This window comes from Arvicola amphibius, chromosome 15 (genome assembly GCF_903992535.2).
Source record: "Arvicola amphibius chromosome 15, mArvAmp1.2, whole genome shotgun sequence".
Lineage (NCBI taxonomy): Eukaryota > Metazoa > Chordata > Mammalia > Rodentia > Cricetidae > Arvicola > Arvicola amphibius.
In genome coordinates this window covers 36,381,655-36,453,377 of record NC_052061.1, presented here as the reverse complement: position 1 = coordinate 36,453,377, position 71,723 = coordinate 36,381,655, and the positions used below count along the sequence as shown (strand labels likewise).

At 46.7% G+C, this 71,723-nt stretch overlaps 1 protein-coding gene across 1 annotated transcript; it reads left to right on the top strand.

The window, feature by feature from the left end:
• Positions 1-26,556: 26,556 nt before the first annotated feature.
• Positions 26,557-68,801, top strand: Pmfbp1 (polyamine modulated factor 1 binding protein 1). The gene is made up of 20 exons (XM_042054207.1): positions 26,557-26,607; positions 31,384-31,539; positions 40,686-40,934; positions 43,899-44,120; positions 50,438-50,608; positions 50,908-51,018; positions 53,050-53,176; positions 53,261-53,418; positions 54,842-55,082; positions 57,163-57,352; positions 57,472-57,625; positions 58,609-58,776; positions 59,004-59,141; positions 62,867-63,031; positions 63,543-63,710; positions 63,984-64,151; positions 64,925-65,025; positions 65,471-65,545; positions 68,146-68,384; positions 68,563-68,801. Exons 1-20 carry the CDS (start codon positions 26,557-26,559, stop codon positions 68,799-68,801), a joined length of 3,291 nt encoding a protein of 1,096 aa, XP_041910141.1.
• Positions 68,802-71,723: the final 2,922 nt, after the last annotated feature.

Below are 71,723 nucleotides of genomic sequence, written 5' to 3'. Positions count from 1 at the left end.
AGGTTAAGTGGCCTCGCTCTCTGATGTGTTAGTATTACTGAGCGCTCTCTGCTCACGTGACTTGGTGCGAGCTGCTCTTGGAGCAGGTCGCCATGGCAACTGATGATTTCTATTACAGTACATTCAAGTTCACATTCTAGGCCTGTCATACACTTGGAAATTTCCAGTTAAAATATTTATTTATGAAAAAGGCAAAAAAAAAGAGGAGGAAGGAAATGAAAGGAAAGAAAAAGCCACCCTCAGACACTCGCAAGGATGGGAAACAAGATGTCTCTGATGCAGAATGATTTGTCTGTAAACAAGAAGAGAGTGTTCTATTTTCTCTTAGCTATTGCCACCAAACAAAACATTTCCCATGGGGTGGCCAACGTTGTTGGGGAGGGGGCAAGGTAGACTCTTCCCTGCCAAGGTCCGGTGTGCAGGTGCAGTGTGGCTCGGAAGCAGAGCGGCAGCAGCGGCCTGGGAAAGCTGCGGATCTGGGTCTCCCTCCCGCTCTCTAAGGCCCATGGTTCTGATCTCAGCTGCCCACTAAGCCTCTGCACTGTATTTCAGTCAATGCTCGGTAGAAAAAGAGCTACCATCACCTCTCAGCCATAAGCATGGGGTAGAGAGATCTCTCCTCGATGTGGGTCAGTCCTGTGGGGGTCCCCAAGGAGTCTCAAAGATGACCCCAGTAGAGGAGGAGGCAGCCTGGGATATAACATGGAAGGCTACTCTCTCAAGAAAGCCATAACCCTGGTCCGTGATGGTGTTCCTTGTGGTTTGCCGTATACTCCTACCGGACACACCCAAGAAGACCCCAGGGATAGCCCCTGCATATCCCCACCCTAATACTAGTCTAGGGAGGCTTATACACGTCCCCCTGGAGAAAAGCATGCCAAGGGTTAAACTGAACCTTCCCTGGGAAAGAAGTCATTATTTCCTGGCTGTGCACTGTGCAGGGATGGCTTGCTAACAAGGCTTCCTCGCTTTGTATATGTTTTCCCCTTAGTCAAGCATATTAAATATGTTAATAAAAGATTCCCCAAAGCTTTCCCTATCAGAAGCTTCCAGGTGGCTGCAGTGACCCTAGGTGCCCAATTACCTGGCGAGGTCACCCCACAACTCACAGATGGTTCTTGCTCACTATTAAAATCTCCACCCTCTCTTTTTGCACGTGGCCTCTGCTGAGTCTGATTGCAAGCGTACGCTGTTCCGTAGCCAGAACCCACTTTGTATAGCAGGGCATCATCCACTGCCCCTTGTGTGGCTGCGAGAGCCACAGGCTGCTAGTGGAAAATACAGATCACTACTGTGCCTCAGACCCACGGAGTCAAAATCTCCAGGGGAGACACCGGAATACCTGCATTCTTAAAATGGACCAAATATGATAGCACTGCTCTTACATCCCTGAGAAGGCGAGTAACATTCACACTGTCTGCGGGTATGTGGGGGGGAGGGGGTGTGCGCTCATGTAAGTGACCAGGTGTTCCAAAGAACAATGGCAGGCACCTTCTTCAATTGTTCTCCCCATTATTTTTTTTAGATAACTCTCTCGGTGGAACTGGAGCTCACCTCTTTGGCTAGACTGGCTGGCCAGGAGGCCCCAGGGATCATTCTGTCTGGCTCTACCTCCCTGTTGTTGGACTTACAAACACACATCACCACGCCTGATTTTTTTTTTTTTACATGGATACTGGGGATCCAAACATGGGTTTTCATGCTTGCATAACAAGTACTTTACTGGCTGAGCCATCTTTTCAGCCCAAGACTTTCTTTTAAAAGGTATTACACTGACATCCTAATCCCCCCCCCCCCCATGAGATTCTGAGCCAGAAGTCTTCTGGGTAATTCCTAAACATTACTCATCAAGAGTGGAGCAAAACAGACTGGAACACTCATTTTAAAAACGTAAGGAGTGGACCAATAGCTATAGAGATCCCTTAATGGGAACATGAATGTTGTCCTGCTAATATGAATGCATTTTCTATGCCACCAAATAGTTATCTCCTGGGTAAGAAAATAAATTCCTCTTTAAGCACAGATTCATCAATGTGTCAGTGCAGCTGCCCTGAGCAGGGAGTGTGCACGGATGGCTATCAACGGTGGGCAGGAGGTGAAGCGCAAGGTTAAAGTTTTAGTCCCACTCAGCAGTTTTTCGTGTGGAATTACAAGACAGGTGTTACATTTACAGATGGCTGACTGCAAGTTCGGAGTGGCGGCGCTGGAGCCGGAAGCCGGAAGCCAGAACAAGGACCTACCTATTCTGTATTCAGCAGAGAAGAAGAGCGGACCATGGGAACAGCCCTGCTTGCCTGTGCTCCGTCTCCATGTTCTCCCACACCAGGGAGTGATACTTGAACACGCTTCTTCGAGAGAGACCCTGCACAAAGCCATCTGCCATGTCGATATCCCTCGGGTTGGCCTTTATCCCATATCTAGAAACAAAGGGGAGAGATGTTGTTGAACTTTCAACATTTTGTCGATCCAAAAGTGTGAGATGAATGATATCTTAGAGAATAGATTCCTAAGTAAATCCAAGGGTTTCCAAAATGAGGAGAGATAGATAGATAGATAGATAGATAGATAGATAGATAGATAGATAGATGATAAAAGATAGGTAGGCTCCCCCAGGAGTACCTAAAAAGCCTCTCTCTCTCTCTCTCTCTCTCTCTCTCTCTCTGTCTCTCTCTCTGTCTCTTTCTCTCCCCTGTGAGCTTCTAGGAAAGGAAGACTAAGAGATTGACTAAATATATTTTCTAGAGTCCTGAATTCCGAATATGGTGATGAATGGTACATTGGAATGGAGTACAGACCCAGGGTCCATACCTAGCCAGAGAAAGGTAGACCCCAAGCCCCGCCAGCTCTGACCAAGCCTAGCCCCGACTGCTGCCTTTCCGTGGGGCAGCAGCATCACCTAGTGATGCCGCCGTTTAAGTACAAGCTCTTTTCCTGGGAACTGTCCAATTTGATCAAACTGTAGTAAGATGAATTAGCCCCATTAACAAATGAGGGTAGTGGTAAACATAGTCCCAAACTGGAGGTGACCCCTAATTCCATTTTTGTTTAGCCTGGAGTCCGTCCAGTGCCTACACAGCACTTGGGTTCTCCCTGAAGTGAAACGAAAGAAAGAGCGCACAACCCAGCTTGTGCCAGGCAGAACAGACGGGGAGGTGGAAGAGGGCTTCAGCAAGGTTAAAAGGAGACTCAACCCTGTCAGTTCAGGCACTTCGGGAAGTGCAGGGGGTGCCGAGATGACATCTGACGTGTGAGAGACTTAGCAAGATAGAAAGCCCAAAAGGATGGGGCAGCAGGGAGAGCCTCCATTCTGTTCCATGGGTCCAGCATCTGTAAGAGAAGGGGCAGCTTCAACTGTAGTGCAGGGAAACACAGTGCACAACTCTCCCACAGAGGGGCCCTGCACTGGTAGAAGTGGGCCCTGGTACCAACACTTCATGGACCCGTCTTCCATCTTCTGTCTTCCAGCCGGGGTGGTCAGCTATCCGCGTTTTGAGGCAGGAGCTCCCACGACTCCTGGAGAGCATGCCTCCCTGGCTGCTGCAGACTGAAGGCAGCTCTCCTACAGTCCCCATGTCTACACACTGTCCAAAGGAACACCACGGGTTAACACATCTAAACTGACGAGTGGCAAATCTAGCATTTGTCCGTCAGTCACTAACTAGTGTCGGTGAGGACAAACTTAACTGGGCACACCCTGATCTAACCCTTAAACAGCAGGCTGTGTACCTTGCACAGCATGTTCCCAGCCCAGAAACCCAGGTTTAACGTCAACAATCTGGAACATTGCTTCACTTAAACTTTGGTGGAGGAGACGACATCTGGGTGTAAGGATGTCTATATCCTGCCCTGGGCATGAGGCGGGACCTCACCTGACTTCCGATTCCCTCCTGCCCGAAAATGGTCTTTGATGCTGCTAGCCACGAGATGCGCTGCTCAGGTGAATGCCCTGATTTCTGCATTGAAAACATTAAGGAACTTGCTCCAATTCTGGGGTTTTTCAGAAATCCAATTTGGGCGAATTAAGAAGCCCAGAGAGCATGCCAGGCAAGGGCACGAAGTTTTCAAGTCACAGTTAAGCCACAAAGCCCAAGATGCCTTGACTGAAAAATGCAAGGAGCCGCTTGACAAAAAAAAAAAAAAAAAAAAAAGAGGGAAAAGATCTAAAGGTGGAAGAAAGCCCGCTGCAGACTTAAAGGACACAGGAGAGAGGGGCAGAGAGGAGAAGGAACGTGGGCTTTTCTAAGGCTCATCAAGGGAAGAAAGGTAAGAGCAGAAGAGAAAGCCAAATGAGGTAACGCTGCCAACGTGGTTAGAGGCAAGGCCCAGGCTGGGGGTCGGGAGGAAGCAGGGGCGGTAAAGTAGCTGGACTAATAAAAGAGAAGGGGGAGAGAAGTTAATGACGACTCTGAGTGGCAGCGAGTCTGTGCTGGTCTTTTAAATTAGTCTTTAACAAGAAAAATAAAGAAAGGGAGCATAGATAATTAGGAAGTAATGAAGACCTTTAAATATAGATGTTGAAATAAACCAGGTAAGGGAATGCTTGAAAACATGGCACGATATGTAAAACAGCAGGCCAGATAATGCACGGTCCCCAGCCTTGGGGAATCGGTTAATGAACTTGCAGAACTGCTGGCCATTATTTTCAAAGGTTCCAAGAGACCACCGGCTATAAAATGAAAATATTTGGCCAGCTTTTTACCAAATAAAAAAAAAAAGGGAGGTCTTGGTAATTACTATACCTGACATTATATACTCCCCCACACACACTTGGGGATATTAGAATGGCACGTGGAATTAGAAATATTGAGCCACCTGGCAGCGTGGGGGTGGCAGTTAGCTGGTGATGGAGAGGTGTGCCATGGTGTTGAAGGGTTTGTATGATCGGGGGTAACCATGATGTTTGGCTTTCCGCTCAACAGAAGACATTGTGGGGTTGTATAATTATTTTTCTGTTATTTTTTTAAGGCTAATGTAAAATCAGTTCCCATCCCCAGGGAGCATAACAAAGGGTAAAAAAAAAAAAGTCTTCATAATAGCTATCAATCTATGATTTTTTTTTCCAGAGATAGAGGGATAATGGAATATAAGCAATGTCAAAACTCTTCAAGCTCCCGCTCTCTTTGTAACAACAGCACTCTCATTAGCACATATTAATTATGCAAAATAACGGGTTTCGTTGTGACATTTCATACACACGTGTAATACGTGTAATACGCTTTTGCTCACTACCCTCTCTTTCGTCCCCCACTAGTCCTTGCCCCCTTCCCAAACTGTCCCGCTTCCACTTTCATGTCTTGTTAAAAAAAAGTAAAAAAACTAGACCCTGCGTGTCCAAGAAAAGGCTCGATAGTTATCTAAGGATGGAAGGATGGCTTGTTTCAGTTAGCATGGTGACCTCTTGCCTGGTTCCATTCTCCTTTACCAGCTAAATGATGCTCTTTGTTCTGTTCTTTATCACTTCATGGTTGATCCATCTCCTGACTATAATGAATCATGCTACAGTAGCCATGGTACAGATATTGCTGATTGATTTGTTTGTGTGAATACCCATAAGTGGCATATCTAAGCTTTAAACTTAGTAAATAGGGTGTGGTGAGTTATTCTTCATTGTATCAAAGAAATACATCATTCTTGTAAGAAAAATACATATATGCGATAATAATTGTCTAAAAATCTTTCCACTGCTTTTAAATCTGATGTGTTAACATCCATGACTTTTCATACAAATATAGAAGTTATTTTGTAAAACTCAGATGGTCACACAATAGGGTAAGCTGTGTCCGTATTATGTCATTGGTTTCCCCATGCCTATAGCAGCCACATCCTCCTGCATTTTTAATTGCACAGCGAGTTAACCAAAAACTTTTGGAAGTAAAGATATAAAGATTACTTCTCCTTTTCTGAGTAACTTGGTCCTTGTTGTGTCTGAGGGATTCTGTGGTTAGCATTCTTACACAAACGTCACTGTGTACTTTTTCTGTCCCTCCCTCAGAATAAAACCCCAGTGAGAGGAACTGCTGGACCAGTTGTGCTTTTTAGGACTTTCACCCCCACGTTGGTAAATTACTTTTGAGAAGGAAAGCAATTAACGCTCTGCAGACAATAAATAAAAAGTGCCCGGCTCCCTCAGAGGCACACCAGCTGGATCCAACAGTAACGTTTTTAACATTCGACAACTCTTGAATTTGGACGTTAGGTAGAGCAAAACAGCTGAGGATGTTTGCCGGTCTTCTGTGCTGGCCCTAAAACACCTGGAGGGAGAAAGGAGGAAGAGAGAGGGGCGAAAGAGAGGTTTTCTCTTCCCTTAGGGACCTACGTAGATACGCAACACGGATGCATGCATACATGTGTAAGGTGTGCGTGTATGTGTGTTCACGTGTGTGCTCACTTGTGTGTGTGCACAAATGCACATACACTGTATGGGGGGGCCCAAAGTTGACGTGGAGTGTCTTTTTCAGTCACCCCTTATCTTATTCATTGAGGCAGGGTCTCCGGAGCGCACTGATTTGGCTGGTCCAGCCAGCCATCTTGCCCCTGTCTCTCCCTCCCTAAGTGCTGAGATTACAGGTAGCTGCTGTGTCTGCCTGGCTTTTCCCTGGCAGTCCTCTGGGAATCTGAAGTCTAGTTGTCACACTTGCATGGTAAGCGCTTTTCCCACTAAGCCATCTCCTCCGGCCCCCAAGAATTATTTTCATCAGATAAATAGCAAACATGAAATTCTGAGCGGTTGTCACCTCAAGGGGAGAGGCAGGGACTGAGGGGAGGGGAAAGCATACAGTTGCCGCTGTGTTGGGGACGCTCCTGCTGCCTAGGAGGTCACACATTCATTTTGTTGTCCTGCTTCATATTTATGCTAATACTAAAAGCATCTGAGAAAGCCAACCGCTGGGATGGATTTTGATTGACATTCAGAAGCTAGCAAACACCTCAGATGGTGTTTCAATGTCCCCCAAAGAGCATAAGCAGCATTCTAGAGCCTGAACCTCACTAGGAGGGTATCTGCCACTGAGAACAGCACACAGTCTCTCTAGAGCGGTGGTTCTCAAAGTGTGGGTATCGACCCCCTTGGGGTCGCATATCAAATATTTACATTACGAATCATAACAGTAGCAAAATCAGTTATGAAGTAGCAATGGAAGCATTTTATGGTTGAGGCTCACCAGAACATGGGAAGCTGTATTAAAGGGTCGCAGCACTAGGAAGGTTGAGAGCCGCTGCTCTGGAAGATGCTACAGTCCCCCAGAGAAGTAGCTGTGCCCTATTTTGAAAGTAAAGAATGCCTCTCCTCTGGAGAATCAGCAAAGGAGAGAAATGAACGACAACGTCCAACAGATCCAACTTCTGGAAGAGTTCCCTAAGTCTCATGGCTATGACCTTGTCCAGGCTCCTGCCCAATTCTAAAAATAGCTTCCCAATTCTGGTAAACTATTAGAAGAAAATGGCCTATTTTTAAAATGAGAGGTCCTAAACAGCTAAATCATTTTGCTTAAGCAATGAGCCAAGTCGCTTCTAATGAGGTTGTAGCATTACTGGAAATGAGAGATATATTTAAATACATAGTCCATGCATTACCCCAATAAATCACTTGAAAAATATTCTCATATGCGCTAAATGTGTTTTTTTAGAGGCATGTGCTTGACCTTTCTGGAGAAAGAAAGATAATGTTGGAACATTTTGAGAATAAACATTTATCCAAATTAGTAGTCAAGACACTAGTAAAATTGTTTTACATTTTCTTAACCCCTTTAACTATATCCTATGCCTCAGAAACCATTTATTTTTTTTTCTTAGCTTTAATAAAACACAGAATACATCTGTAAAGTAGCGAATGTGAGGGTGGAAACTTTCCGGACGGCCCAATGAGAAATCCTGTAATGGTCCTATTACCTCACGGCCTCAGGCGGGATGCAGATATGTGTTCGCAACATTTCCTAAAATGACTTGCAGGCCATAAAATTTTAGGCCTTTTTTTTATGGCTGCATCTCCAAGTGTTTTAAAATCAGTGCCATATTCTTTTCTATAATATTCACAATAAAAATGTAAATAAGACCCATTTATTCAACAAGCCCTCAAAGAGCCTGCTCTTGCTTGGTGTCTGCTGGGATGGGCAAAATGGTCCTCAGAGTCTCTATCCTCCTGGATGTCCCACAATGGCCCCATGTTAAATCTGCATCAGAACCTTAGCATCGTGCCCTTTACTGCCTGAGAGAAAGCGTAATTGCCTTTTGCTCCCAGGAGTGTACAAGATGAGGAGGGGGCGGGTCTCCAGCCTCAGTTGTGCTCAGCATCCAGTCCTTCTCTGTGCCCCTGCCTCTGACTCCACTAGGCTTGCCACCTCTCTGGGCTCACTCCTGATCCCCATCCTCTCACTTTTCCCTTTCTTGTGAAACATCAAGGAAAGGGATGGGGAGGAGATGGCTCGGTCTCTAAAGTGCTTGGTAAACTAGTCTGGGCGTGGTGGTTATCATGGAGGAAATAGCAACTGGAGGATGGTGGGGGGGCTTTATTGGCTTAACCAGCATATCTCAGCTCTCAGTCAGAGACCAGGATCTCAATAAACACAGTGGACAGTGTCTAATGAGGATCGACAGTGAAGGTTGTCCTCTGGCTTCACACTCACACACACACACACACACACACACATACACACACACGCACGCACTTTTATATACACATTCTCACACACGTGCTTACATATTCTCACACACTCTGACACACACACACTCACGCACACACACACACCACTTTCATATACACATTCTCACACACACGCTTACACACTCTCACACACTCTGACACTCACACACACTCACACACATTCACACTCACACCTAGCCTCTAGAACACCCAGGCAGCCCTTCTTCCAGAAACCTTGGTCACTTTACTCATCCTTCTGTCTCATGTTTATTAGCTCGGCAGTGGTTCCTAATCCCCCTAATCAGCTTCCTCCTCATCCTCCTCATCCTCCTTCTCTTTTGGCCTTCCGTAGCTATCACCCTGCTCCCCCTCCTTCTCTTTGCCAAGATCCTTACTTTGGTTTTCCTTCTCTGAGATCCTCAGGTGTCTTTGCTAGCTCCCCCTTTTCTACCTACTTCTCCCCAGGATCAACATTCAGATTCCAAACATGGCTCCTTGTGTCCCACTCCTCTGACTTCTGCAGGGACTCTCCTCACGAGCTAGTCACTCTGCAGTGCCCTTGGACAAGCTTATCCCTGTGAAGGGAACAGTTTCTGATGTCCTGTCTCATTCATTCCCCTTTCTTCCTTCTCTCTGAATCCGTTCATATTCTAGAGACTGGTTCACAGGGAAAGTAGCTTATGGAGATTAAATATGGCCTTCAGATCCTAGCTCGGAACCAATAAGCTGTGTGGTCGAGGGCAAGTTACCTGGTCTCTCTGGACTTTTATTTTCCCAATTATAGAATAAATGAGCTAGAAGCATCTACCTGTAAACGTGTGTGTGTGTGTGTGTGTGTGTGTGTGTGTGTGTGTGTGTGTGTCTGCCAGAATCAGGTGGAATTCCTCAGGCACCATCAACTGGTCTCTCATCGGTGTGGTGCTCACCAATGAGCTACACTGGCTAGCCAGCGGACTCGGTGGACACACCAGTCTCTGTCTCCCAACACCCTTACATAATTTCTGGAGATCAAATTCAGGTCCTCGTGCTTACACGGCCAGCACTTTATGGATGGCTTAGCCATCTCTCCAACTTTTCTGAAGATTCTTAGAATAATTAATAAGCGATTATTTGTGAAGTTTAGCCCTCATTGTGAGCACATTGTGTGTTGAAAAAAAAAATCAACCCTAAAAGTTTTTCTTAAATGCCCCGTCTGGCCCCAACCTGTTTCATCACCTTTTTACTTGGGGTGTCACTGTCTCCCCAAGACACTATGACCCATTGTTCAGGGAGCCGGGTCCAGTTGCCTGTGCCCCATATTGGCACAAGACAGCTCTCAGCAAACGCTGGCTGAATGAGTGGGAGATCGTTAGGAGTGAATTTTCCATGGCAAATTAGAGATCGTGGGCCTAACGTTTCCTTGGGAGGTATTCTGGCAGGGAGTGAGGTTGGGGTTCTGTGAGGCACAACAGCCCTTTCCGCTCCCCTGATTTCTGCAGTTCTGTAAACTGATCAGGTGACAAGAACCCTACCGGTGCCAAGCCCAATTAATCCAAACCAGACCGGCTCACGCTGTCCCTTTCTGGATCCCATCAGCGGTGCTTTCTTTTCCACCCCTCATACCTGTCTCCTTCTCTGCGCGTAATGAGCTTCATATTTAAAACATGAAAAGCCAATAAAACACAAAACCCACACATCAACAGTGCTTTGTTCAAGGACGCCCTGTTTAATCAAGAAACTGTCTCAAGGAACGCGCTCCACTTCACCCGCCAGGTGCCAGGTGGCAACCGGCGCTTCGGGCGATGGGAGCCAGGTGACAACAGGGCGAGGCAGCAAGGGAGAGCCGTGCTCTCTGCCCTTAAGGTCTCACAGTGCCCTGCATTCTTAGGAGACATCATCCAGTCCAAGACAAGCTCTAGAAATCAAAACCACTCCCGTCATCCATTAATGCGTCTGCACCTTCAATTAGCCCAGACGCGCACGGAACTCAGTAAAATTTCTCACCTCTTTTGCTCCTTTCAACTAATCTCTGAACACTCCATTTTCTCGTACGCTTTCACCACGTAGCAAGCATTAATGAAATGACCAATATTAACCCATTGTGAGATTAAAAAGAGTCCATCATTGGCTGATGACATTCTGTATGATTGGGGTTTGAAAATGGGCCCTAGCTCATGATGAAAACATTCGGGATTTGCCTAATGAGACCATTCTTGTATCTACCAAAAAAAAAAAAAGACATCGCATTAAAATACTGCATGTTAATAGCGGCGTGTTCAGCCCTTTCCACTCGCAGCCACATCTGCGGGTTAGGCAGGTTTCTCGATATTAAATGCTGCAGTCGGGGCCCATATTCTTAGCGAGGTATTCTCATTGGCTACTCCCCAAATATAACTTAAATTGGCTTAAAATAGAACAATCACAGGCTAACCCGGTAGCATTAGCAACTCTATTAACAGCCAATTTCACATCCACACCAGAGGGAGTAAAAGGTAATTTGCTCATTACCAACACCCTCCGGCAGTGGAAGGAAATGACTGTCCATCAAAAAGTATTTTCAAACATAACAATAGTGGCACCCACATGTAAGCACCCCACTCTCCCTGCCCTTCCAGGACAAGATCCCTGGGAGCAGCTCCAAGGGAAGACTTGGAAATATAAGCGGGGCGCTGTGAGTGGGTGCTCACCTACCACAAGCCAAACTCTCTCGCTTCATCTCGCCTTTAAACTTTGTGGTTACAAAGAAAATTTTGACAGATTATCTTATTGGTACAGGTAGATCCTAGTAAACACGGGGATTGTTTAGACCAAAACAATGCTTAGACATGTTTCCAAGTCCCAGACACTTGACTGGTACCTCAGGCTGCTCTAAGCCAACCAGCTGAAGGTGGACAATTCCTGAAGCCCACTGAGGAAGACCTATTCTGTGACACTCACCTAGTTAGTCAAGCAAATGAGTCATTCCAAAAGGTGCTATTGTCCCTTTTAAATCTCACCCACCTCCAGGGGTGGTGGCGCACGCCTTTAATCCCAGCAATCCGGAGGCAGAAGTAGGTGGATCTCTGTGAGTTTGAAGCCAGTCTGGTCTACAGAGCGAGTTCCAAGACAGCTAGAGCTACAAGAAGAGACCCTATCTCAAAAAACAAACCAACAAAAAAAAACAAGTCTCACCCACACACTAGTCTTCATTTAGTAACTATCTCTTCATATATTAAGTTCTTTCGTTTGCTTTTAATCGGTGCTTAACAAACTTCTCTACAGAATGTACTTACATATTTGGATAAAATATTATAACACTAGCCAAGAAATCAATTTCTGCTGGGTTAGCTATCTTTCTTTGAGAAGAGCCATCTCCTAACTCCTGTGTAGCTGTCTAGGTCTTTCCCTTTTCTTCCTAGTTCTAACTGCCCTGTCACCTCCTATACGCAAAGGTCAGAATAATCTGACTGAAGTCATTTCTTCTCATATGTATGTGTGCATGTGATGTGTGTAGGTGTATGTATGCATGTTTGTTTCGGTAGAGATCAAGGTGAGGAAATGTAGTCCAGTGTGTGTGTGTGTGTGTGTGTGTGTGTGTCTGTGTGTCTGTGTGTCTGTGTGTCTGTGTGTTACAAGGTACGTGTGTGGTGCTGTGTGGAGGCCTGAGGTTTAAGTCAAAAGCCTGCCTCGATAACTCTCGACCTTGTTCACTGAGACAAGATCTCTCAATTAGCTCTACATTGTTCTACACTATTTGTTGAAACAACAGCTGAACCCAAAGCTCACACATACAGTTAATCTGAGTAGCCAGCTTGCTCTGAGGATTCTGTCTCTGCCTTGGGGTGCTGGGATTACAGGCAAGCCACCACACCTACCTGGCACTTAGGTGGATTCTGGGAATCCAAACTCTGCTCCTCAGACTTATATAGTAAGCACTTTAACCACTGAGCCTTTGCTTCAACCCTGAAGCAAACTTCGACGTCATTCCCAGGTCCAGAAGACCTGCCAGGGCTCCCTGTTGCCTCCAGACAAACCCTAGACTCCCAACCCTCGCATTTGAAACTCTTTACGAGCCCATTTCCCCTACTCTTCTCGCTCTAGTTGGGAATTTTTCTTTCTCCTCTGTACCCTAGAAGATTGCCCGTCACCATTCATCAGAATCAAGAGCCAAATCAAAAGCAATTGTCTCCATAAAATCATTCTTGATTTGTAATCCACTGTGCCTCTGAACAGCAGTAGGCCTGCAGCTTCAGAGGGATTTGAGATGAGGGCAGCATCCCCTAGAACTTAAAATAAGAAAGACTGTTCGAGGAAAGCTGACTCGTGACGAAACAGGTCTGCAGATCCTGAGTGAATTAGACTGAACAACAGAAGGCAAGGACTAGCGAGTTTTGTGATGTAGAGGGAAAATACAGTCACACAGAGAGAGGCGTCTAGAGCCCTTCTAGAGATGTCCAGAAGCGAGAATTGTTTGACCAATAAATTGAGAGCATCAGCCCCACTGTAAAGATCTTTACTATCTGGGATACTGTCTTAACTGTGATTCTATGGTTCTGTCTTAACCAGTTGCTGTTCAAGTGGATTATTTCTGGGTCCTTTGCTTTGTCTCCTCACAAGCCTCTTTGGTTTCTTATGTCAACCTACCCATCAAGGAAAGAGTTTAGTGGTCATGTAGAGAGTATCCTGGTTCCTAGGCCAGTCATTGCCTTCTAGTCCTTAGTCCACTGGTCTCCATTCTTTCCGCCAATAGGATTCAGCATCATCTGGATGATAGGCACTTGTCTATTCATTTGAGACAAGATGGCAAACAAGGAAAACACAGTCCCGGATCTTCTGTAGAGAGGAAGATGAGGGCAAGTCTACCATGATTCCAGTGCAATGTGATGACAGCTCTGGTCAAGGGATGGAGGCTCAAGTGGGGAGCACATTCTCAGAGGAGGAACCCAGGTCCTAGGAACCAGAAGGGGCTTTACATAAGAAATTATATTTACCCTGAGTCCTAAGGGATCAACTGGGACCCTCAACACCTGCCTGAAAATGGTGGAAAAGGGGGACAGAATGATAAATGTAGCATAAGCAGCATGGGGCAGACATAATTCAGTAGAGCTATGAGGGAAGAAGATAGGAAATGAGGGTGGGAAACATGGCGTAAGCCATTTAACCTAGACTTTATCATGGCCTCAATAGGAAATGATTGAAGACATTAGACAATACGTTTTGAAAGACTTTTAAAAACTCAATGACCAGGTCATAGCTATAGTTTCTGGAATTAGTATGGCATTTGGATGAGGATAACAGAAGCAAAAAAGAAAAACTTGATTTAGGAAGTATGGTAGAAAGGATTTTTTAAGTGCTGGGTTAAGAGGACTGTGGAAGAAAGGGGGCGCAGCACGCAGGAGTGTGACGAGTCCCAACACCAGAGCTGAGCCACCTGGGTTTCAAGCCCTGTAGTCACGGACAAGCTATTTAGCCTTCCTGTGCCTCAGTTTCTCACCAGAGATGAAAGCAATAAGAGAATATAGATTCTTCATGCAGATTACATGGCTTCAGAGCAAAGTCTTTAGAGCAGTGTTATGTGTATGTTAGATAAACAATCAACATAAGAGAAGGAACTTTGAAGTGGAGGATTACCTGTTTCCTGTTGGGTGATGCTGAACTGCAGGGACCAGTCAGGGCAGCTACAACTGTCTAGAAGGCAGTCGTGAATACAGATTTCAAGCTTCACAGCAAAGCCATGCTGCAGATTATGTCAGAGCAATTCTGATAGGAATGGTCGCTGATGTCAAGATGATAGAAGGGACTGGAGACGACATAGAATAAGAATAAAGAGGACGGAAGAGAACCTTGGAGACCAGCACAAGCACAGACAGGAGGAATGAGTGCCAAGGGGTCCAAGGAGCATCCCAAAGACTGGAGGTGAACTGGGACAGGGTCTCAGAAACCAAGGGGAAGTTCTACCGAAGCAGCCTATGGTGCCAAGATAATCAAATACAATAAGGATCATTTATTCAGCAAGACAAGTGACACAAGATCAGGAAAAGAGACAGAGACAGATAAGGAAGGTCAGAGAGACTTTTTTCTTTTCGGACAGTGGAAGATACTTAAACATGCTTCACTGCTTGAATTGAATTGTCTCCCACTCCCACCCCAATTTATATGCTGAATTCCTAAACCCCCAGGATCTAAAAATGTGACCTTATTCAGAAGTGGGGTTATTGCAGTAATGATTAGTTAAGATGGGAGTCACACTAAGTGGCTTACAGTTGTAATAACACTCTGACCACGCCAAAGTCAAAACATCTGAAGTCACGGTATCAGCAAAGTTGGTTGTTTCTGACGGCTGGGTGGAGCATCTGTTCTAGGCTTTCCCTAGTTTGGGTGACTTTCCGGCAACACTTGGTGTTGTTTGGCACATTCATTCATACTCCTATAGGTACTATCACTTGAACAGGACTCTTCCTTGTGTGTGTGCCCATTTCTAAATGTCCCTTTTCCTTGAGACATCAGTAGCATGAGAGCCTGAGAGACAGCCGTGCACCCAGGGAGATGGCCTATAAAGATGGAGACAGAGTTAGGAGTGGTGAGTTGACAAGCCAAGAGAACAGAGTACACTCCAGAAGAGAACAGCTCTGCAGGTACATTGATCTCGGACCCCTAGCCTCCAGGGTGGTGACACCGCACATTTCTGTTATTTTAAGCCCCCCGGTTGTGAGATTTTGTTAAGTAGCCCTGGGAAAATGAAAACAAGATTTCAGCCATTTTTCCTCATTAGTGAGCATATGAGCAAGAAGTTGGTGGTGCATATAAGCAGAACAGTCTATGGAGTATCCACGGAGATGTGGGTGTGATGAGAGGAAGCTACGCAGTGCCATGCAGAGCCCAGGGGTCACCTTGACCACTTCCAGGCTTCAAGAGCCCAGGGAGAGAGCTTCACTCTTGGGGTCCTGCCAAGACAGGAGCTGAGGCAGCACACACATCGTACATAGTCCTCCCTCCCTCTGAATTCTGGCCCCAGAACCCACATTTTAGAAAGTCAAGCATGTGGTGTATGCTTGTGATCCCAACCCTAAGGATACAGAGACAATTGAATCCTTGGCATTCCCTGAACGGACAGCTGAACTGAATCAGCAAGCCCCATGCCAATGAGGTGATAGCCCCAGACCAAGGAGGTGACAATTCCTGAGGAATGACACCTCAGGTTGTCCTCTGGCCACCCCCATGTACATACATGTTCACATGTACACACATGTTCACATGTACACACAGGCACACTGACATGTACATGTGTGTTCACGTGTACACGCATGTTCGCATGTACACATTAGGTGCACTGGCATGTACATGCATGTTCACGTGTACACACATGTTCACATGTTCACACGTGTACACATAGGCACACTGGCATGTGCAGAGAGAGAAGCTCATGGTTACAGTGCAGCGCTCCGGGGGATGCTGCCTACAGGAGGAACATGGGCTGATCTTTCTCAGATGCCAGCTTTTCTTGGAGTTGTGCTTGTTATTGTACAGTTCCCTTTTACTTGTAGGTGCCGGAGTCTCAGAACTTACGAACTGCTGGATAATTTATTATTATTTCAATCTGGTTTTCTGATTTTTTTTGTGGTTTGGTTTGGTTTCATTTGACGTAGGAACTCACTGGAGCCCACCCTGACCTTGAACCTCCCAAATGTTTCACTCTCCCAAGGTCACCACCACACCCAGCTTGCTTCTCCTTTTCTACCTTTGGAAACAGTCACCAAGGAAGACATTGCCTGCTACCACCACCGAACTTCTTTGAAGTAACTGTATTGTATCCATCTTTTCATAGGGGTACTTTGGATATATACCAGTACCCAGTACACCTATGGAGAATAGTCTGTGACGTGAGGACTCATACCAAGGAGGGGATGACTGTGTCAGTCTACAGAGTGTCTACAACTATGACTTACCAGTCTACAATGGGTTAAGAAAAAATTAATTCTATTAAGATAAAATATTTCATCGAAACTAATACATGCTTGCTTTGGGGGGTGTTGTCTTGGTGGCAAAGCACTTGCTTAGCGTACATGAGGACACAGGTTCAATCTCCTTCACCAGAGGGAGGAATTAAACAAATAAATGTTATTTTAAAAAGGAAAAAAGCCTTACAGTGTTATCCTGCTTCTGCACTAGACTCCAGCAGAGGTTTTGTTTCTAACAGAATCTCAAATCATTATATAAGTTGGCACCAGTAAGACAATAAGGGACCCCAGTAAGAATCACAAGTCTTCCATAGTGAAGACTCTTGCCCATATGTCCACAGCGTTCACCTCGGGGTTTTACAGCTTGAAGAGTGAGGTTTGGTTTGGTTTGGTTTTCACAAAAGAGGCCCCGCTATGTGGCAGTCTGTGATTCGCTGGGGTGGCTTTTCCAAATGAAATTAAGGATTTGTTCTTGCCATTGTCCACTTCAGAAATCTTCCGCTTCTTGTCATGGCTGGGGCTCTAATCTATTGAAGAGACAACGTTTAGATCTCAGCCTAACTCATGTATCTGGGCACTGCGTTATCTCAGATGAAAAGAAAAAGGGGAGGGAGATGAAATACAATATAGGGATTTTCACAATGGAAAAGGGTGGCTCGTCGGTAAACCATCTAAAGAAAATCAGAACTGAGCTTTGAGCAAATTTCTCACACACACGAATAGCACAATTAAAGAGAGGAGGGGAAAGAGGCCCCAGAGGACATCTTCAGTGCTGACAAATAGGGAAACCAGGTACGTAAGACACCCTGCATACAGCAGAAACAAAGGATTCAGTCTTCTAGAGGAGGCAGGTGGAAAATGGACAGCATCATGGGAAGAGTGCACGTGGGACGATGGGACAAAAGACACAGGTCGCCGGAAACTTTTAGTGTGCGCTTAAGTTTAAGAAAGCAAAGGGCAGGAAGAAGAGGGAGTGTCCTGGGACACGCTCCAGGATCCACACTGTCTCCCAGCGAGCATAATGGTCACTGATTCTTGCAGCGCATTCCTGGCTCTTGAAGACATCACACCCGAACGCTGTGATGCACGGGCATCTTTTCATTTCTTCCTTTTGGGTACAGGAATTCCCTTTGAAGCCTTGTTATTGGAACCCTGGAAGTGCTGAGGCTTCAACGTCGTCGTCACCACCTGTGCTCGTGGTTACAAAGCGTAGCCTGTCTCCGCCTTCAGTCAATCGCTGTAGCCGAAGGCCTCTGATTTGTTCACATTTACTACAACACATACAGAGGGCTGCAAGATTTTTTTTTTTTTTTACTATTGATCTGGTGCTTTAAGAGGGGAAAAAATCTCCTTGGCTGTCTAAACACTATCGATCCCTGCTTGGGAGTCGCGGCAGAAGTGTAGAAAGGGCGTGGATGAATTGAAATTTCATTTCCGACAACTTGTTCCTGTTATTTTTACCCTTTTGGATGGGGAGAAACACGTTGCTGCAGCTTCAGTCAATGTGGTCGATAGCTCCACTGAGAAACTCAACACAGCTTCTGCCAGGGGTTTGGCAATAAGACGCGATGTTGGATATCCAGCGTGGGAAACGGAAGGATGATGGTCAAACGCTTTCGGTCTTAACACATACCAAGAGCAAAGCATGCGGCTCTGGGCTTGAAAGGATGCACAGGATCTGAGACTTTGGAGAGGAGTCTGGTTGCTGACAACACTCCCATTCATGAAAGGCCTCCGACTCTTCCTGCCTTTCTGGGACAGTCAAGGGAGACACAACTGAGTGTTAGACTATACACTGAGACCTCACAGGAGGTCACGCTGACACATGTGCGAACATACCAGTGTAGACACTACAGCTGAGGGTCTGGCAGGAGCCAGGGGATGCTGCTGGCACGCGAGAGTGAGCGTCTGCAGCAGGCAGCCTCGAGACGCACCACCTGCCCACTAAGCACGCCGACGGGAAGATGAGGTTGGTGCCAGCTGCACCGGCTTTGTTCTTTTATTAGATGCTCAAAGAATGCAGGAGAGAACCAGGCTCCTTCGTACTGGCAACATCTGGTGTTTATGTAGCTTTTGATCTTTGGAGATCCCAAAGCCCTTCAAACTCACTACAGTGCCAACGGCCACAGCAACCACTTCACAGAAAACATGGCCAGATACCCGCTGCCTGGACCAGCCGCTCTTTTCATAGTTGTGGATCTCAAATACGCTCTTTCTTTCTTCCTTTCTTTCTCTTTTCTTTTCTTTCTTTCTTTTATTTTTTGAGTTTGATCAATCTTGCTTTTTTTTAAAAGGTTAAATGTACTTCATAACCATTTCTTAATAAGCAGCGCTTCATTTATATTTCCAATTCTTTTATAGGCCCATTTCTGTCCCCGGGTCCCAGCCTTCCCATTGCAGAGAAATGCAGCAACACTCCTCTCTCCTGGGATCCGGGAATCTGCATTGCCGATGAGGTTGCAAATGCAGACACAATAAACAGAATTAAGAAAAACCGAGCTGGCATTTGACAGAAATTGTAAAATGACAGTCAGAAATGTTGCTCCTGTGGAAATTACTGATATTAAAATATAAATCAGTGTCCTGTGCTTCCCGTAGCACCGGGGGCTCTATTAGGTTATGCGGTTTGATTGCTGAGCAGAACCTAAGAGACTTGGCAGTTGAACGCTGAAGTTATCACCAAGGATTTAACCCCTTTCCTGCCAGAGAGCAGGTACCTCAGAGGGTGCTGGATGGTGTTGTCACACCTGTCCCCCACAGTCCTTGTCTCTTTTCCAAGCTGTTTGAAACCTAAGAGAAGAGAGGGGGTGTCTAAGATGAGAAGGAAAAAGAGATGGTCTCGGAAAATCCTTTTCCAAGATAGGAATCTCGTATAACGCCGGGCTGAAGATAGCAAAACGCGACTCGAGAAACAAACTCTATCCCCCAGGAAAGCAACAAAGAAAGGAGAGAAAAATCGTTCAAAAATTTCAACTTCTCCACCAGTCACAGGTGCATTGCTTGGCGCTCTGACTCCATCCTGTAAGGTTACGGTCACAGATGTTTCCAAGGAAGGGTGCTGGGGTTTGGAAGAAGTTAATGTGCCTACTGTCACGTGAGTTGAGTGATCATGTGATCCCTGGCTCTAGAAGGAAATAAGTGGGAAGAAGGGGGACAGGAAAATGCAAGATGAGGCTGGGGCATGCTTGCTGTGGCCCTGGAAGTTAAAGACGCGCTCCAGATACTATAGGGCTCACTGAAAGGCTACAGAAGGCAACGTGAAAGGAGTTTTCAGTGGTTGAATTAGGAACTGTTGGGCAACAATATTGATAGTATTTGATTATAGCTCATCAGATAGATCTCACGGGCTCATACCAATATAAATAAACCATTAAGCTGGGATAAGGAACAACCCTTCCAGAAGCACCTCGATAAGGAAATGTAAAAGGAATGAGGGAAATAGAAGATCTCTGTGAGAATACCACAGCAATGGGTCTGGGTGATGCCCAATAGGTGAAACACTTGTCAGCATCCACCTAACAGCCACGCAAGCGCGACAGCCTGCCTGCAATCCCAGCACTTAGCAGACAGGAACAAGGACCCAAGGGCAAGTGGCTAGGTCGGCTGCCTAATTAGTGAGTTCTGGGCTCAGCAAGACATCCTGCCTCAGTAGACAGAAGTGGAGCAGAGCGTAATCAAGGAAAACATTCCGTGTCAGCGTCTGGCCTCCACAGGCAGGCACCCACACTCTTGTGCCGTTGCCACTCATGTAAACACAAACGTGCACCAAAAAAAAAGGACCCAAAGAATGACATGGTATGTGAAGAAGAAGAAGAAGAAGAAGAAGAAGAAGAAGAAGAAGAAGAAGAAGAAGAAGAAGAAGAAGAAGAAGAAAGAGAAAAAGAATAACACACTAGTCAGTATTGCAAGAGAGCTCTCTCTTGCTAAAAAAAAATGATAAGTTAAGTTCGGGAACAAACAAAAATTGTTTTTGTGTACTTTCAAACTACCTCCACAGATAATACATTCATTATAATGGGTTTACAGTAGATAAAACCAGAAGAACCAGTGACCCAGGGTTAAGGTCATCAGGATGAAATATATTAATTTCATGCATGCCTAATATGATTCACTAAAATGGCTTATGACACATTTGCCCAGAATATACAGCCTCAGTATAAACATGGAGAAAATATGAGGAAAATGCAAATTGGTGATCATTCTATAAATTAACTGGCCAATAATCTTCAGAAGTAAGTCACAAAAGAGTGAAAACCTGTCAAAATAAAAGGTTCCAAAATGACTATCTTTGTAACATGGTTCAAAATCTAAAATAATCTCAAAAAAGTGTATATGCTCCTATCTCATCGCTACAGTAGACAACCGCTACCTAGCTAAACAGAAAATGTGAATTGTCTGTAGCCATAGTAATGTCAGGTGTTCATGTTCAAAGACATTCAGAAAACGTGTTGTGACCAGGAAAGGCTCACCTACCTGGCAAGGTCACTGTATGAATTAACTGTTATTATATACTTAGAACAATGTGTGGCATTTAGAAGCTTCCAGAAATGTACAAATATCACGTGTATTGGGAGGAAGATGCCTGGAATGTCAGTCTAGTTGGCTTGTGAAAGAATGCAATTTTTCCACAGGCAGAAAACACGCTTCCCAGAAAGAAAGCCTCAAAGCAAGGAGGCGGGCCTTTCCTCCTCATTGACCAGTGATCATGGCAACAAAGATCGGCAGCATCGCGTCCTTCCCAAAACCAAGTTTTGCCATATGGCCTGAGAATAATGATGACAGCAGCAGGAACCTGGCCTCCTTCCGTGTCAGTGAGCAACTCTTTGCGTTCTAAACGGCTGATGGAGAGGCAGGCATTGAGTCAGCAGCACAGGCGACTGGGAAGGAGAGAAGGATCCGAGTTGCGCATTGCCTCTCTAAGATGCCCTGGAAGTCCCCATCAGGCTCACCTTTTGTTAGCCAAAACTTAAACACAAAGCATTACCTACCCAGAGGACGGGCAGGAGATGCGGTTCTAGTAATAGACATTTAATAATGTTGGGGTTCGGTATTACTAAGGAAGGTAAGAGAGTGTTAGACCAGGCAGTTAGCAACACCTGTGAAAGGTACCAAAAGAAGCAGCCCCAGGGAGGTTTAACCAGAACAAAGAGTTTGACAGTGCCTAGGGCACTTGTCTTTTGCTTCAGACCCCTGCTTTCTTCCTCCATTCCAAAGTCTCTTTCTGGAGGAAGCCACTGGACTTTGGTATCAGAGCCTTCTTCCATATATTACACTGCAGGACCTCACACCTTAGCAGAACCAACTCCTGCATCATCTGCTGCTGTGGCTCCGCCGTCTCCCCAGCAGACATGCCCTCCAAGACCAAGGATTTCCTCCTTTAGAACTGGGTTTAGATCCAAAAAAAGGAGTTCTCTTCATGCTAGGCTCTACATACCATGGCTGCTTCCATACTGGGCAGAAAAAAAAATTGTACAAGGGTATCTCAGCCCATTTATGGTGGTCACGTGTTTTGAAAAATCAAGAACGCTTTGGAGAAAAATCTAAAACCCAGTGTGAGTACTTTGATCTGAGTTTAAGTAAATCTAATTCTGATTACTCACTGAAGTTTGTTTTCACCTCCCACTAAATAACACCCCTTTCTCCAGAAATCCAGAAATACATTCTAGTTGGGGGAAAGTAAGTCTTTGGTCAGTTCTATCCAAGTCAAAAAGAAGAATGAGCCTGCATAGTTGTGCAAGCCTGTAACGCTAGCACTCAGGAGGAAGAGGCTGGGTGATTGACATCCATGGCCAGCCTGGAGGACACAGAGAGTTCAATGTCGGCCTGATACATACCTGTATTTCACTGATCTTGTTCATCTATTGCCTTTTTCCTTCCTCCCCCAAAACTAAACAATGGTCCTCTGAGTTAAGAAAAACAATGGATAGGTAAATTAGGGCAAAGTCAAGAATTGGGTCCCAGTGAAAGATACAAGATGAGGCAAATGTGGGGAGGAAAAAAACCAATGGATTCTAACAAAAGCTCAGTGCTTTGATCTAAGAGTCTAGATTCTGTAGACTTTGCAAAGCAAAACACAGGATTTGGGTAGGGCAACTGTGAGAGGAGATAAGGGGAAAACATCTATGTGCATATACATCAAAGTCATAGAGGATGACCCCCTAAGAGTGAGAGGACCAACTTGAAGCCTGGAGGAAAGGATGGTATAGTGTATTATACCCTGTCACCAGATATTAGTAATACAAAGATATTACAGTACATACTACCCTATGGCCATGGACAAGAAGTCACCCACGGTTTCAGGATCTGAGAATCTAGGCACGCTCTAAAGAGACTTTAAAAGGGTTTTTTTTTTTTTTTTTTTTTTTTTTTTTTTTTTCGAGACAGCATTTCCCTGTAGTTTCTAGAGCCTGTCCTGGAACTAGCTCTTGTAGACCAGGCTGGCCTCGAACTCAGAGATCCGCCTGCCTCTGCCTCCCGAGTGCTGGGATTAAAGGCATGCGCCACCACTGCCCGGCCTAAAAGGGTTTTGAAATAACCTAATTTTTTTCTTTGTTTAGTTTTTCGAGACAGGGTTTCTCTGTACTTTGGAATCTGTCCTGGAACTAGCTCTTGTAGACTAGGCTGACCTGGAACTCAGAGATCTGCCTGCCTCTGCCTCCCGAGTGCTGGGATTAAAGGCATGCACCACCACTGCCCGGCTTTGTTTTTTACCTGATAATAAGACACTTTCTTAGAAACAACTGAAACTATGTTTCTGTTATGTGGTGGAACGGGATCATAATAAAGAGACTGAATAATGGAAACTAGACTTTTCCCCTTGTATACTTGAGTTCATGGCTGATACCCAAGTAAGGGGCTAGTTAGCATTTCCTGCATGTGTATATTGGTGCTCTAAGCAAGGGCTGAGGGTAAGAAAAGTTATCACTAGAATCTAGAATTTCTAGAAACTAGAACCTCTATGTTTTTAATTTAGTGTGTGTGTGAGTGAGTGAGTGTGTGTGAGTGTGTGTGTGTGTGTGTGTGTACGTGCGCTGCTTGCTTGCTTGCTTGCTTACATATGTGTATATGCATGCGTGCCATGCCATGCATGTGGAGATCAGAGGGCAACTTTTGGGAGTTCGGATCTCACCTTCCACTTGTAGAGATGGGGCTTTTATTCTTTCTACCACATAACATACTCCAGGCTAGCAGGCCCAGAAACTTCCAGCCGATCCTCCTGCCTCTGCTGGGACTGCAGATGCCTGCTGCTGTGTCTGGCTGTTTTCTTTCTGAACACAGATCCCAGGGAGCAAAGTCCAGTCATCAGGCTTGCGTGGCAACTGCTTTGCCCACCAGTCCGTCCCCATGGGCCTCTAAGTTTTTATTTAGACGATTAATCTTCATTTTTTTTCCTGGGCACAGCTGTCACCGAGAAAAATACTATTTGAAAAACAGATGGCAAGACTTTGAAAACAAGAAAAAAGTTCCCAGATAAGGCCTGAAGGAAGGCCGGGCGGTGGTGGCGCACGCCTTTAATCCCAGCACTCGGGAGGCAGGGGCAGGCGGATCTCTGTGAGTTCGAGGCCAGCCTGGTCTACAAGAGCTAGTTCCAGGACAGGCTCTAAAAAAGCTGCAGAGAAACCCTGTCTCGAAAAACCAAAAAAAAAAAAATAAAAATAAAAATAAGGCCTGAAGAAGCGATAAACTCAACAGAGAGGCAGGAAACAAAGATGTGGAAGCCAGGGACTTGAAAAGAGGCGACATTAACCAAGTCTTAGACCCAAAAGAGCAGTCAGCAATCAGGATCTACTATCCTACCCACTCTGGGGTGAGTTTGCTTCTACACGAAATGCTTGCCAGGCACCCTCCTACGAGACTGTGATGGAAGGTTCCAGATGGTCAGCTATGAAGCAGGGACCCTCCCTCTTACCCATCTGGCAAACATTGCTGTCAAGTACCTTGGAGATGTACCATGCAACCCTTCTTTTATCAACTGTGAGCACTTCTAAGTTGTCCCCCACTGCTATTACGAATGACTCACAGGAGTCCTGGGTCTTCCTTGAGGGACAAAACCCTGTTATTGTTTTCTCTTGCTTTTTACTTGCTACAGTCCAGAAAAAGTCAGTTATTTTCCCTCTGAGTTACCTTCCTTGCTACAGTCCAGTATATTTCATGTGAATAATGGAACAGACACCTTCTAATTTTCCTTTGAAATACTCTTTGAAACCATCACAGACTAGAAACTTATTTTTGTGTGTGTGTGTGTGTGTTTTTTTTGTCGCCTTTTAAATAAGATTCGATTTGAGAATCATCGGCTGATGACCCAGCGGACGTTCCTGAAGAGAAATGTCATTCTCAAGGACATATTTTTTACTGTGTGATGCTCAGCCTGAGCTTATTGCTCTTACCAAATAAAGATGTTTGTCAAGTTAGAACAGCAAAGGGAAGTTGAGAGCAACGACAGAGCATGAAGGTTGCTTACTACAGCCCCTTCACCTCCAGAGGCAGAGATGAGGGTTTGATGAGATGAGCCTTCCCCTGGGACAGGATCCACATGATTTTGAACTAGGTTTCAAAGCTTTGGTAGCTCAGAGCCCTGTTGACTACACTTTGATGCTGAGTTACTTTTAATCTTTTTGACTCGCCTTGTGTGGAAATTATTTGTGCTGTTCATTAATATTCCCTTTAGAGAAGAAAGGAAGTTAGGGATGGTCATGAGGTTTGTTTTGGACCAATGAAATGTGAGCAGAAGTGAAGTGTTTCACTTCTTCTTTATGAACCAGTATGTACTTCCTCAGGTTCCCTGTCTGCCACCATGGCAACAGACCAGGTACCAGATAATAGAGGTTCCACAAGAGGAAGGAGAATGTGGGGCAGAGCTCCCGATGGTTCACAAAGGATGCGTAGCCTGAGTGGAAAGTAATCCTTCCTAGTTTTAAGCCGCTGGGATTGCAGGTTTGGGGGTTGGCGGGAGAGACCCTACCAGGTAAGGGTGAGTGATGCCATCATTCCCATGATGCAAATCTGTGCATGAAGATGTAAGAGGGTCTAGAATACAGAAAATCAGAATGCAGCTCCATAAGGCATTCCAAACTCCACACATCACAGCCATTCTTTCCTCTTGGCTTATATGAGGGATGGGGGATGTAGCTTATTACAAAGAATGAGTATTTGGTGGCTTCTCATTCTTGGAACCATTCTGCAGGTAAGTGCTTGGTGGAAATCCCCTTAGCCCTACAGTTAAGCCCATAATGAATTAGGTTATTTTAGGAAGGTCAATGCATTATGACCTCAAACGCATCATCCTATAGTTACAAACCATTACCTGTGCAGCCATCTTTAGTTTTGTTGAAAGCTATTTAATCTAGATCATTCTCAGCCCTTTACAAGATTTCTAACTTTATAATCCCCACCGTGGCAAGTTGATGCCTTAAAAAAGAAAAGTCACGTCACTGGAGATTTCAAATTCACGGTGATAAAATGAACAGGTGAGCTTCATGGACTAGCAAGAGAGCTTGTGTGCCCTTGGGTAAGCCATTTCACATCTCTGGGCCTCAGTTTCTGCCTCTGTGTGATGGGGATAAGAGTCGTCTTGCCACCCCCACAAGAGTTATTATGGAAATAGGTCACATACAAATAATAATCCTGCCTGGATCATTAAAAAAAAGCTAAGTAAGTCTTAACTATATCTGACCTGCAGAATACTTAGAAGTCTAGAAAGGAAACAAGACCCTTTTCTTCCCTAGAGGAGCAAATTCAGAAACTCTTTAGTCCAGCACATTGTGGTTTTCTGGGAAAGACATAGACTACAGCTCCGCCTCCCTCTCAGAGGTCTGAACGCACGTGGAAACACAAACAGATGGGTAGAGAAGCCGGTGTTGTTAACGGTTTAGGAGACTTTTCCAACTCCCCTGCTGAGGGCATCCGTCCAGCTGGGAAAATCTTTAAAGGGCTGGACTCATTTATACTTTTTTCCATCTTAAGCACTTGGACTTTTTCAGGTTTATAACAAAGCTCACAAAAATGCTAAAGCTTAAAGGAGAATTGCGAACTGCCAAGGGACTGAAAGATGAGGTAAGGCTCCCAGCTCCCACATACGTGAAGGGGAACCTCTGTGGAAAGGGATCTCTTGCAAGCTCCATGCCTCCAAATTCCAGGTATACCCATCATAAAATACCATGGACAGAGCAAGCCACAGACCACAGATTTAAAGGCTCAGATTTAAGCCTCAGCAGCTCTGGGTCCACATCTAACCACAGAGTAACCTGGACCGTGCTGCCCACTCTCTCTGAGCCTCCTTCGCCTGGCCTTAGAAGTATACATGATGAGCGGGATTTCAGATGCTTGCTAGGTAGCTATCAGGCACTGGGTGTCAAAGCACCTAATAGACATTTTCTATAGTTGCCAACATCTCTTTTTATCTAGTAGGATATGCCAACATCTCTTTTTATCTAGTAGGATATGGAGTTTTCTGCTTTGTGTGGTAAAGAGTTGGCCAAATTCTATGTATTAATTCCTTCATTGTTCCACAAAGGATGGAAAAGGTCCATTAGGAATAAGTGTAGAGATGTCTCACATTAGCATGGGCTCCTGCCAAAAAAGTAAGCTGCTCCTAACCCAAACACTTATGCTGCTTTCCTGCTGGGTTACTACTGCCATGTGGGACCTGCTGCTAGTTCTGCTGGGAACAAGGGTCTGGTGTGAACTTTCTAGACTAACTTTTTCCAATTTAACGTATGTCTTTGGAACACCTTCAATGTGCCAGGCACTGCTCTAGGAGTTGGAGGTTCGAAAAGCAAATGAAATAGAGATCTCTGTTCTCCTGGAGCCTGCCCTCTATCAGACTAGCCCCTCAGGACATGATGGCCCAAAGTATGAAGGAATTCCTGAAGTGCCAACAAAAAGCAGCTCACATTCCACAGGTAGCCAATCTCTGCCATATACCATGTGTATCCTAAAGTACCTACTTGCATGTGTGCCAGCATCCCTGGATTTAACATGTCCATATGATTTGCTATGTGAGCAGAGCTATTTCTAAAATTTCTGAAATTTGAATGACTTTCCATTAATTCCCATCCAAAGTAATACAAAACCTGCAATGTTTCTATAAAATTAAACTTGAGATTCTGGTCAGCAATATCTGTATTAGTGTTTGGAATTACTGTTAGTAAGTGTAAACTCAATTATCACGAGTAAAATGTAAAAATTCCTGAGGCAACATTAGTTTTTATGGCTTTGATTTTGTAAAGTATTAGTACATTTATCTATTTATAGGGGCAAGGAGGGAGGTCAGAAAACAACTTCCACCACATGGGTCTCTGGTCTCCATTCAGTTCCCGAGGTTTGGGGGTCTGGCATCATAACATGCTGAGATATCTCAGCCCCAGCTTTAGGCTTCCTAAAGCACAATGCTCACCATAGATTGTTATCTGTCCAGGGTTGTAGAATTGTGAGGGTTAAAAGTGGCTTTCCACTATTTGTTGAAGATTTGTCTTCATCCGTAGAGAATTTGTCACAGACGATTACCCGAGTCACCATTTGACGCCAAAGCTAGCCTAGAAACTACAACCCCAGTTTTGTTCAAGTCCCCAAACCGCCAGAATGCCACCATTTTGAATCTTAGATACTCTTTTCTCTCAAGTGCTGCTGAGTCATAAGCTTAAGTCTGACACAGCTCGACCTGAGAATAGACATGAATCTGTTTGTCAGTCCTTTAAAACTCAGAGCCGCATGCAGTCCCCCTCTTAAGACGCGTGTTTGAGGAGCTGTGCTTGTTTAACCCATGCGGAACTCACTCTCATTGAATAGCTTACTTTCCAGGCTCATGGAGGCAACTAGCAGTATTGGCATTTACTATTTTGCCTGTGGGTTGGTAGCTGGGCCAATGTCATGTGCTTCCGGGCAGAGTAGCCAGGTTGGAATCTTACATAAGTAAAACTGGGTATCTGCGTCCATGGCTTATGGAGATGAAACCTCTCCTAGCAACAGAGGTCACTAACAACTTCAGATCCATGATGGGATCAGCTGGTACCCAAGAATCAGCACTGCAGGTCTTGGTCTGTCCCTACCCCAGTACTGCTGATGGAGCTCTGACTGACGAAATGCCGGAACAAATCCATACCCAATGCGTATTGATACTCTAAAGGCATCTGCCTGGAAATTCATTCTATAGAAAGGACCCGGGATTGTAACTAGTTCACAGCTAGTGTTTTGTACGAGATATTAGAAAATTAGATCTACTAGGACCCCGGGAACACTCGCCTTTCTGGAGCTTCTGAGCACAGCCACTTCTTACAGCTAGCTGTATTAAAAAATGGATGCCGGGGAGCATCCCGTTGCTCTTCCCCAGCCTTCGCTCCTGCTCTGATACCTCAAGACCTCCATTATTTGCTGTTTAGGAGTGAATGAACAGTGACATTTTTATTTTAGCAAATTTCATCTGACGTCTAGCAAAAACACATCTGTTATTCAACTGGTTTAAGGAACTTCAGAGGAAGGTGATTTCTCCCAGGCCTCTTGTTTTATAAATGAAGACATTTCCTTAGAGACTCCAAGCTGATCCTAAATATCCAAATAACATGATGTTGAAGGCCCGCTCTGAATTCCTGGTGGTAGAGAGGAACGGGGGTAACGTTAGGCTTTCTACTCAGAGGGTAGTCCAACCTGTAGAGAGCGGATGTTTTCACTAGCGTGAGAAAGTGCATTAAACTGTTAACTTGGGGAAGCTCAAGTTGAGTCTCATTGGCTTTGTAGTATCGAGCCCTCAGTGGATCTGGCTCCATTCCAAGCAACCCTAGGACACGGTCCTCACCTTAAGACAAAATCAGCGTCAAGATGAAGGTGCAGAGTGTCCTCAGACTCTCCTAGCAAGCATGGCACTGGCACCTAATTCACAGATGATATAAATGATTTTGTAGCCAGAGCCGAGGGGACCCTGAGCATCCCCTGTGAACTTCCACATCATCCCTTGCAGCACAACCATGAGAAAGGCCTCTACGGTGCTAGGGTGAAGCAGCTGCTCCCTCCTGGGACTGTGGATCTTGTTTTCAAGTTAAAAAACAGTGTCTGCATGCCAATTTTTAAAACCACCTTACACACACACATTCTCTTAAGAGAGTCCCTGGTAATTGTCTTAATGGTAATTACATGCTTGGGGCAGTTGACATCCAGTGTGATTTTTCTGAAAGTGAGGAGTGAGGGACAGGAGCTAGAAAGGGGGAGGGAGAGTTTTTGAGATAATGAAATCCTTTTAATGACAAAGCCGAGCCGTTAACCTAATTAAACTGTAAAGTGATGGGGGGGGGGGCTGCAGGTACTAAATGGAAATGGAGAAGTGAGTCAGCTGAGACGGAAGGCTTCTGGGAACTCTCTGGATTCCGGGTACCCTGACACTGTGGTTCCAGTTCCCACACTGTCCTCTGGCCCACCTTGGCCTCGCTCATAGGTCTTCTAAACGGACCTGTCCACTAACGCCTGATTTACTGTGTCCATCTCAGACCTCTAGTTCCCACGGGACTGTGTGTTTGTTGTGTGGTTCGTGTATTCCAGAAGCCATGTCAGTGTGGTAGGGTAGCGGAACCCTAGCTCCCTGGGTGATCCGCTGACCCTCCTCCTAACCAGATGTGAGGCTTTGGAAAGGCTGCTCAGATCCATGCCCCATTACTGCATCCCCTCCCCTGAATTCCTCTAGAAACAGTTGCTTTAAGGCCACTGGGGTCACCAGAGGTCTGGGAGTGCGTGGTTGCTCACATCCCATGGTGTGGTCTTTGGCCACTGTATCACTGGTGTGGAGTTTGAGAACTCAACTCTCATTCCCACCAATCAAGATCAACTCTGAGACGTCATTATACCCTGCATTGTCCTGTAGGATAGGGCTAACATCAGCCAAAGGCCTTCTGTGTAAATGTCCCCTTTAAGAATTTCTTCCTCTTCTCTCTTTGGCTCCCCAGCCCCACCTCCCTAACCAGTTTGCAGGTTCACATGGGAGCTGGGAACCTTTCTTTCCTTCTTCCTTCTTTCCTCTTAAGCATGAAGAAGAGCAGTGCAGGCATAGGAAGGAAGCTTTCAGGGGTGCCGAATGCTTCCTGCTAAATTCTTCTCACATTACCTCCACCCACGCTAGAAACCGGCATTGTGAGGGGGTACAGAGCCCACCCACTTGCCATGGTTTTGTATCCAACCCCCCTCCCCACCCAAGTTGCTTCCCTCTGCACACTTTGTTTTGATCCGAGTCACTACTCTCCATTCTGATCTAGCAACAATTAGCTAACCCTTCTAACTCCTAATCAAAGTCAGGGGATCTTACTGATCAGGGCCAGGCCTTTCTCTTTTGCTCCCAATGGTAAGCCTTGTAAAGAAAAGCACTAGGTTTATAGGCGGGGGTGGAGGGTGGGGGGCGGTGGTTAATGAATAAAGAGAAAGTTGAGAGACTTCAGAATCCCTCATCAGCTCCATCGCTGATTCACTGTGGTCTTGACAAGTTCATTTGACATCTCGATATGTTTATTTCATCAGTGGCAGAACCATTAATATTTATAGACAGTTCTCCGGGTGCCTGGAATCATTCTAGGCCCTGACTTCCTCTTGAAAAACAGGGGAATTGTCTGATGCACCCACAGCAGTGTGGCAAAGATTAATTAATGTAAATAAGTAATTGTCGGACTAATGCAGGGCACTCAGACACCTCACCAATGGATCCTGTGTAAATGTTACCCGAGATGAGTAATAACAGCAGAGATGCGGTGAGCGGATTTGCAGCAGATTCAGCTCCCCGTCAACCCGTTAAGTGAAGGAAGCAAGTGTTTCCTCAGTCGCTCCTAACTGATGCTTTTGTTTTTTCTGGCTGCCTAGGCCGGGGAGAGAGACAGAGAAGTGAACAACCTGAACAGCAAGCTCTTGAGCCTGCAGCTCGACATCAAGAATCTCCATGACGTCTGCAAGAGACAGGGGAAGACCTTGCAAGAGAACCAGCTGTGTGTGGAGGAGGCCCTGATGAACAAGAGCCACGTAAGGCACTGGGCAGCGGCTGCCTGCCTCGCCCCTCCTGACTACCGTAGCTTCTTTCGATGGGAACAAAAGAGAGTTCTCCTGTGGGTCACTCAGGGTACTGAATTACCAAGCAGTGAGGGCACTAAATATAACCACACGTGGTCTGACATAAAAGACATGATTCCTAGCTTTGGGGCTTTTCAACCTAGCTATTTCCAGCATTATCACGATATTGGATATTATCTTTCTCCTTATCTGGATTTAGTTCGTCCTGAAAAATACTACATCACAGTGATAGAAGGGTGGGTCTCAGGCAAACGAGTTAGCATGGCAATGAATGCCACTGTGTGCACTCTGAAGCATCTCTGTGTATCAGCTGACGGGTGTTCTTAATGCCACAACTGTGCCTCACTGCCTGGGAGCTGTTCTTCTGAAGGCTGAAATCCAGTCATTCCATCAGCAAGTGCCAGACAGTCCTCAACCAATAACGCATAGGGAGAAGACCGATCAAATTACCACATCCCTTTCCCCTAGTCCAAGTTAACTCAAGGCTGGCCCTTTACTCTCTCCCAGAATTCCTCCATCAGACTGAGCCCAGTGGATCAGTCCTCACAAGCTTAACCTGCTTCTCCCCCCTTCCTTGTCTCCGTCCCTAACGTGGCTGAGTTTTCTCCAACCACCTCCCACATAAGCTACTTGACACTCAGTGCCTCGTTGCAGGGCCTGACTTCACAGCCCAAGCAAGTCAAGTGGTAACCCATACCCTATTCAAATGTGAAGAGACAGGCCTTACGCCTTGCCAGTCTTTCTCAAGACTGACTTTTAATTAACACTAACCTCTAGGTCTAGACAGTGCCCCAACTAAGCAATTTCCCTTCAACTTGAGGCTCTCTTTCTCTTAGCAAACTCTAAACCTGAAGCGTTTACACCAGTCTCTAAATGCATTGACACAAATCTGGGGAGCAGATGGAATGATTTCTGAGAATTCCTTACTGTGGCCCCTTTCTTTCTGATTGTAAACTAGGTTCCATGTAAATATAACTACTGCTGCTCAGACCCTTGCCGAATCCCTGGGTTAGACCCCCCCAGCTGCTGTGTAGGTAGCCACACATTGCTGGCCTCTCCTCATTGCATCTGTTAGCACGCTCCCAGGATGCACCACTTCACGATATAAACCACACATTGTTCCCTGAAGCTGCCTGCATACGCTACCAGCCAAGCAATTCCACCTTCTCTTACTGACCTTGCTCAGGAAAATCACCAAAAAGGTAAAATAAAAAATCAGCTGGTTTTCCTAAATCAATCTCAGGAAGACGATCATTATTTATTTCTTTCTAAGTATGAACATTGTAGGATATTTCCACCACAGCTACCATGGGTTTACTTATCGCCCCAGTCGGAGGAAGCCACGGGCTTATAAATGTGTCTGGCAACTTAGAGGGAGAAAGGCCTCAAATCTCATTTTATTATTCTAATTGCCCAAAAGAAGGTCTAACAGCTTGAGACAAGCTTTAAAACAGAGCTCTTTTTCCCTCGCACTTAGCGCAAAATCTAAATTGCAAGCTATGCGTACAAACACACAATTACATGGAGACCTACACCCATCTCCTCGGAGCCCCTTCAAGACCTGCCTTCCGCTGGAAATGCACTGTGTTGACAAAGGAGAAACACCAGGCTTTCTGGAACTTTTACTAATACTGATGAGGAGATGGGGAAATAGGCAGGAGGTCCTGATTCAGGACCATATTTAGGGGAGAAAAATAAACTATTATATCAGATGTTATGTGTAACAGAAGAAATAGAAGGAGGGAGAGGTGGGTGATGGAAGAGAAAGTGCATGATCCTATAAACCAAAGAACACAGACTCCAAACCCCAGGAGCAGAGTGGAGCTTGTGGCAAAAAGAATGAGGTTCTGGGGCTGGAGAGAGGACTCAGCCATCAGGAGCAAACTGCTCTTGCAGAAGATTGCAGCGCTGGGCAGATCACAACCTTCTGTAATTCCAGCTCCAGGGTGCCTGGCGCCCTCTTCTGACCTCCATTTGTACTGCATTCATCGGTACAAACCCACACTCAAGACACACAAACACCCATGATTTAAAATAAAATCTTTTAGAGTCAAGACAGAGTAAAAGTCCGTGTAACAGCCCTAAGTGTCCTGGAGCTAGCTCTTGTAAGCCAGGCTGGCCTCGAACTCACAGAGATCCTTCTGCCTCCTGAGTGCTGGGATTAAAGGCGTGTGCCACCACCTGCTGACATAAAATCTTTTTTTTTTTTTTGATAGGGAATTATTTTAAAGTAGGGTACCCAAGGCAGAGAACTGATGGGCACTTCACCTTTGGGTACCAGCCTGCACTTGCCTGCCCCTGAGACTGAATTAGGTCCTTCAGTTTATACCGTGTCCCCTGCCTCAATCTAGTCAGAGTGACTCAAGAAGAGAAAGAATAGAGAAGATATCAAAATAACACAGTGATCCAAGACTGCACGCTGTGGTACACACCTGAAATCCCAGAACTAGGAAGCATGAGGCAGGGGGATTACCAGCCTAAATCCATCCTGGCCCATGCAGCAAAATCTAGGCCAGCCTGAGTTATAAGTTAAGACACAGCTCTAAAATGATTCAGAAGCTGGAGAAATGGGTCCGTAGGTAAAAGTGCCTGATACACAAGCATGAGGACTTGGGTTCGAATCTTCCAAACTCATAAAAAGTACTCAAATAAAACACCGGAGCAGTGTATGCCTATAGCCTCAGCACGGGAGAGGTGGAGGCAGAACGCACCCCAGGCCTTGCTAGCCAGCCAATCGGGTTGAATAGGAAAGTTACACATTAGTGAAAGATTGTTTCTCCAAACATAAGATGGACAGCAACTGAGGAAGATGTCTGATATCAGCTTCTAGCCTCCGCACAAATGCAGGCAGACATGCGTACTCAGAAACACACATACACAAAGCTGAAACCGAATAAATATCAGAAAAAGGAGAACCTTTTTAGCAATTTGCCCAGGTTTTAATCACTGGTGGGGGTATTGGGGAGCATACCCATGGACTGGAACTCATATCGTTGAACTAATCTTGGAGACGGATGGAGAGCACCATTTTTAGTATAAATAGATATAAAGAAAATATTATTCTTTCAAGTAAAGGTAATTAGTTGACTATCTGAAGATTAGTAGAAGCCTGGTGAGCATTATCACACCATCATTTTGAACCACTGGTAATGAAAGCAGTTTTAATGAATTTGCTAAATGCAATGTGAGGTTCTGAATTGGATGAGAGAACAGAAAATAAAAATTAATGGAAAATATACAAAATTCAAAAACTGTATCTAGTTTCATTCCTAATCATCCACCAGAGTTAATTTCTTAGTCTGGTTGCATAAGAAGGTAACATTGGGGCAATATAAAGGAGGATGCATTTGTCTAGGACTAGAGAATCATTGCAAAATAACCTTTTTAAAATGGGCCCCATGTAAGCAGAGGTCCGGTGAGAAAATTGTCTAAACCACAAACATTCATTTTAATAAAATGCCTGTCACTGAATATGCAGCCCTGTACTCAACAAAAGTGCCCATAATTTATAGATTACATAGGCAGTAACGTGCAAGCCTCTCTAGCGATAAAGAAGGTTAACGTGGAGGTCCAAGGAATTATCTCACATCACACCTCAAAGACGGGAAAGAAAGCTCATGGCAATGACTGGGGGAACAGACAGCGGAATTCTAAGTACTTAAATGAATAAAGAAAACTATCAGGGGCACAGTTATCAGAACAGTGCCAACCTGTGACGGCAGAACATGCAAGCCTGAAGAAGGAAGAAATGGTTAAAGGTGTTTTGAAAAGCCTGCTTTAGGCAAATCAGCAGGGCCTGATGACATTCTTCTAAGAGTGCTTAAGGAATTGGCAGGTGTTATTACATAGCTGCTAGTGATTATTTTTGAGAACTCAAGAGGCTAAAGCAGTCCCTGTAGAATGAAAAAGGGTAAATGAAGTGCTCATCTTCTTAAAAAGGGAGAGAGGACGATCCTGGTAATTATAGACCTGTCAGCCTCGCTTCAGTATCAGGGAAAATATAGAACTTAGCATCAATCAATTAGCATCAGCTTCAAAGGCACAAAGTATTGGGTGGAAACCAATGTGACTTTTGGAAAAACGAATCGTGCCAGGCCAATTAATTTCCTTCCGTGATCAAGTGGCCTCATAGGCAAGGAAGGAGCAATAGTTACCGTCTCTTTGACTTTGACTTCCAGTGGGGCTGAAAAGTTGGTGAAATATGGGACCAGCTTCCTATGGGCAACCGAGATCTCCAGCTTTTCATGTGGCTAAGACCACTGCAGAAATCTAGCTGAGAAATCAGGTGGACCAGATGGTTTCCAGAGTCACATCCAACCCTGGACAGTTACCTAGAGAGCTAGTATTACTTTTTTAAAGGCACATCCAACTTGCTTGGGGTTTGTTGTTGTTGTTGTTGTTTGGGTCTTGTTTTGTTTTGTTTTGTTTGTTCTTGTTTTTGTTTTTTACTTTCCAGATTCCAAATTAAAAGTCAAGGAAGAAAAGGAAGAATATAATGTCTATATCTTCATTAAAAAAAAAAAAAAAAAACTTTTGAAAAGAAGACCGGGACTGGGGAGGTGGCTCCGTGGGTGAGGAGCTTTCAGTGCAAACGTGAGGATCTGGATGAAGCTCCCCAGCAGCTGTGTTAAAGCTGGCTGTGGTGGCGCACATTTGTAAATCTAGCGCTGGAGCTTAGGAGGAAAGGGAAAATTGCTGGAGCAGCTCAGAGCTGGCCTAGTCGAACTGGCAAGCTCCGGATTCAGTAAGAGACCCTGTCTCAAAATATTAAGGAGAAAAGTAATTGAGGAAAGACATCTCTGACCCCACATGTGTTCACACCTACACACACACACACACACACACACACACACAATAGAAAGTGTAATGGTGACTGTCTGAATCTGTCCTTTGTCACACGTATAAGTAAACTGTGAATTTAACCTATCATTTATTTTAACCTATTATTCAATTTAACCTATTATTATTGCTTCAAATTTATCGAGTTAAGAAAACAAACTTTTAAATATATAAGGACAAATAAGCATAAATTTAATAGGTCTGAACAAATGTTAGACATTTCTCCTCATCTGTAAAATATGGTGTCTCCAAACCCATAGGCACCTATAATACGCAAATGTCTAAAATTCCCATCCCATAAAATTCCAGCTTCTCTGTGAGAAGTTCTTGGGTCTCCTAACCGGTGGCATTAGTCCAGGTGCTGTATTTGCTATGTACGGCAAGAGTTCAAAACACCCCACCATCTGGCTGTTCTACCGTGTTACCTCCAACTAACGTCAAATCCAGAAGGATTCCGCATGAGCTGTGAGGAAGAGAAACGATTCACAGTTCATTAGTATGGCTGCCAGGATGTAGGGATTCGTGCGCAGCACTCAGGAAACGACATCTTATACCCACAGGAAGCTTCAAAGCCAGTGAGGAAGTCTGAACTCTCTGGCACCCCCAGGTGCTAGGAAGAAAAGACAATTTGCTTTTCTCGTTCTTTTGGACAATGGAGAGAAGAGTGGAGACGTGAGGGAGATGCAAGGAAGGAATACACCCAAGGAGACGGCGGCAGAGTTTCCAGCGGAGCCTCTGCGTCCAGCAGCAGAGAGGCAGATCCAAATCCTGTTATACTAGATCCTAGGTCTTAGCCTTCAGCAATCAGCTTGCCGAAAAAAAAAAAAAAAGTCAGGAGAAAAAAATAATTTGAGCTCAAATGACCGGGACTTGGGGTATTTTCTTCACTGAAGCGGCTCCCTCAAAATCAACTCTAACTCAAAATGTTCACACCACACTTTAGCTCTGCCCACATTATTTAGCTGCAAGAAGTTTTTTTTTTCCTATACAGCTCCCAATAGCCCCTCTATCTGTATAGACAAGAGGATTTGAGCTCTTGGATCCTTCCCTGTAGAGACATTTGTGTGCCTGTGTGGGGTATATGCAGAGGGAGAGACAGAGAGAGGAGAGAGTGTGTGTGTCACACACATCCACACGCATGCCCAACTCCTTTTTCTCCAAACCTCATTAGCAAGTGAGTTGTGAGAACGGTAACATTAGCTTGGAGAGACTAAACGCACCTAACAGGATTCTATATAAACATAGACAATCACAACTACATTCTGTAAATACAGATTTCATCTTTGTTTGAGAAGTCTCGTTCCCTTCCTTGCAGCGGCATTTCATGAGTTACTGGATCCAAACATTCAACTTGTCTTTGCTGAATATTTCTTTTGCCTGGTGACAATGGGGGTTTGTTTCTTGTCCATCTTCTGAATTCCGAGGCATGGGGAGCGAGGTCAGCTTCAAAGGGGGCTGCGAAAGAGGAACTCCTATTGGGCTGACACCATCAGGATTTGTCTTTGTGGTCCTGAGCTGGGCTGTCTCTTTCTCATCCTTGCCCCCAGCACCCTTCTCACCTACAGTTTTTTTCCCTAGGATCTCAACTAAACTTCATTAAAATTCCATCTCTCCAGTGACTCGGGCTGTCAAAATCATTCTCTCCGGATGGTCATGATTCCCCCACAGCCTAACATCTACCTTAGCGGTGAATTCTGAAGGCTCTATTTTCAAAATAGATCTAGGATCCAACCATTTCTCCTAACTTCCACTACTGCGACATTGCTCCGGACCACTCTCTCCTGGCCTGGATTCTTCCCATAGCCGCCTCCTGTGCACTTTCTCTGCTCCTGGTTTGGATTTCTTACAGTTGACTTTCGGTAGACCGTGCCATGTGTCCTTTGTAAACGCTATGAAAGATGATGTAATTCCCTTCACAGGGCTTTCCACAGGTTGTCACCTCCTGAACGAAGCTAAGACTTCACAGTGGCCTCCTTAGCCTACAGGACCTAGTGTCCTTTTTGTCCCCTCCGCTGGCGCCATTCCTCTGCCTGTATTTTTTTCTGCTTCACCAGAGCACAGTGGCTGGAGTTTCTCCAGGCAGCCTCAAACACCACCAGACAGATTTGTACCTTCTTGTCTACAACACACTTGCTATTATCTGTCTCTAGAACATCCCTGCTACATGGCTCTACCATGCTTCTTCTTTTGCCTCCCCATTTGGACTCAACCTACCTTGTCTATGAGCTTTCCCATCAAGACTTTTATCATGAAATGATAAACTCCTCTACCCTACCTGTGTCTCTTCTTTATTCTGCTTTGCAGTGCTTTTGCCTACAATAAACTCTACTGTTCTCTCTCTCTCTCTCTCTCTCTCTCTCTCTCTCTCTCTCTCTCTCTCTCTCTCTCTCGTATGTATGTGTGTGCATGTAGAATGCACATGTGCAGAAATCTGTGCATATAGAGGTGCCTTCCACTCTTCCCACTTTCTCTCTTGAGCCGGGGTCTCTCGCTGAATCCAAAGATCACCGATTGGCTGGCTAGCAAGTTTGGGCAGTCTGTCTACCCACCTGTCTCCACTCTCTCCCCACATAACCAGTGCTATCGCTACAGCCTCCAAAGACAATGCTTGGCTTTTGACCTCTGGCCTTGATACTTGTACAGCGGATACTTTACTAACGGAGCCGTGCCCACAGCCCGCTCTCATAATTCTACAAACAGAGCGCAATTAAGAAGTTGCATACGTATCAATGGCAGGATTTTTATCATTTACAAATTATTAAACGTCAGTGAAACTATAGAAACATTATTTGTAAGACCTTGCGTCCAAGAGACTGAAAATCAATATAGCCATCGTTGTTGCTCTTAGTAGTCTCCCAGAACCTGAAGGTAAAACTCGATTGCTGAGCACACCACAGTGGTGATGGATAGGTGACAATTAATGAGGGTTGTCCCCTCTTCTCCCTCCTCTGAGTCAGTCTTCCTCCCTACAAAGTCCCAGACAGACCTGGAAATCATGATGGAGACCAGGCCAGGCTGGAATGACACAGAAGAAATGCAGCCCATTGCCCTGTGACCCCAGACTAGGACCAGGACTGAAGTGTCAACCGAGGCTGCCCGATCTGCACGGCAGAAGGGTGAATGGAAACTCGTGCACAGTGGCTCATGTTAAGGCCCCATATACCAACTGCAGCTGGCCTGACTGCCCCCCTTCACGCAGCACAGAACTTCACACGGCGCAAGCTACACAGAAAGAAACGTGCCTGAGCCTAGGAAGGCAGCACACCGTTGCTCTAGGCCAGGCCGCAAGTGATACTCTACGTCCCCCCCCCCCCTTGCCCATCAACCCTCATCTAGTGTCCTCCATAAGCAAAGACATCTCTAAGATCCTAGTGCTGAGCACAGCACACACTTTGAACACGGGACTTGAAGGGACTGAGCTGGAACTGACCTGGAAGCCTTCTGCAGGCTGACTGGCACGGCGTTGGAAGGTGCTGTGTGAGGTGCCCAGGGGGAAAAGCAACCCGTGGTTCTACCAAGCCGGAAAACCGACAAACTACAGCAATCACCGGCCCAGTGAGATACCTTCAGCGGAGAAAGAGTGCCGCTTCCATCTTGTGGGTAACCAACCGCTGTCTATTGAAACTTAAGGCTCACTCGATAGGAGGGAATTTCACATCTCCTCCCGCAAACTTAGCTCTATTACCTGGGTACTCTTAACACTTAAGTCACTTCAGGGACCATTGACCAAAACGTTACTTCCTCCCAGCTCAAGTTTGTCTTCTTTCCACATGCATGAAACAAGTAAGCACGGCGTTAACTGTATCTCTACAGATCCTTTACATGGATGATTGTTTTTCTTCTGGCCTACATGAATAGTAGCTTCTGGATTGGGGATGCAGTGAGATAGCTCAGTGGGTAAAGGGACTTGCCACCATTCTTGAGGGCCTGAGTTGGTGGAAGGAGAAAACCAGTTCCCAAAAGTTGCCCTCTGACCTCTGCCTGTCGACCACAGTAGGTGCACATCCACCCACCCATACAAATAAATAAATGTCATTTTAACTTTTTTCCCAAGAATCGTCATTTCTTCTTTTGATTCCTTCTCGCAGAATCAGAATATGAAGTGATACAGTGCTCGAGGCACGTCAAGAAATGTTTAGACATTTCTTTGTGGATGAAAGCATCAGAGGGTGGGGAGCTGGGTGTGAACGGTTGAACAAATGCAAAAAGGCCCCTCTGTGGCCTCTAACCCTGTTCTCTACATCCTGCCCGTGCTGTAGAACAAGAAGCAAGCCCAGACGCTGGCCTTCAAGGAGATCCAGGTGGACTTCGGGGCCAATAAGCAGTGTCACCTGAGGCAGCTGCAGCAGCTGAAGAAGAAGCTGCTGGCCCTGCAGCAGGAGCTGGAGTTCCGCACCCAGGAGCTGCAGACCTCCTATTGCTCGCTGCTGCAGTACCAGTCCATCCTGGAGAAGCAGACTTCCGACCTGGTTCTTCTTCACCATCACTGCAAGCTCAAGGAAGATGAGGTATCTCAAGCTTGACCTTTGGCCTGTCCCAGGTGCCCATGCACCGCCAGCACTCCCTCCCCAATGGAAGGCAAGCATCACGTTTCAAAGGGAGGGCCTTGCACCACCTGGAGCAGACCTAAAAGCCTCCGCTCCTTAGTGCATGACCCATCTGAAGGTTAGCAGAGGGAAACTAAATGAACTGGCAGGACCAGGTTGAGAGAGCTGGTATTAATGCATGCAGAGGGTGGGGCTCCTGCGCACACACGTGTGGTGTATCTATGCGTGAGAGGCCATCTTCTCCATATTGTTAGGGTTGTTAAAGTACAAAAGACTCCAGATCTCTCAGAGTTAAAAAAAGAAAAAAACGTATCACTAAGTCAAGTGTTTTTAAGAAAGTTGGCTTTGAGAGCTGTATAAATCCCTGGCACCGCACAAATGGTAAGATGTCCAGCCCCGGTTTGGAGTGGGTCACTGAGGGCCATATTGTTTCTTCAGGCTAGAGTTTTAGAGCTACAGACTTAGCCTAAGTGCATTCTCCACATTCACTTATATTGGTGCTCCAGGGAAATATTTTTTTAAAGCAACGACCATCATCCCAGTGAAATTCCAAGTAAATTCCAAAGACCCACAGGACTCTGTTCGGCTTGGCAGTAGGGGCGTAGACAGTCTTAGCACTATGGCTCTAAAGTAATGGGGCAGGCAGACTCATAGGTGTGCCTGCCCCTGACGGTTTCTTCTTTCAGACTTAACAAAAATTCCAAGGAGTATTTTAGACAGTGTTTTTCCTTAAAGACTAACTCCAGGGGCTTGAAAGAGGGCCATACAGAGAGCATAGAAAATTCTTTAAAGGGCATAGTATGGCTTAGAAAGAGTTTGCGAAAATGGATGGGGGAGGAAGAAAGAAAAAGGTTATCCCGCAAAATGTCATTTGGGGGAAGTCCGCGAGCTTCCACTGTGGTTTAATAAAGTTCTAAGTGTTCCAACTGGCTGTTCACTGCACCCTACACCAGAGCCCAACCTGGATAAAGCACCCCTGAATTAGCTGGGATGCTACTTAGCAGCCAGGACCAGAAAGAGCTGTTAGCGACAGTCTGAAGCAGGTGGCCTGTTGCTGTCATGACAACTGCATGTGTCATCAGGATCCTAAAGTCTGACTTTCAGCTTTATCCTCCCATCCACTTAAGACGTCCATTCCCTGGGTCCCCTGAAGTGGCTGCCAGAACTCTGGCAATCACATTCTTATTCCAAATAACCCAGGCGTAAGGGAAGATGGGAAGAAAGTATGTTTTCCTTTTAAGGACACTTGCCAGAAGTCACACATGCATACACACAGAAAGAGAGAGAGAGAGAGAGAGAGAGAGAGAGAGAGAGATCACATCGCATGACTAACGCTAGTTCCTAGGAAGCCAAGAAATGTGGTGTTTGGGAGACATATTGCTGTCCCCAGTCAAAATCAAATTAACATTTAGCTATTAAGGAGGAGACTAGGGACAGCATTTGGCAAGCAGAGGTCAGAGACCGCAATCTGAAAAAAAAAAACAAAATGTATTCTAAACATTCTGTTTACCTCCCTTGACGTCTTTAACACAGAAGCGTCGCACCCTTGTCTAAGGCTGTGTTCTGCCAGCAGCAGACCCTGAGATGAGCCTATGAGCACCGTCATGTACTGAATCCAGGAAGTGATTCCCAGAAGCATAGGGAGGCTTGGTCAAATGAAGTCAATGACTTGCTCTAGGCAGCCAGGGTTCAACCCCTGGGGAGCTCTGGAAGATATTGGGGAACAGTCCTCAGAGTGGACCCCCCCACACCCATACCACTGGCACTCACTCCTGGGGGTATTCACTCGTCAACAGGTCTCCCCTATCTTTCTCCTCCAGCTGAAAGAGCAAGCAGCCAGAGTGCTTGGCGCCGGAAAGGGCTGTGTGCAAAGAAATAGCAAATGCTCAGAATTCGCTGTCTGCAGGGGTCCCCAAACCAATTTACATGGGTACCAACGGAGCTGGTCCCATACACATGCTACATGTAGACCCATGTGTATGTGCATGCACACACATATACATGTTTAAAAACAGGAAACGCTACAGGAATGTGAGTAGAGCCAGCCCTTTCTGCTATAACACATGAATATCAAATGCCCCTCTCTCCTCTCTCCCTAACAGACACCTTCAACGAAATAATCCTTTCCTAAGAGGGATCTCAGATGAGGCAGTTAGTTTAACCAGCTTAATTAATGGGCCAATTTCTGTCAAGAGTTGGACAGTTTGAAACACATGAAGCCTTCCATGGCGAATCTCCTCCAGACCTCTCGAAACACACATAACTTGACATGCAACTCAGCACACTCAGCTGTAGACAGTCACTTGCTAATTTCAAATCAGGTCACCTCCTCAAGAGGATGAGGAGGTGAGGCTGTGTCTCCTATGTGGAGAGCTTGTCCTCTCTCAGTGGGATGCTGGCAAGCATCCTAGAGATACCCATCAGATGACAGATTAGAAAAGTCATCTACATAAGGACCATGCAGATCTCAGAGGAACTTCGGATCATGGCCCCCCACTATCTCTTGGGAACTTGCCAACACAAAACCGTGTGCATGTGGGACCCTATGCTTTCCAAATTAGATCCCTAGAGAGTGCCCAGGCAAGGAAGGACATGGGCATTCCAAGTCCTTTCAGGAAAGGGAATGGCTCAAACTTATTCCTATTAATCAGTAGGTGTTTGTTCCGTCGCTACCAAATGTCAGAGAGAACAGAAGGCACAATCGCTGCCTTTAAGAGCTTAGTTCTAAGCAGATCAGCCTATTTAGTGTTCCAGCCGCTAACAACCTGATACTAAATGCCGGGGCCCTTAGACCTGTGTTGTACTTACATTGTTCACTGGGGCTTCTAGTTTAGAGGTGCTTGCTATGGATCTCACGGTCCTAGCCTTCCCTTCCTGGTTGGCCTCTTGCATGGGTTCAGCGCGGTTCCCCTCCTACACTTACAGGTCATTCTCTACGAGGAGGAAATGGGGAACCACAATAAGAACACTGGGGAGAAGCTCCATCTGGCGCAAGAGCAGCTCGCCTTGGCGGGGGACAAGATTATCTCCCTAGAACGGAGCCTAAACCTCTACAGGGACAAGTACCAGACCTCCCTGAGCAACATCGAGCTGCTGGAGTGTCAAGTGAAGATGCTGGAGGGGGAACTCAGCGGAATCATCAGTCAGGTAGGGACCACAAGCCTTAGCCGGCAGCTGCAGCCCATCCAGGCACATTTCCCACGCGGTGCCCTCCACCGGTCCTAGCCTCTTCCTCCCAAAAGTGTCCCTCCAAATGAGTTCCTGCTCCTGAGTTTTATAGCACTAGGTCTTAATAATTGTCAGCTTTTATATTTCCTTTCAGATTACTCCTGGCAGGGGATTGGAGGGCGGGACTCAGTGGATAGAGCTTGCCTAGTATACAGCTTCATAAGACCTCATCTCAGAGAGACAGAGAGAGACAGAGACAGAGAGAGACAGAGAGAGAGAGTTATTATTAAGAGGACTGCTACATCAAAGAATATGCTAATTTTGAGTGATTGTCATGTAAATCAAAATGGTTCTACAATTTTACACTAATTTTCAATAATTCGAAGAAGCTTTGTTGTTGTTGTTGTTGTTGTTTAGGTGAGACAGGGTTTCTCTGTGTGGCTCTGGCTGTGTAGTTCTGGAACTCACTCTGTAGACCAGGCTGGCCTCAAACTCAGAGATTTCCCTGCCTTTGTCTCCCCAGTGCTGGGATTAAAGGCATGCACCACCACAGCCAGGCAAAGACTTATAGAGTATGTATTTGATCCTCCTAAATTATGTTAAACTGAAAGGCAGGGCAAGGATATTTCCCTTAATACAATCCTCACTTCCTCTAAGCCAGTGGGGTCTCCAGGAAAAGGCTACAGAGAGATTTGCATCCAAGTATTTGTGGACAGAGATCTTGGCATTAACGCCTGCGGAAAAAAGAGGAGCAAAGGAAAAAGATGACCTGCCATGCAGTCTCCCAGAGGCCTTCCCTACTCCAGAGGGAGCTGCAGAGTGTGACGGAACCTCCAGAGCTTGAGTTGAGGGATGGGGCTATGGCCTTGCGTCCTGCGTGTTATCAGCTATTGAGTGCCAGCTGCCCCTCTGGGACTTGGGCAAAGCACGGCCCTTCCGTGGCTTGCCGCTGACGGCAGCCCATGAGGCAGCTGAACGGGAAGCCCTAGGAAAGGTTCACTACCAAAGGGGATCTGGCCGCCACCAAATTTGTAGTTTAATCCTTTCTTTAAAAAATAAATAACGGTGTTATTTTTGTGCTGATTTATGGGCGCTTCTTAATATATATGATAATAATTCTTTGCTATGCTACAAGTAGTCCCCAGCCATTTCACTTAGCTTCACGAATGTCATTTTTGTCATGTGGGAACTTTAATGTTTGTGGAGTTGAACCCCCAGCCTCTGTAGATTCCAGGCTTCATGTCTTGCTTAGGAAGGCCTTCTCAACTCCTAAGATCATAAAATTTTATCTTTTCTATCCTTAGCAGTTTTATAAGTTTTCATTTTTGTGTTCAGTCTTTGGTCCATTCGTGCACAGGAAATGAAATGTGGCTCTAGTTATAGACGTTTTTATGTGAATCTCCAGTGGTCCCCATCCATCCGCTGAGCGTGGCAACCCTCCCCTACTGATCCAAGCGCCAACGTGCAGGACCCAGTGCCTCTGTACACGTGGCTCTCGAGACTCTCACTTTTGGCTTGCTTTCCTTCCCCCAACGACAGAGCCCCTCAGTGACTCGGACAGCCTGTCTAACAGCAGCTTGTAGGCCCCTCTTCTTCACTGTCTCTATATTTCAAGCTTTCATAACTGCTCTTAGACATCTCTTCTTGAAGAAATTCACACATATGTTGACTAAGGCACATACTATGCATTACTGTGGGGAATTAGCCTGTGGAACATGCTGTGTTAGGATTTCATTCATTGGTTTTCACTAAGGACTCACACTTTCCTTCACAGGCCTGTTTTTGCTGAGTTTGTCCCCAGCTATATTACAGTGGTTCCTGGTTGTATGAGCAGGAGTTCTTTCTGTTTTGAGACCTGGTCTCACTATGCAATCCTGGCTAGCCTGGAACTTTCTATGTACAACAGGACGGCCTTGGACTCACAGAGATTCTCCTGCCTCTACCTCCTAAGTGCTGACTAAATATGTATGCTATGTCCAGCCTGGAGAGAAGCTTTTCTACATTTAATCTTCAGGATTATAGGGGCTAAAGAAGGGGGTCAGCCACTAAGAGCACTGGCTGCTCTTCCGGAGGACCCGGATTCAACTCCCCCCACCCACATGGCAGCTTGCAACTGTCCATAGCTCGGGTTACAGGGGATCTGATGCCTTCTGTTTTCACCAGGCATTGCGCCCAATGGTACACAAACACACATGCAGGTTAAATGCATATATACACTTTTAAAAACAATTATTACCAGTATGTAGAAGAATTCAACTCTTAACAGCCACTTTACTGAGCTTGCTTGCTGGATTTGCAGCTGAACAGCTTGGGTTTTTTTAAACCTCACATTTTACTCAACATTTTTAAAACCTTCAAATTTTACTCAAGCCTGGCATGGTGGTGCACGTCTTTAATCCCAGCACTTGGGAGGCAGAGGCAGGCGGATCTCTGTGAGTTTGAGGCCAGCCTGGTCTACAGAGTGAGTTCCAGGACAGCCAGGGCTACATAGAGAGGCTCTGTCTCAAAAAGAGATGGGGTGGTTAACTACCGTGAGTTCTGAGTTCCTCTCAGAGCGTCTTTGTTCCTCACTTTAGAGAAAGTGTTCCCAAATGACCTAGATGCCCCTCAACTGAGAAATGGATTAAGAAATGTAGTACATTTACACGATGGAATATTACTCAGCTGTTAAAAAATAAAGACACTAGGAAATTTGAAGGCAAATGGATGGAACTAGAAAAAAATCATTCTGAGTGAGGTAACCCAGATCAAGAAAGACAACATGGTATGTGCTCACTCACAAGTGGAGATTAGCTGTGAAATAAAGGATAGCCATGCTGTAATCCACAGGTGCAGAGAGACTAGGTAACAAGGAAGGTTCATGGGAGACACCCAGATCTCCCTGGGAAGGGGAAATAGAAGAGATTTTGTGAGTGGACTGAGGGGTGGGTAGGATAGAGAGGGAGAGTGTTGAGGGGGACTGCTGGGGGGCACTTCAGGGTGGAAGCCTGGTGCAGGAAATCTCCCAGAAGTCTAGGGGGGGACCCCAGCTTAGACTCCTAGCAATAATGGATAAGTAGCCTGCACTGACTGTCTCCTGTGACCAGATTGATACCTGGCCCAACTGTCATCAGAGAGGCGGATGCATAGACACACAGCCAAACATTAGGCAGAGTTCAGGAATCTTGCAGAGGAGGAGAAAGGAGTGTAGGAGCCAGAGGGGTCAAGGACTCCACAGGAAGGCTCATATAATTAACCTGGGCTCATGGGTGCTCACAGAGACTGAACAGACAACCAGAGATTCTGCATGGGACTGACCTAGGCCCTCTGCATGTATGTTACAATTGTGTATGCTGGTCCTCTTATGGGATTCCTGATAGTGGGAAGAGAGACTGTCGCCAACTCTTTTACTGGGTTTTGGGACCCTACTCCTCATACTGGGTCACCTTGGCCAGCATTAATACACGGGGAGGTGCTTAGTCTTACTGCAACTTGATATGCCACGTTTTATTGATATTCGTGGGAGACCTGGCTCTTCCTAGATGGAGACAGAAGAGGAAGGGATTGGGGGATCAAATTAACCAAATCGTCTTCCACGGGGTCTCTGAAGGCCTTGCTGTGTTGCTTTGTACTGCTCAGTACCAAAGTCTGTGATGTCAATCTCTGTCTTATGTCTCATAGGTCATAGGTCATCTCTTTTCCCTGACTCAGGGTCAGGGGGTGGGGGGCGGGGACAGGCTGAAGATGTTTTAGTTTAGTCTTTATCACACCTCTCAATGCTTAGACTCTTCATCTGGAGAGCTATATTCAGGGAGTTATTCTTTTATGACTTTTAAATCAATTTTCATTTTTATTCTATAGAATTAAGATGATATTAGAACCTGTAGGTATTTTCTTGTTGTGTCCTTTTTCTATTATGTTTCCCAATCTTTTGCCTCCTGTGTGCTAAATTATTTACATAAGCATCATATGTGACCAATTCTGGGTTGCTGACTGACCTTTCTCCAGCAACTTTCACGCTCAATGAACATGAACTATTTCTAAAATAAGCTTGCTTCAGGAGTTAGGGATTCAGGAGAACAGTTTATTGGGGCCGAGATCCACCATCCACACTGGAACTCTGAGCTAGTTTAATTATGTGCCCTAGTTCCCTGTAACAAGTCTTTGTCCAGCCAGCCCCCAAATGATGACAGGGAGACTTCTAATTAATTATAAAAGCTCAGCCTATAGCTCAGGCTTGTTTTTAACTAGCTCTTATACCTTAAATTAACCCATTTATATTAATCTATGTTATGCCATGTGTCTCATGGCTGTTACCTCTCCTCCTGAATATCCTGCTTTCTCTGCATCTCCTGGCATCTCTACCTTTCTTCTTCCCAGAGTCCTCTCTGTCCCTGGAAGTCCCACCTACACCTCCTGCCTAGCTATTGGCCATTCAGCTCTTTATTACACCAATCACAGCAATACATATTCGCACCGGGTACAAACACCCCACCACATTTCCCCCATTGCTACTGCAGACGGCCGACAGAATAGATAGTGAACTTCATGCAGCTTCAGCTGTCTAGGGAGAACTTTTAGATGTCGTGGCACTGAGGAGGTAGCTCCGTCAGATCCCCAGAACCCACGTAAAAACGCTGAGTGTGGTGGTGCATGCTTGCCATCTGAGCATGGGGAACTGGAGAGAGGAAGATCCCTGGGGCTCACTGGCCAGCCAGTCTAGCCTAATTGGTGAGTTCCAGGCCAATGAGGGGTGAGTTCCTGTCTCAAAGGAGGGGGAAAGTGTTCCTAAAGATGACTCATGGGTTTTCCCCTGGCCTCCACACACACCTGCATGCACGTTCACACACACCACAAACATCTTGGCAAAACATATTTCCGTTTGGGCCGTGAACCACAGTCCCAATACTAGAAATTCAATCTACACACTTGCCAAAACAGGTACTCAAAGACTGATGTGCAAAAGTATTCATTTCAGATTCTATTTTAGAAAAAAAAACATAAATATCTTATATGCCCATCAACAAGAGATTGAATAAATGCATTTTAAAAACAATTAGAAAGGACAGGATAGAATAGAAGAACTTATACCATGAGTAAATCTTAGACATCTTAGGTTTCAAAATCCATTTTTAGTCCAACATAACTCATTATCCTATAGATTTGTTTATAATGTAAGTGTAGAAATAATGTTTTAGAAGTGTGTGCACTGTTTGTCCTCTCTATAAAGAGAAGGCATAGGACCAGAGGTAGTAGTCAAAGAAAATATACACTTGCCTACAATGTCACAATGTTTTTTTAAAGTGACAGCACACACAAATACTTCTGTAATTTGAAACTGATTTTGAGAACAAGATAGACTAGGAGGAGAGGACTCAGGAAAGGTTTACCCTACAAGCACAATGACAAGGGTTTGAGTCCCAGGAGCCACATAAAAATGTCAAGCTTGGCCGGGCGGTTGTGGCACACGCCTTTAATCCCAGCACTTGGGAGACAGGGGCAGGTGGATCTCTGTGAGTTCAAGACCAGCCTGGTCTACAAGAGTGAGTTCCAGGACAGGATCCAAAGATATAGAGAAACCCCATCTCAAAAAACAAAACAAAAAAAATGTCAAGCTTGAAGGCACTCTTGGAAACCCCACATCTAGGAAATAAAGACCAAAAAGAATCCCTGGGGCTTGCTGGTCAACCAGTCTGGCCAGATCTGTGAGTTCCAGGTTCAATAGGAAAGTCTGTCTCCAAAAATAAACCAGAGAATGATTGAGGGAGAGACCCAATGTTGACCTCTGGTTCCCACACACACACATGAGCCATGAGCACACACACACACACACAGAGAGAGAGAGAGAAAGAGAGAGAGAGAGAGAGAGAGAGAGAGAGAGAGAGAGAGAGAGAGAAGGAGAGAGAGAGAGAGAGAGAGAGAGAGCGCTACAAATAACTGTGGAAAATATCCTTGACAAACTATCAAATGAGGACAATCCATCGTGCGCAGCCGCACTCTCGTATGTAAAAGGACACAAGTTGGGTTAGACACGCACACACAGATATGCCTAGCATGCCATTCACAGCTCCTGAAAACACTGGTAGCACAGGGTGTCACAGAAGAGGGACCTGAATCACGAGGGGTACAGAGTGTTTGCTCTTGAGAACCACCGGGGACTTTCATCTTGAGTCTGTGCCGGTTGATGTTTTCCTTCTGTTAAGGACGAACTGCTAACTGAAGGCAAACACACACCTTTAGAACATGAGTCTAGTAGGACTCTGACGTTGACTCGTAAAGTACAAACAAAACCGACTCATCCTTTCTGAATGTCCCAGGAGCCTGAGAACAAGGGCGACCACTCGAAGGTGCGCATCTACACTTCTCCGTGCGTGATTCAAGAGCATCAGGAGACTCTAAAGCGACTGTCTGAAGTTTGGCAAAAGGTTTCTGAGCAGGATGACCTCATCCAGGAGCTTCGGAATAAACTGGCCTGCAGCAACTCTTTGGTACGCACGCGACTCTCCTTAGAACATTAGCCTAACAGACTCCCCGTGGAGCCACGAAAAAGGGAGTCAACTAAATTTGCCTCAGACAGCCTGACATAAGCCTGAGAGCCCAATTCCTTCTTCTCCATCCCAACCCGGGGGAAGGGTACAGTGAATTATAGAAATATACCACCCGCCTATGCTGCAGAGAGGAACCCACTGCAAAAACAGTAGGGTGTGTGTGTGTGTGTGTGTGTGTGTGTGTGTGTGTGTGGGTGTGTGATTGATCACTCATCCTGATTGACCATGACCTCTTGCAGGTTCTAGAGCGTGAGGAGGCTTTGATAAAATTACAAGCTGACTTCGCTTCCTACACAGCCACCCACAGGCATCCCCCTACCTCCTCAGAAGACTGCGAGGACATCAAAAAGGTGACGTGCCTTTGCTTCTCTGCGGGATTACACTAAGGGGGCTTGCTTCTGGATTTCCGTGATTATTTTTATCTCGATACCAAAGTGTGTAAGTGTTCTGTATTTGTGTGACCTCGGCCAGCCTTGCCAAAGGATACTACTGTGCATAGCGTCCTCCAGCCCCAAAGACTGCGGCAGCGTTAGATAGACCGTGGAACTTCATCCACCTTCTCGTCCACTTCTAATGTTACATCCAAGCAAGACAGTACTCCTGTTGGCTTGATAGACTTGGAAAAACTCTGCAAACATCTATGACCTGTCTAGAGTTGAAAAGGACCTGGCTAGAGTTGAAAAAAAACAAACATGGGGGAAATTATTGTTAATTTTTTAAATTCTGTAACTTTGAAGCAGTATCAAAACTTGGCCTAGAGAAATGATTCAGCAGTTAAAAGCACCCAAATTGCAAATGCCCTCAGTATAGTTCCCAGCACCCATATTACATAGCTCACAACCTCCATTAACTTCAGCTCTAAGAGTATGTGGCACTTCCGTCCTCCATGGGCAATGGCACTCACAAACACTTACCCACACACAAACCCACATACATGCACATAGAATATTTTTAAGAGCGGTGTCTCTAGTTGTTTCTTATAATAAATAAGCAGGTAAGCCATGTCAACAAATAACGAGATTTGGTAAACTGGTAGTCAAAACACAGGCCCCACAGACGAGCTCTTGAGTCTGTGATGCCTCAACATGAGGCCTGTGACAAGCAGCCTAGCTAGCACACTGTGGAGAAGGTAATGTGAGCCTGCCTGGGTCTGCCTGGAGAGGAGGTGTGTAGTGGGAACAGAGAATGAGCCGAGAAAGGAAAAAACAGACCTTACATTCTCCAAGGGGACCTCTAACGTGGGCAGGCAGACTCTTCGGGACTTTCCAGAAAGTCAGGTGACTGTGGCATGGATACTGAACCTTGAAGGTCTTCCTTGGAACTACGAATGCCGTCACTGTTTGTCTAAGTGGTGGTGACCACACCATCTGTAGTGTGACAAGACTTTTCCTGTGGAGGCACACACATCTACTCACCCCAGACAGGGAACCCACGGCAGGCCAAATGCAGACACCACCAAAGTCCAACTTGGTGAACCAATGAGTTGTATTGGGGTTACTTACAGGAATATTGGTGGGGGACCCTGAGTTTGATCCCTAGCACTCACATGATGGGATATGGAGTTACATGTCTGATCCCAGAGCTGGGAAGGTGCAGAAAGGCTGATCCTGAAAGCCAGTCTAGCCAAGTGGATGAAGCTCAGTGAGAGACCCTGCCTCAAAAAAATAAGGTGGAGAATGACTGAGGAAGACACCCAAAATCAAACTCTGGCACACATACACATATACGAACACCCATGTACATATATGTATACATGCACAGTATAGGGAGGGAAGAAGAAAGGGAGAGAGGAAGGGAGGGAGGGGGGAAGAAGGGATAGAGGAAGGGAGGGAGGAAGAGAAAGAGGGAGGAAGGGAGAGAGGGAGGGAAGAAGGAAGAGGGAGAGAAAGGGAGGGAGTGAGAGAGGAGAGAAAGAAGAGATAGAGGAAGGGAGGGAGGGAGAGAAAGAGGGAGGAAGGGTGAGAGGGAGGGAGGGGGAGAGAGAGGGAAGAAAGAAGGGATAGAGGAAGGGAGGGAAGGAGAGAAAGAGGGAGGAAGGGAGAGAGGGAGGGAAGAAGGAAGGGAGAGAGAAAGGGAGGGAGAGAGAGAGGGAAGAAGGGAAGAAGAGGAAGGAAGAAGGGAGAGAGAAGGGGAGGGATAAAGGAAGGGAGGAAGGGAGATAGGAGTGAAGGATGGGAGGGAGAAAGGGAGGGAAAGAAGAGGGGAAGAAGGAAGGAAAGATGGAAGGGAGGGAAGGAGAGAGGAAAGAAGGGAGGGAAAGAGGGAGGGAGGGAGAGGGAGGGAGGGAGAGAGAGAGGGAAGGAGGGAGGGAGGGAGGGAGGGAGGGAGGGAGGGAGGCTCCTTTGTGCTCTCATCCTACTTTCCTGCCTTCCAACACTCAGATCCTGAAGCACCTGCAGGAACAGAAAGACAGCCAGTGTCTGCACGTGGAGGAGTACCAGAACCTTGTCAAGGACCTGCGCATGGAGCTGGAAGCCGTGTCAGAGCAGAAGAAGAACATCATGAAGGGTAAAGGGGTCCGCGAGCCATGGCTGCGGAGCAGGAGGGTGCCCCGCCTCTGGTGGCTGAGCCATGTTTTCTTCCCCATGTCAGACATGATGAAGCTGGAGCTGGAGCTGCACGGGCTGCGGGAGGAGGCGTCAGCCCACATGGAGAGGAAGGACAAGGAGACTGCCATCCTGCAGCACCGGCTGCAGGACCTGCAGCAGCAGTATACAGAGACACAGAAGCTGGCCCTGAAGAAGGACAAGGTGAGCTAGCACTCCCTGGGTCTCGGTTGGAACAGCCAAGGGGGTCTGGATAAGAGCATCTCTGCCTACTGGGGCTGTTAGTGGAGCCATGCTGTAGCCCATGATGTCTACAGTCGCTATTATAGACATGTTCCTGGAAAAGTCTAGAACCAGAGCAGAGAATAGAAAGATGGTCAAACCAGAGCAAGCCTTTATGGGCAGTACCATCCAAACCCTGGACTCTCCTCAGCACTACTAAAGATAAAACAGTTGGTTTACAGGCATTAAAATCTCTTGTTTTAAAATAAGGCTGAAGCCCACCAGGCATAATAGAAACATCTAGAAAAGTGGAGCATTCCTGGGCAGTGATGGCTCATGTCTTGAATCCCAGCACTTGGGAGGCAGAGGCAGGCAGATCTCAATGAGTTTGAGGCCAACCTGGTCTACAAAACAAGTTCCAGGACAGCCAGGGCTGTTACACAGAGAAACCCTATCTCGAAGACCAAAAAGAAAGAAAAGAAAAGAAAATGGATCAACAAAAAGCAAGGATTCTATAGGCGCCCAGCTTTGTCCTCGGTGTGTTCATCTGGCCCTCTTGAATACCAACGAAGTACCAATCACTGTTCTATGCATTAAGACATATTCCACAAAACACACAGCAGCCCATCCTCAAGGGAGAGGGGGCGGTAACATAAATAACCTGTGACCCTGATGGAGTGGAGGCAGAAAATGACAAATTCCTGAAACAGCTTGGTGACTGGGCTGTGTGAACGGCCTCCCTGATCAGGTGACCCTGGGCAGAGATTTTTTTGTTTGTTTGTTTTTTTCGAGACAGGGTTTCCTTGTAGTTTCTAGAGCCTGTCCTGGAACTAGCTCTTGTAGACCAGGCTGGCCTCGAACTCAGAGATTCGCCTGCCTCTGCCTCCCGAGTGCTGGGATTAAAGGCGTGCGCCACCACCACCCGGCTCTGGGCAGAGATTTGAACACAATGAGAAAACTGCCAGGCTTGTCCCACGGTCTAATGGCTAACACTCAGAAAGAGCTGAGGGCAGGGGTCTTGAGGAAGAGCAGTCCAGGCTGAGGGCACAGCAAGACCCTCCAGATGCGGGAGGCGAGCTGAAGAGAGACAGGTCGGGGTTCCTGGAGACCAGGCCAGACAGGTAGCCGAGGTAGGACCAGATAGATCATGAGCTTCCTGAGACGGGGCTGTAAAGACTTGAGCCTTTTGCTAAGTAAGGCCAAAGCCAGCAGAGGGTTTTGGACACAGACAGCTCTGGCTTGCACTCTGAAAGGTCCTCTCTGGCTGCTGCAGTGAGACTAGCCAGAGGGAACCCATCATGGCTGCAAAGGGCACAGGTAGAATTGGGCTATGCCAGCCGGGTAGGCCAGCGGCTCAGCTGTGGTGCTTAGGCCTCTCCCAGCATCCTTCCTCTGACGTCCACAGTTGCTCCAAGACAAGGATGAGAGGTTGCATGAGCTGGAGAAGAAACTGGCACATGTGCAGAACACCTTCATGGAGAAAGAGGTGGAGCTGGAGAAGCTGCAGCGCATGACAAAAGACCTCGAGGCAAATCTGCAAGAGGCCAGGCAGGGCACATCCAAAGTGGATTGTGAGGCCTTGCGGTCCGAGGTGCAGAAACTGAAGGACACGCTTGAGGAGACCAAAGAGCAAGCAAAGCTGGCAGGTGAGACTCGGGCTTGTCCCGCCCTGCCACATTTGCAACCCTGTCTCCACAAAGAGCCACATCTGCCGTCTTACACCGCACCCCCTGACTTCATCTTCATCCCAGCAGTTCCCTCAACTCTCCTGAGTCTCCAAACTCACAGCCTCTCTGAAGCCCCTGCTAACAGCCTCCTGCTCCCATCAGTCCCTCAGCCGCCTTCGACGAATGCCCCAGTCCACCTGGACAGCAGAGAGGACGGGGCCCATGAGGGGCTTCCTGGAGCCACATTTGGACTCTGTCTTCTCCAGGCCCTTCACCCCACATTTGGTTTCTCCTTCCCTGGCTTTCAATCCCACCCCCCTCCTTTTTGCTTCCAAACACAGTCTGTTCTGTAGCCTATTCTGTGATGGGAACTTGTCCTCACCTCTCTGAGGAGATGGCTTTCTCAGCTCGCCAATCTCTTCTCGACTTGCGTTCAGCAGGGTTCCTTCAGGGACAACGATAATGTCCTTAACTTGGGTAATAGTTACACAGCTTCGTGAGCTCACTAAAACCCACTGCGTTCGCCACTCTACAGAGGTCAATGTAAGAAGATCTGCAGCTTGGCTCCTCTCCCCCCAGCTCTGTCCTGACAACTTTAGCTACCCACCCTCAGTCCTCAGCTTTGTAGACATGGGCCCTCAGTCCAACACAGACCTCACAGTTGTTTCCTTTCCTCTGGGCTCTGACCAGCTGTCCACCCCACAAGCGCTGTCCCCACCCCTCTTCTCCCTCCTTTGTTCTCATTCCTCAGTGAGCTTCCTCCTCCTGTAGCTTAGAGTCCCCTCGGTAGCTTCACAACTATGGTCAGTCCTACCTTGGAAGGATGGCTTCCTTCATATTCCTCCATATCATCCTCTCAGCTTTTCCCAAATGGAAGTGCTCGTGAGTGTGTGTGTGTGTGTGTGTGTGTGTGTGTGTGTGTGTGTGTTCAATCTTCCTGTCTCCCTTTTTACAAAATGTCTGATGTAGGGTCACTTCTTCTGTGATGCTATCTTTCTCTCGGTATACTAGAATAGGACTCTTCAAGGAAGAGATGAGAGAACAGAGCTGAAAGAACGCCTGTGGGGTGAGGAGACACACTCCCCCAAAACGACCCCCAATGACAGCAGGGCAGCTTCCCTCAGTGGAGGCAGGGGGATGAAAGGCTACTGCCGGAGGTCGTCTCTGATTAGATGCATCCTGTTTTTGTTTGTTCGAGATAGTGTAGCTCTGGCTGGTCTGGAACTCACTATGTACACCAGGTTGATCCCGTGGAGCACTTCCTGTTTCTGCCTCCAAAATACACCACCATACCCAAATTGCATCGTGGTTTTCCCACTGTTCTCTTTCCCTTACACGGGGCTCTGCTTACTGCTTCAAGTCTAAACATTCCTCCCATGCTGTCAATCTTCTGAGCCCTCTCTGATCCACCTTCTTGCTCAGCTACAGTCTACCACCCCCCCCCCACTTTCCATCCCAACTCAGCTCACCTCCGCCCATCCTTCACCCACATGCTCTTTCCATGTTACCCCCACACGTCTGTTCCAATAAGCCCTCCCGAAACACATTCCTTCTCCTCTAAGGCTGAGTCAACTTCTCTCCCTCTTCACAAGTCCACCCACAGCTCTCATGGCTGAGTTCGTGGGCAGTGTGAGCTCAGCAATGCAGCATTCTCGGGCCAGGATGGAGCTTGGTGGTAGAACATGTGCTTTGCCTGTGCTTGGTCCTCGGCACCAAAACATAAATCAATCAATAACATTTCAGTGTTCTCTATAATGGACAGCTAATCATAGAACTCACCAGACTAAATTCCTTGAAGACTGGGATTTGTCCCTAATGACAGAATTAGACGAAGGTGCTGAATGATTGCTACCAATTTATTTAATTTTAGCCAGGAAGGCATCCAAGGCTGAAGGGCGGTTAAAGACAGAGCTCCTTCAGACCTATGATGGCATCGGGAGAGGCGAGGGCAGGCTAGGAACGGAAGACTGTCACAGAATACAAGGCTTAGTCTCTAGGGAGTCCTGACTGAGAGTCCCATGGGCTGCCTACCACACGGAACCCTCCTTGGCTTCTTCAGATCAGAACCTCGCCCAGTGTAAGGAGGAAGCACAGCAGGCTGGAAGCAACCTAGAGGATGCTCACCGGAAAATCGAGAACTGCCTTCTCCTGGACAAGAAGAAAGCAGACATCATCAAGGATCTGCAGGGTCAGCTGCAGAAGCTGCAGGAGGAGTCTGCAGCAGCTGAAAAGGAGAGAATAGGCAACAGGTACCCCCAGTCCCATCCCTGGATCCTAGGTTGGCAGCGGCCCAGAGTGAGATAGTGACGTGACAGACCCCAGGGAGGGACCGTCTCCCTGAAGCTGGCCCTGTGCTCACCCTGCTCAGGAAACGGATAGAGGAGCTGACCTCGGAACTCTACGAGAGCCAGCGGAGGCTTACAAATTCTGACAACGAGAGGCTGCTGCTCAAGAAGACGCTAAACGAGAGCGAACAAAGAATAAGCGAGTTGAGGGAGTCTGCCACAATTGCTGAGCAAAAGGTAAGGGAGCACGCAGACAGCTCCTACCGCCATCAGGCCTGCCTGAGGCCCAGGCCAGTCTTTATTAACTTCCCAGAACTTGTGTTAGACTGTTAGAACCAGCCACTCAGGACCAGTTCCCATGACCGGTCATAAGCATTTTCAAGGATTAAGCTTTAAAACACCCAGAGGACAATGTAAGTTGTTGTATTACTTGCTTTTCTATTGCTACAATAAAACACCATAACCAAGGGAACTTATAGAAGAAAGAGTTTGTTTGGGCTTACCTTGCGGAGGGTTCGAGTCCATCAGAGGAGTAGGGGCAGGAATTGGCAGGCATGCCGGCTAGAACAGGATGCTGTGAAGTTATATCTTGAACCATAAGCACAAAGCAGGAATAGGACAAGGCCTTAAATTCTTAAAGCTCGGTCACTAGTGACATACTCCCCTCAGCAAGGCCACATCTCCTAACCTCCACCCCACCCCAAACAATGCCAACTACTAGGGACGAGGTGTTCAAATGTAGGAGCCTATGAGGGACATTCTCCATCAAACTGCTGTTGGGTCATTCATCTGTTTGTTTGCAGTCAATGCTTGCCCACTGACCTGTGTCCCCAGCCTCTACTGCTCTTCTTCTGAAGACTGAGGGGCCGTCCTGTCCATCCGTTGTCAGTCTTTGATCTCTCACGTATTCCTGTAGTGTTCTTCTAAGATTTACTTTATTCCAAGAGGCTTTTATGTGAAGAGTTGGCCTAGAGGGCAAGAAAGTCAACATTATAGGAACTGGGTCCGGTCCGTACATTGGTTTATTTAAACAAAGAATAAACAGAGCATTAGAGCAAACATTCCCACCGAGTGGGAGGGGGGGAAGGGGGGGCGGGGGATGCTAAGAAATAACCCTCACGTTTGTTTCCGCCCTTCCTGGGTAGAACTGTCCGAATTTCTTTTCCCACATATAGTAGGGTAGGATTGTCTTGCAGCCTGGCCTTTTTCCTCCCCCTCAGCAAAGAGAGCTAACAAACACCAAAAACAAGCTGGAAGAGGAACTTCAGGAGATAAAAGGGTTGCTGGAGGAGAAACGGGAACAACTGAAAAGGAGTAAGGAACAGGAAAAGGCCCTGGAGGGAGAAATTGAGGCTCTGCGACAAGAAGCAAAAAAGAAAGAAAAGATGGTGAGAGGGTGGGGCCTGGAGAGATCAGGCTGTGAATCGGGAGCTGAGAAGGCTAAAGGCAGCCTGGGGGCTCAGGAGAGGAGGGAGAGAAGAGAGACAGACAGTGGGAGGGTGAAGAGGCCAGAGGATGAGAAGGAGAGGAAGTGAGGGGCAGGAAGGACAGGAGGCTCAGGTTAACCCCCTGCTCTGGCGGTGGGGGTGGGCTTCACTGTTTAATGGGAGAGCAGGCCAAAGAGCATGTGAGGAAGCTGGAGGAAGAGAAGGAGAATCTGCAGACGGAGCTCAGTTCCTGTTCCTCACACCTGGAGTCCTCCATCAACAAATACAACAGCTCCCAGAAAGTCATCCAGGAGCTCAACATGGAGGTGAGTAGACAGCAACCCCAAAGAGGGGACCCAACTTCAGCATCTCAGGCTCTGCTGCCTATGCGTGCCTGAGGCCCCGGCAGCTCACCTCTGTCCTGTAATGGGTGGAAGAGGGCTACAGACCCTGAGCGGGGAAACTTTTTCTTCCTTAAGTAACAAGTTTCATTTCGTACTGGGGGAGCCCCCACCCCCAAACTCCTGGAATTTTCCGCCAAGTCTTTCAGCATTAGAAATTAGACAAAGAACTGAGTGAATTAATTGTTTGGAGCCACTTGAGAGGGAAAGTCACAGAACGTGCTAGGAGAGGGTCATTTGGGTCCATCATTATGCAGATGAAAGTCACGGGGCTGTGACGTTCTAGGAACCGCTCCTGAATTCAGCCATTCTCTTTACATACCTTCCTTCTGCTTTACTCTTAACAAAGTATACATCACTGTGATCCCGCATTTACAAAGGGAAGAAAGGCCGAATCCCAGGGCCACTAATTAGTAAGTGGTGGGACGAACCAGTGTTTGAACCTGGATCATCCAACTCTAAAGCCTGTCCTTTTTTTTCCAGCATAACCGTGATGCTTTCCCCAGTGGAATATATTATACTTTTCTGGACAAGAAAAAAAAATATATAGTGCTTAGAAGACAAGTCTCTTGAGCCACAAATGAAAACCCAGGCACCCTTAATCTTTCATAATACAAAAAGATCTGAAATCCTATGACTATTCAAAGGTTAAGATGAGCTTTGTGCCCCGCTGTGGTGGCAGAAAAATGACAAGTCTGAGCTGACCACTAGGCACATCTTGCCACTGAGAGCTGAGGCACTGACTTTGTACTTTTAATTAATATTGACTAATTTTAAGTCCAGACGGCACAGGTCTCGAGTACCAGCCTTCTCGGAGTTTTGTCCCCTGGATTGGCAAATCATGAGGTCTCAGTCATTCCGCTCCCTGAGAACCCTCCGTCCATCGAAGGAATGCTATTAAGTGTTCTGTATGAGCCTGGTGGCAAAAATTAGCCATGTAGATTTGGAAGCAAGAGCACCAGTACTGGAATTCCTTTGTTCAGATAGTAAGAGGGGTTTGGGTTTTTTTGGAGTGTAAACATATTCAACTTTTTAATGTTCAACTTTTTAAAAAGCATTTCCCATACACATGGTAGATCCACTGAATCAATTGAAATGGATGGCTATTAGAAAAAGGCTGAGGTTTGCTTTCAGAACACGTGCTTCCTTTAGCCAATATTCCATATTTTATTTTAAATTTTTTGCTATTTAAAGATAAAGAAATAGATAGAAAACTTTCCCATTTATTTGATTATATCACGTTCCAACTGTGTTTTATTATTTTTAATATTAATGCAGAACCTCATCCATTTGAATATATTAATTTTCTGTTTGAACATCTTAGTAATTTTACTTATAAGTTGTAATAGTCTCTCAGTTTATTTTTCACAAAGAGTGTGCTTGTGTATGTGTGTGTATACACAGTGTTAGGGATCAAGCCGCAGGCCTTTTACATGCTGGGCTTGTGAACTTTGAGTCAGGGTCTCGCTATACAGTGCAGATTATCCTCAAACTCCTGGAGTTTATGGGTGACTTTTAGTAGATAAGTCATTTGTAAATAACAAGGTTCCTAAACGTTTCTTTGTAGTATCTATCCTTGTTTTATTTTTCTTGCCTCGTCACATTGGACAGTATCTCCAGTATGAGGATGGACAGCGGCGGTAGTAGGCATCTTGTTCTTTACTGTTAGTGTACTGCATCTGCTTCAGCACAGTGTGCCTGCCCTCTGGGCTTCTTGCTACCTCTAGCTCTAGTTCCTTCAGTTTCTCAGGTACTAAGAGGTTTCTCAGTTCAGTACAGGGTGTTGAATTCCGACAGGTGCCTAGGGTTTTTTTTTTCCCTGTTAAAAATAATAATACCATCTTTCTCCTTAATACAATGGTAAACGTAATCATAATTTTGGCTCATCTTTGTGTTTCTAGTTTGAGTCCTGGTTGTGTATCATGTATCTCTCTGTTAAATACATACTTAAAGTAGTCTCAGGAGTGAAATCAAACCAGTGCAACTGGAATCTCTTGATAAAAATCATTGGTACGGGATAAGGGCTGGAGAAATAAGTAGAGGAAGACTTCACGGCCTCTGTTAAAATTGAGTTGTATTTAAAGAACAATGAAAGGCTCTTGACAGAATTTCCTCAGAGACAAGACACATGAGACTCTGACTAGTGTGGGGACATGGGCTGGGGGAGGAGTAAGCGTAGATGTGAGGAGACCAGTTGGGAGGATGTGCAGGCTATTAGGTTGTCTCTGGGGAAGACTAACTGAAGTACTGACTGGGAAGAAGCAAGGACTCGAGGATGGCTTAGTGGCCACACATTCTGAAGGTTTTCCTTCAGCTTCCAGACTTAGAAACAGATCTCTGTCCCAGACTTCAGATCTACAAGGAGATGCCTCATTTTATTCTTAATGATTCCCATCCATATGGAGGCACCCAGCGCAAAGCCTTTCCACAGGCCATCGCCAACACTGTGTGAAAGAGCCGCAAAGGTTCCCGGCCTGAGGCCCGAGAAATAAGTGACAGACCTGGGCCTCAAGCCGGATTTGTGACCGCATCTCCACTGCCTTTAACTACCCCAGTATGCTCACTGCCAAGGCTAGGACGCAGAGTTGTTTCAAGCACATTGCTGCCAGAGCCCCTTGCACCACACAATATTTGAATCTCTAAACAGACAATGTAACTTTACATTCCACCAACGGCTTGACATTTCTCATATGACTCTTGTGTGGCTGTTGTGTGTTGTGCCTGAAGGAACAGCAACAGGAGGAAGCGGTGACTTCCTCTGTAGAGCGCGTACAGGGCTGGGTCAGAGACATGCTGTATCGTATCCATCAGCCTGGTGTTGGGTTCTAGTGTGTGTACAGGTGCACACGTGTGTCCATGGATGTGGGGATGCGTGCATGTGGAGATCAAAGGACAGCTTTCAGCTGTACTCCTCAGGGGTCGTCTGTCTCTATTTCTCTTTCTGAGACAGGGTCCCCCAGTGGTTTAAAGATCACCAAATAGGCTAGTCTGCTTTGAGTCCCGGAGATGCACCTGTCTCTACCTCCCCAGTGCTGGGATTAATTGTAAGAGCACACTGCCATGCCCAGCATCTTTTTTTTTAAAGCCTATGTATATGTATGGTTTACCTACATGTATGTCTATGTACCACATGTATGCAATGCCTGTGGAGGCCAGAAGAGGGTATCAGATCTCCCAGGACTGGAGTTACAGATGGTTATAGATGACCATGTGAGTAATGGGAATTGAACCCAGGTCTCCCGAAAGAGCAGCCAGTACTCTTAACCACTGAGCCATCTCCCCAGCCCCGAGACTCATCTTTTTTAAGTAGGTTCTAGGAACCTAACTCAAGTCCTCACAAGCACTGTGTGGACTAGGCTACCTCCCTGGCCCAGACTGACATCTTTGTATCTGTGAAACATATTCCGTGAAGTTAGCATGTCCCAGTGCTGCTTCTACTGGAGACATGGTACCCAGAAAGCGAAACACGGCTAGAAAGATACAGGGACGCTCAGGAAGAGCTCTGCATTTCCTCACAGTGAGATGAAGATATGAGCATGAAGACAGATGCCCAGGCGCCTACGGCAGAGAGCCCAACTCCTGTCTACTTCCTGCAGTCACACATCTGTGACTGGGAACAGCCTTGACAGTGAAGCTCTTGTTCCCTAAAGGTAGCCCGCCAGAAAGACTCCATCATGATCCTGCAGACACAGCTGGACTCAGCTATCCAGAAAGAAAAGAACTACCTCCAGAACATGGTCAGCAAAGAAACCTATGAAGAGGTTTTGCGGAAGTCGGGCGTCTGCCAAGACGACCTGACGCAAGCCCTGGAGAAGGTGAGGCCACACCCACTAGGAAGTAGTCAAAGAAATTCAGGGACTCTGAGTGGACAGAAGCCAATTCCTTACAAGACTGACAATCTTCAGGGCTTCTCAACCCTTGCCTAGATAGGGGTGTCTGCACAATGAAGACCTCCGTCCTCTTTGCTTCGTATGCTGCTGTCCTTGTATTTGTTGTGAGGTGGCAGAGATGGCATTGTCTAACAAGTCTTCCCACTCATGAGTGATTCAGGGACAGGGTTTGTCCCAAAGCCTGGGTTGTCGGGGAAATTCATGCATCCCCTGCAGATCAGTGGATACATGTAGAAAGAAAGGAAAAGGAAGAAGGGAATAAAAACCCAGGAGGGTGGTGCAGAAAACCAACCTCTGTCTCCCTCCACCCCTTTGGAACACCAGCACCACCGTGGGCAGAGGACAGGGAGGGCCTGGAACCTTCTGCACTAAAGACTTGGTAGAGAAGGTCAAGGGCCCTGGTGGCCACTCTAATGCACTCTGTCTTTGCCGGAAGCTCACTCATGCGACCTCCGAGACAAAGAGCCTGCAGCGCAACTTGCAACAGACCCAAGAGAGGAAGGCGCAGCTGGAAGATGAAATCATAGCTTATGAGGAAAGGATGAAAAAGCTCAACGTGGAGTTAAAAAAGCTACAGGGCTTCCACCAGCAGAGTGAGCTAGAGGTGAGAGGCTGGGGGCTCAGGCTGTCTTCCTCTTAGAGGTCCACAAGGTCACCTTTGGCATGCAGAATTATTTAGCACTCAACCATACCCTTTGGCTGGGAGGTTCACTCCACCTCGGCTTCTGGCAGGCCAGAAGGTTGGAGCAGGGGCGCCCTCTGCTGGTCACTGGAAATAAAAGGCACAGACACTCCAAACCACACTTCCAGTGGAGGGTACCCTCCACCTTGCCTGAGCCTGCCCCTGCCTATTCCCTCACTTTGCACTCCCGGGCAGGTGCACACCTTTGATAAGAAACTGGAAGAGATGAGCAACCAGGTGTTGCAGTGGCAGAAGCAGCATCAGAGTGACCTCAAGATGCTGGCCGCTAAGGAGACGCAGCTCCGGGAATTCCAGGAAGAAATGGCCACCCTGAAAGAGAACCTCCTTGCGGATGAGAAGGAGGTGGGCACTGTTTGGACTCTGTCACTTGCTCTCCACTCCTCCCTCCAGACTGGGGAGTCGTTGGGAATGCCAGGAACAAGGAAAACACACACCCACGTGCACGTGGGCACACACACACACACACACACACACACACACAAACACACACACTATTCTGCAGGAAGCAGAATCTGGATACTTCCAGCCACCTCTCAACTCACCTATTTTCCTGTGGTTTTGTTGATAGATATTGAACAAGACTCTCAGCAAGACTCAGTCGGGTCCATCAGCTGCCACTCACAAGCCCTAGCCCTCCCTCTCCTGGGCACATCCTGCCCGGTTTTGTCAGCCAACATGTTAAGCAGTCTTTGAGATATGCCCCCACTTCCAGCATCCCAAGAAGTGCCATTCGTGCCATGAAGGCTTGAGACATCTTAGGGTAGCCACAGGGCCCTTGTTCAAATTAAAAAGAAACGCCTCTTTTTCCCCCTGATTCTTCCCTTTGTAGTAACATCAGCTTAGAATACTGTTTTAAAACAAGTCACTTCACTGCCATTAGTCTGAGAACCGCCACGGTGAGCTTACGGGTCTACCGTGTCTGTGATGAATTGCGCCCCTCAGGTGTGTCACCGCTGTGTGGAAGGAAGGTCCTGCTCATGGCAACTCTGGCCTCAAGTTGGGCAGCAGAGTTGATTTTATTTTTTCTCTCAGAAAGAAGAATCCAGATTTTGGGCAGGGAGATGGCCATCGGTGTCCCCATCCCTTACAGTCTCATTTTCTTCTTGTATGCAAAGCCATGCTGCCTACCCCCGAGGACAACCAAAGACGCCTGCAGGCTCCACCGGGACAATGACCAGATTATGTGCAACATGGAGCAGTGGGCAAAGGAGCAGAAGTAAGTGTTGCCCACAACAGTAAGGCGGGTCCCCAGGCCAGGCTGAACTGAGAACCACAGTGACTAAACCACGCATGCCTGCCCAAGAACTCACCACACACAAGGGATGGGAATCAGAGGGGTCTCACCCCTCCAGACAGGTTTGCAAACCCTGCCACACAGGGGCAGAGCCACATCAGAGGCAAGGCGTACTTCACTGAGCTATACACTTCCTCTACCCAAGCTGGGATCCGTTCTCGTGTGGATGCCTTGAACCCATCCCTTTGAAAATGTATGCAATTGTCTGAATGGGAGTCTTCAGCTGTCAAGGACTCACTCGCTCAGGGACAAAGTGAAGGGGGCCAAGGAATAAGCAAAAACCCTTGCTGAGAAGGACTGGTGCCCATCGGTCAACTTCTCACCCATCTAGGGAAGAGCCGTTCTTCCCCTGTGTGTTTTATTACAGGATTGCCAATGAGAAACTGGGAAACAAGCTGCGAGAGCAGGTCAAATACATCGCCAAGCTGACTGGAGAAAAGGAGTAAGTTGCCCTCCCTGCACTGCTGCCTCTTGGGATCACTCCTGGCCGATTTACAGTCTATATGGGGAGTAGCCCCCAGAACAACAGGAACGATCTAGAAGGACCCTGAGACCTGAAACAGTTCCTATGCAACACCGGTATATCACGTGACTGCGCTGGACCGTCATTCTCTCCCTCAACAGCCCCCCAGTGAGGGAATGAAACCTCCCACCTCCTCCCCCCATACACCTATGGTTTTCAGAGGCTGAGGGCATTGAGACAGGAGTGGGCACAGGCTGGCAGGCTGTGGGTAGGGACTGAGCGGCTGTAGCTGAGGTCCGTGAACGAAGGAACACAGAAACCATGGCTCTCTGTGGAACAGTTCAGGGTGGGAAGTTCAGGTTAAAGGTTCCTCTGCTTCACCTGGTCTCCAGGAACCTGGGGCTCCTGTCCTTAGGAGCTCCACTCTCCCTCGTGATCCCGCTTCACCACCTGGTCAAAGGTCTACTCACTGAGAGTGAGGCCTGGGACTACAGGAAGTCAGAGAACAGAGGTGAAGAAAGGGATCTTTTAGCCGGAGCCTACGACGATGTTTCCCCAAGCTTTTTCCAGGGACACAGAAGCTGCCAAGTTTGGCATTCTAGGAGGGTCTGAGGAGGGCTTGCCTGTGATAACGTTGGTCAAGCAGCCGTCGCCTCAAACCCTGCTGAGAAGACTGAGGATGTCAGTGTCTCTGCATGCCTGGCATCCATGTGTGGCTCCCAGGAGCCAGCTCTGTCCTGGGCTTTGACCTTTGCTGGATCAGGAGTTGAAGGAGAAAACAGAACTGTCACATGGAGAGCAAGAAACCCAGACCCGGAGTAGGCTGGGCTGTGTGGGATGTACAAGACGGAAGACACGCTGACATAGAGAGGGACAGAGAGCCAGGGAATGGAAGCCATAGCAGGCCTGGCCTCCAGCCCACAGACACGTGGACTGGGGGACCACGGGAGAAGAGGCCGGATCTCCAGAGAACAAGTGGGTAAAGGATGTGACCAGAAGAGGCTGAGGATCCATCCCATCACGTGATCGCTTCTAAAAAGGACCGTGATACTTTCTAATGGAAAAAAAATTATGAAAATATTTAACTAAAAAAACACAGTTATCATAACCTTGAAAGCCCCATATCCAGTAGCATAGGCCACCATAAGTTCAAGGCCTGCCTGGGCTATAGATCTAGTTCAAGGCCAGCCTGGGCAATTTAATGAGACCCTGTCTCAAAAAAAAATGTAAATTGGAAGAAAAAGGTTAGGGATATAGTTCAGTGGTGGAATATACTTGTATGGTCTGAGCAAGGCCCTAGGCTCAATCCCTAGGACGGCCAAAAAGATCATAAAGTAACAGGTAACTCCAGGCTTTTCCTTATATTTTACCAAGTGCCAGAAAGAGCCGTCTCACCAGATGCTCATCCTTGAACTTCCTTGCTCTTATCAGAGGAAAACCATCTTTTAATAATAAATAATAATATTAGCCCAACTAATATTTGTTATTCAGCATGCGGGAAGCAGAATTTTAAGTGTTCTACACACAGTGACTTTTATTTCATCTTCCTGAGACCTCATGATCTGAGAATACAGGTTCTCCTTGACTTAAGGTGAGGCCGTGTCTGGATAAATCCATTGTAAGCTGGAAATATTATCTGGCCAAGCATGCATTTACTGCTCATAATTTACCGCCTGTAGCAGCTGAGTCCCATGGTAGCCTGTAGAGCAATGGCTGTGGCTAACCGGAAGCTGAAGTCATGACCACTTCCCAGCATCTCCCAAGAAGCCTAGGCCACATCTTGCCTGTCTGAGAAAAAAAAAAAAAAGTCCAAATTCAAAGTACAGTTTCCTATTAAATGTATATCATTTTCACACTGTTATGAAGCCAAAAATATTCTAAGTTGAAGCATCAAGCTGGGGTCTCCCTGTGGTGACAGAGGCATTTGTAGGAGGAGAGAAATGGTCTGGGAGGCTGAGTGTCCCCACAGAGTCTTCCATCGTCCGCCGCTCTCGAGACTTGTTAGGAAAAATGCATAGGTTGATAACAGCTGCCATCTATTGAGCCATGGAAGACACTAAACTATCTTTCCTCTGCCCTATACCCCTGCCTCCACCAACTCATCTGTAAAATGGGAAGAAAAAAGTTGGCCATGTTCTCTACAGAGGTAGGAACCCTTTACTCGCTACTCTTCAGAAAGGGGAGCAGAGAGAATTAGGGTGCTAGCCTTGGCTGAGTGCATTTCCCAGACAAAGCTATGAGCTTCCCGGATCAGCCTTCTGGTTTGTCTATCAGATTTCTACCATTTGTCAAACTGAATCCTTCCATGAACCCCAGACAAGGCGGGTTTAATTGTACCCATCAAAAACATAGACAAAGGCCCAGAACGGACAGAGTGGGCCCTCTTCCTAGGTCTTCCTCACCCCCGGGCCTGAGCTGCTTCCATGGGACTCAGATGGGCCTCCATTTGCACAGGGTAAATGTGAGAATCCTTAGCCCTCTCCTGTGATACCCTCCGTGTTCTTTCCAGCGAGGAGCCAAGCATTGCAAACAGACCAGACAGCCACCTGCCCCTCCTCACGTTCCTTTCCTTCCCACAGCCAGCTCCACAATGTAATGGTCCATCTGCAGCAGGAAAACAAAAAGCTGAAGAATGAGATAGAAGAGAAGAAGTTAAAGACCGGAAACGCAAGGATCTGTGCCAAAGCCCTCGGCCCCTGCAAACTGGAACCTTCCCAAAAGGGGAAAATTTGCAACCCACTGGGCTGGAGAGGAATAGCCCAGGACGTCACACCGAAAACGGACATCACCAAGTACATCGGGGCGCCCCACTGCTCGGGTACGTGTGCCCCTTGTTCTCTGCTGCTGTGATGTCTCCTTTCTTTGACCCATAAACCAAAACAGCAATATTGTGACATCATTCTCCAAAGATACACTGGATTAGAATTCATACAGGAAAAGAAAAACAGATTACTAGGGACCTTCGTTCGTAGTGACCATTCCTTCCACACCTGTAGATGAAGGAGACAAATTACCATCCCCCAGATCTGAGAATTTTGGTGATAACCCAGTACCTCACATCACAGATCTGTCTCCTCCTGACTCAGTCCCATTGCGAGGTGAAGGGGAAGGAGGGAAGGGAGGAATAGACTTCTTCCTTCTGTTATGTGGCTGGACACCCCACAGACTGAGTTTCCCAGCCCTCCACTCAGTCCAGACCTATGCCTTCTGTTCCTACTACCTCTTTATTCCATGAAACCCCAGAAGGGGACTGTCACCCTACAACAGAGCTATCTGGCCATGACACTGGTCCAGCCATGATGCTGGTCCTCAAGAATTCACTCGCTCATTTCTCCTCAAACTAAAGCTTTCGTTTTTTTCCCCTGTTCCCCCAGGCTCCTCATACTGCTAGACTCGGCTCCTCGCCCTCAGCCCCATCCCTACACATTTGCAGAGGACAGCGAGTTCCCGCCCCTCCTTGTTGACCGGTATCAACTCCTACAGCCATCCATCAAGGCCCCTGTATGGTTTACAAGACGTTATTGCTTTACTGAGTTTGTCTACTTCCTGAAGTGGAGTGAGTTCTGATACCCCACTCCCACCTCCAGGCCCAGACTCTGAAATAAAGACCCAGACCACACAGCTTCCATGAGCTCCTAGTGTCTCTGCACAGCCCATCCCCAGCAACCTGCTCATTCCTGTGTTCGCCAGATGCCTAAACATTCTGGTCCCTTCACTTCTGTAGGAGAAAGTGTTGCAAAGCCAGCCTTTGGGTTACTTGGACTAGGTTTTTAGACCAACAAGAAGGAATTAGCCTCCCCCCCCCCCCCCCCCAGCTTTAATGTCTGTCTGGAATTTAAAAAAAAAATCTAGAAACCTTTTATTTCCCCAAAAAAGGAAAGCAATTCTAGGACCCAAAAGAAAGTGCGAGAAATAAGTGAAGCGTTTTTCCAAGTGGGGAAGGGCGGGCACACCATCTGCTTCCTCCTGGCTGCCATATTACATTCCTCCTTTTAACAAGTTTACTTTTCTCCCCAGCCAGGGCAATACAAGGAAAATTCCATTATAACAAACTCCAAGGACAGCTAAACCACTTTATTGTGGTAGGATTTTGTTAAGCGGAGCACATGTCTGGAATTTATATTTCAGTCTATGGGAAATAGAGACAAATAGCTACCGGGGTAAAATAAGAGGAAGACAGGGAAGAGCTCGCACTGCGGAGAAGGTGGGAAGAGGGAAGAGGCACACTGGCGGGCAGTGGCTCTCCAATACTCCTGACTCCCTCTCGGCCAAACCAAGGCTAAGAAAACACACAACTCGTCATGATGCTTCAGCCTTGCCAGGATGCAGGAGGGTTAAACTCCTCTGTGCAGAGAGAAACGGGTACTGAAAAGCTCTGGAAACATCTCTTGTGGTGTTTGATGTCCATCTGCTAAAGGTCTTCTGACTTTGTCCCCATCTTGGCTTAGAATAGCTTGGTATCAGCTGGGCAGTGGTGGCACATGCCTTTAATCCCAGCACTGAGTAGGCAGAGGCAGGTAGATCTCTGTGAAACACCCCCCCCCCAAAAAAAAGTAAGAAAAGAAAAAAGAATAGCTTGATATCAGGTTGGTAACACCTGAAAGTCCACAGTCCAGTCTACTAAAAAGATGGGCTTATCTCCATATTTCAAGAAGGGAGTTCAGTCAAAATTGCAACCTCTGGATACTGTGAATGTCACATAGTTATTCAAAGCTGTCTCTCTCACTCTCTGTGGGGCTGATTATATCAGAGCAAAGCAGGGGTGCATTATGGGAAGCAAGGAGATGGAAATGTTTTTACTATTGTACCCAGTCGCCTTGCAATGAAAGCTCAGGCAGGCAGAAGATCTGTCTAGGCAGAGAGAAGAGGCTTAGACAATGCCGGAGAAAGACAGGGACGCTAAGTGTCCCTTAAGAAATAACCAAAGAAGTCAGTCTCTACAAAACCACGTAGGATCTGCTACGGAAAAGAAATGGGTTCGGAAATAGACTTTGTAAACCCACAGCCTCGTGGTCAAAGCTAAGGGGTTTTCTCTGAGATTGAGAACAAGGATGCCCACTTGTGCCTCTTGTATTTAACACAGTTCTAGTAACTGGAGCCAGAGTGCTCAGGTGGGAAAAGGAAATAAAAGATGCCCCGATTAGAGAGGGGAGCTGGCAAGATGGCTCAGCAGGTGTAGCAGTTTAAATAAGAATGTCCCCCATAGGCCCAGATATTTGAACAATCTGTCCCTAGTTGCTGGCACTGTTTGAGGAAGTCTAGGAAGTGCCGCCTTGCGGAGAAAGTACGTCACTGAGAATTAATAACCTCATCCCACTTCCTGCTTGTTCTACTTCCCGGTTACATTTAAAGACATGACCTCAACTTCCTGCCCCTGCCACCATGCCTACCACGTGCTGCTCTACTTCCGCCTATGACGGTCTCCGATCCCTCAAACATTGACATTGCCGTGGTAGTGGTATTTTAGTCACAGCAACCGAACAGCAACTAACAGAGCAGGTTACAGTGCTTGCTGAGCAAACCTGGATACCTGAATTCCATTCCTGGAACTGACGTAAAAAAGCTGGATGTGGCGGCAGCAACGGGAATCCCAGCATGCCTACAGCACGATGGAAGGCAAAGGCTCACCAGGAAGCTCAGGGGCCAGCCTGGAACACACAGCGAGCGCGGAAGGACAAGAGAGACCCTGCCTCAGTAAGGGAAATGGAGAGAACGGACAACTAATCACCTCTGCTCACAGATGTAGTTTATATGTGGGAAACCCTACACTGGGAATATAGCCAGGCAGACCTGCGGGAGCAGGCGGCTATCTACGCTGCTTGTGGCACCTGGGCCCTTGGCCGGGCGTCCCTTACTTTTAAATTAAGCTGCATCAGACCCATAGTTTTCATAATATTCTTTCTCTCATCTAAAGGGGCACGTAAGGGGCTTTGTGCCCACAGTTTCCGCTTATCAGCCATAAACCTATCTATCAGACTCCACTCTTCCTATACCCCTGTATATCCTGAACCTGAACCTGTAAATGGATCCCCTACTGAGCCACCTTCTTCTGCACTCCCACCCAGGCCAAGACTACATTTCCCAAGCAAGCAGGAGGAAGCCTCTAAACAGCATGCACCTCTTTAAAGAAGCCAACCCCCCATCACCACCACCCTGG

Coding starts and splice junctions, on each gene's coding strand:
- Pmfbp1 (XM_042054207.1), top strand. CDS start 26,557: ATGCTAAAGCTTAAAGGAGAATTGCGAACTGCCAAGGGACTGAAAGAT. Junction 57,353..57,471: donor AAGGAGAGAATAGGCAACAG/GTACCCCCAGTC, acceptor CACCCTGCTCAG/GAAACGGATAGAGGAGCTGA. Junction 58,777..59,003: donor CAAAAAAGAAAGAAAAGATG/GTGAGAGGGTGG, acceptor ATGGGAGAGCAG/GCCAAAGAGCATGTGAGGAA.